This window comes from Paramormyrops kingsleyae, chromosome 24, assembly GCF_048594095.1.
Source record: "Paramormyrops kingsleyae isolate MSU_618 chromosome 24, PKINGS_0.4, whole genome shotgun sequence".
NCBI lineage: Eukaryota > Metazoa > Chordata > Actinopteri > Osteoglossiformes > Mormyridae > Paramormyrops > Paramormyrops kingsleyae.
This window is the reverse complement of record NC_132820.1, coordinates 16,950,365-17,022,453: the sequence shown is the minus strand read 5'-3', so window position 1 is coordinate 17,022,453 and position 72,089 is coordinate 16,950,365. Positions and strand designations below refer to the sequence as shown.

General features: G+C 43.3%; 1 long non-coding RNA gene across 1 annotated transcript; it reads right to left on the bottom strand.

Annotated features, from left to right (window-relative positions):
* Positions 1 to 48,433: 48,433 nt before the first annotated feature.
* Positions 48,434 to 49,391, bottom strand: LOC140582201 (uncharacterized). The gene is made up of 3 exons (XR_011985141.1): positions 49,286 to 49,391; positions 48,810 to 48,866; positions 48,434 to 48,478 (listed from the first exon to the last, which is right to left on the bottom strand). It is a non-coding gene; the product is annotated as an uncharacterized lncRNA (long non-coding RNA).
* Positions 49,392 to 72,089: the final 22,698 nt, after the last annotated feature.

Sequence of the window (72,089 nt, the reverse complement as noted above, 5' to 3'; positions counted from 1 at the left end):
TCTGCCTCCATTTTGGTTATGATTTTCGCGGCTAAAAAGTGCGTGAAGAAGCCTACTTCTTCTCTTACATTATTGGTGGTTGGGACTATCGCCACCAACTGCTACGGGTGTGTGGAGCACGCCATTCACTTAACCGACTACACCAAAGCAAACAGGAGGAGAGCATAAAGAGACAGGACAACTAGTATTGAGTTCAAAATTAGTTTATTTATTTAAAAGGTATATTTCTGTATAAAGTTATCATAGTGTTATTACGATTCCCGGTCCCGCCCACTCCCGCTTACATTTTTTCCAGTCCCAATCACGTTATAAATAGTGATTTTGTTTCCCATCCCGCAGGAATCCCGCAGGATTCCCGAAAAAATGTCAGCCTCTAGTATGTACCTATGAAGCTGGTATGGCATGTTTGGTGTCAAACTGATGGAAAATCACTACTGATTCCAAATCTGGTCAGTACCATTACCATAAAAGTGGATGTATCAAAAGTTATAACAGCTTAATGAAAATCATCAGTGAAGGGAGGATCAGTTAAGCCATAAATCCCAAAAGGACTGATACAGACCCCCTTCCGAAAGCCCGCCAAATGGATAGCCAGCCATTGGGCCAGGAGTCGAATTCCTGGTCATCCCTATTCATGAACTTTAGACCATAAAAACCTGGCACCTCAGAACAAAGGTGCGCAGAGAACAACCATCAGCCGAAGGAGAACATCAGCCGGGGCAAACAGATCATCGAGCGCAGAACGACCATCAGCAGCGCAGAAAAGACCATCAGCCCAGGAGAAGAGAAGCCCACAAGAAGTCCTCCGGTGAAGGCCCAGCTGAACAGAGAACAGCACCCAAGACAAAGCTTCACCAGGAGAGAGAATCCAAAGGGGCTCCACTCCACTGCTCCAAAACGCTGCGCCTTCCTGAGTGCCATCAGCTCAGCAGCTCTGCCATCAACTGCCAAGACCCCCCCCCCCGCCATTCTTCAACCAAGTAAACCAACTTCCTTTCATTCTAACAACTTAAGCTGTTCTGTTAACCTGCTATAAGACTTTAGGGTCGTGTTTCCACAAACTGTGCTTGCTTTGCAGAACAGTATTTCCCATTTAAGGTTACTCATTTAAATCCGGTCATTGCATTTTCATAATTACATCGTTTGTTCTATTCCGTTATTTCGTGTTTGTTGTGTGTATTAGGTGTAATGTCTGTCTTATGTTAGTTGTAGTGTTAGTTAGGAATAAATTAGAGCTTAGATCGGGCCCAAAAAATTAAACCCGACCCTACCCGAGCCCGTGCACCTTGTGTCCGAGCCCGACCCGGTCCGACACATTAACTGTAATTATGAGCCCGAGCCCGATTTAAACCCGACTATTTTTTAATACGTGAGCCGTTGTAACAGACGTTCTCAACTACAATTCTAAGTTGTTTGAACTACAGAAATTAGTTTAGATTTATCTTAATGAAAAATGCAACAAGGACGAAGCATGTAAACTGCATTGTTTGTTTATTCAGAATGGATTTTTGAGACACGTTTAGAAGAAAAGCACGTTTTCACTTATCCAGTTCGCTTGCTGCTGGAACCAGTTTGTGTGCTCGGCATCGAACTTTAAGTAAAGGGTTAAGAAAAAGGTTAAATCCTTCCATAAGCAGCCAACGAGGTATGTGTTAATTAAGTTTTAGTTAAGTTTGTTGTATTTAGCCATGTAAATGTAAATGCTAACTGAGGTTCGTGTTAACTGTATATGAATTCTCTAAGCTGTCTTTATTGTTATTTATGTTTATATTTCATTTGAATTTCAATGTTTGTTAGCTAATATTGTAAGTAAATGTGCTTGATTTTGTGTTTCCGTATCTGTATTTAGTTCTCACGTCTGCCATGATGGTGATAATAACGAAGCCACTGTCTTTCGAATAAACCGTCGGCTCAGTTAAATGCAAAGGACTCTTGTGCTCGTGTCTTACGGGAGGGAGCTACATTTATAATTATGGCATAGCTCTCCACCCAATTAGGCTAATTAAGTAATGATTAAAAAAAAAAAAAAAACACACACAAATGCTTGATCATGGCCCCGCCCAGCCCGGCCCGGCCCGAAGATAGTGGCAGGAAATATCGGCCCGACCCGGCCCACGGGTCGGGTCGGGTCGGGTCTGGGCTCGGGCGGAGAATCTAAACTCTAGAATAAATGCATGTCTTTTACACAACTTCAGCCTCCGTCATTGAGTACTCACACTAAGTCCCTGCCTCTGTGCGATCTTGCTACACGCTCTGAACCTCAAACTCGCCTGAAACATCGCAAGACTCTCTCTCATCGGCCGTGAGGGGAGCTTCGCTACCAATCGTTTAAATTACCTGGTGACACGGCTCGGTGAACTTTAATTAATTCAAACATATTGGTGGAGAGATTAAAATGTACCTGAGCTAATAATTCCTACACATGTGGAAGAACTGATTGATTCTCCCCAAGCACCTATAGTGTTAGGCCTCTCCTGGTTGGTTAAGCACAATCCTCACCTCGACTGGAAAAAGGGGTCCATTATGGGCTGGAGTCTTTTTTGTTATTCGCAGTGTCTCCGCACAGCTCTCCTTTCATTGGTCCCGGAAGAGAAGGAGGAGTTTCCTGACCTGTCTTCGGTTCCTGCAGCCTACTTGGACCTGAGACAGGTATTCAGTAAGGCTCGGGCATCCTCTCTACCTCCTCATCGACCTTCTGACTGTGCAATCGATTTGTTACCGGGTACCTTGCCCCCTAGAGGTCGTCTGTACTCCTTGTCTGCTCCTGAGAGGAAAGCTATGGAGGATTACATAAACAGTGCACTAGTATCAGGAATTGTTCGACCGTCGTCTTCACCAGCAGGAGCTGGGTTCTTCTTTGTAGAAAAGAAGGATGGGTCCCTCTGGCTTTGTATTGATTGCAGCGGGATGAACCATCAAGAATCGTTATCCCTTACCCCTGTTGTCCTTGGGTCTTGATGTACTTCAGGGGGCTAGCTGGTACACCAAACTTGACCAATGAAGCGCTTATCATCTAGTTAGGATCCGTGAGGGGGCAGCAGTCGGTCTCCATCTTGCGGTTCATTCTCGGGGAGGGTTTGATTAGGATGGATCTGGAGAAGATTACATGTGTTTTATTCAAGGATATAGCACCATTGTGGTCCCTCTCACAGCACTCACCTCTACCAAAGTCCACTTCCAGTGGTCCCCAGTGGCCAAGCAGGCATTGCTGGTTCTTAGCAGAAGCTTCACCTCGGCTCCTATTCTTCAAATCCCCGATCCCACTCGACAGTTTGTGGTGGAGGTTGATGCTTCCAGCACTGGTGTAGGGGCTATTCTATCCCAGCGACACGCAACAGACAATAATTTGCATCCTTGTGCTTTCTTTTCCCATAAGTTAACCCCAGCCGAAAGGAACTATGGGCGTTTTTCCACCGCACCAGGTACCGTACTTTTGGTACTTTCGGTACTTCCATGAAGTGCCGAAAGTTTGGTACTTCATTCATGTCGATTTTCCACTGGCGTAAAAAATGGTACCGGTGCCAAATGACATCATCAGTGACCGCCCCTGACTGACAGCACAAAATTAAAACTAACAGTTGAGGCTGGAAAATGCGGTTTATTGTTATGACAGCTTCTATCACAGTATAAGATTCAGTAAAATCCTAATCATGCTGCCATCAATTACATTTACGTAGGTACACTTACTTTGGCTAAGCCGATCAAAGCAGTAAGAATTAACTTACTGCTAATTCAGTCTTTTGAAAGCAAACAAAGTATTTAATTATGTTGTTTGATTTTCAAGCAGCATTGTTCGGTGTTTCGCGTGTGCCCCATTTCTTCTAAGTGGCTTGGTATTACGGTGTTCCGGGCAATTCAGTTTCCCTATGTTTCTCCTGTCTATCAGGAAATAATGTTTCCCCTAATATTAAAGCAAAGAGGTATGTGAAATGTCTGAAAATCACTCAGGTACATTATTACATGTGAATACAGTAGATCGTCACGCATAATATAGTCTTATAAGCAACACTATACCGTTTTCATCAAGAAATATCTCTATCCAGAGAATTAAGTAATTTCATTTATTATCTGTAAAAACAAAAAACATAGAAAAGGGATGTGATGTTTTAAAATTAATATATGGCCTGTTTACCTTAAGAGCTTCGTAAAAAGACATGAAAACAACAGCTAAACTGTGTACAAATCGCGACAGGGGAAACATAGGGAAACTGAATTGCCGGGAACGGCAAAAACTTTTTTATTTCGAGTCGTGCCATCCAAATCCCACTGCATCTGTTCATTCGACCATATGGCGATTAAAGCCTGTGTTTCCTCGTTTGTCCATCCTTCCATTTTACTTTTTACTTCTTTTTATTTTGTTTCTCGCTGTGATCGCTCTGTTCGCTGTGTGTTTCAAAAGATGGCGGTGGGGCTTCCGGTTTGGCGATGTAAGAGAGAGCAGCAGAGACGAGGAGCTCCCAACCACTTTACTTTTAAACATATAAAAAGCGTCTTTTTTTCCCCCAACATAACTACCTCACAAAACAAAATATAAGTTCTATATATAGTTCAAAAGAGAAATGAGCAACTCAAACAGAAGCAAGGTACTGCGCCAGCGACGCGTTCAGGTGCTACCTTAGCGGGAAAACTAGCAGCTATGGCGGGGAACGATACCGCTAATAGCAAAGATACACCTGAAACAGTCAACACGGATAACTTGTCAATGAGTCAACTAGTCTCCAAATTGGCAAAACAGCGGGCCAGTTTAAAAGAGGACATGGCAAATTTAATTCAAGATTCAGTCAAGCCGCTGCAAGCCTCCCTCGATACGCTACGTGAGACTGTAAGCTCGTTCCAACACCGACTCACGTCCACTGAGGTACTGGCCGGCGAAAACTTCGAAAGACTCGTCTCAGCGGAGGCGACGATTAAATCTTTAAAGGCACAAAATTCATCTCTTCTTGACCAAATTGATGATCTGGAGAACAGATCCAGAAGGTCTAACCTGCGGATTATCAACATTCCGGAAGGCAGCGAGGATGGAAAAGACCCCGTCGGATGCGTTTCCGAGTTGCTTAAATGCACCATGGACAGCGTGTTTGACAGCCCTCCTATACTTGAGCGTGCACACCGTGCGCTTCACCTATAACCTGGACCGGGGCAATCTCCAAGACCATTCACTGTCTGCTTCCACCGTTTCCAAGAAAAGGAAAAAGCACTTCACTGGGCCAGTCGTTGCGGTTATACCCGGATATGAGCACAGCCTTAGCAAAGAAACGCGCCGGATTCAAAGAAGTCAAACAGTCCCTCTATCAGAAAGGAATAAAATTCCAACTTCTATATCCTGCTCGTCTCCGTGTGAAATTCGGCGAGGAAATTCACACTTTTGATTCACCTGAGGCTGCCGAGGTTTTCTACAAACAACGTATTCTTGCACAAGACTAAAGACTTCAATTGGTTCTAACACTCTTGTATAGATATTTGCCATTGACTGTGTCAGTATACTGAAGACAGGTAATTATTTCTTCCATATATATATCATAGACATACCTCAAGATAAGACGGAATGTGTTTTTTTTCTCTTTTCTCAGTGGTTACCTTTACGTGTACAGTATATGTAACCATGCATAATAATGACGCTACGCTATACTCTGTGAATACGTAGTGGTTTGGGATCCTCAAGAAGGTTGAGTTAAAAAGACTGAATAATCGGGAGACATGCAAGTTAAATAGGGTTCTGTGGCCTGTTTCAGTTGGGGAAACAAGCATTGGGTTTATGTGGGGAAGTTTGGATTTTTGTTATGTTTACCAAGGTATTGGTGGTAAAATTTTGTTTTATGTTATAATTTCAGAGGGACTTAATAGTGAAGAAACACGTATGCTGTTGATTGCACCTTTGTTTTGTGACTACATGTTTAAATCTAGATCTATCCATGTCTAACAAAACTAATTTTCCTGGGGGTTCGAAAGTTAGATTTGTTAGCTGGAATGTTAAAGGCCTAAATGGACCAACCAAAAGAGGGAAAATATTTGCACATTTAAAAAAATTAAAATCTGAAATAATATATCTACAAGAAACCCACTTATGTAGTAGTGATCATCTTAGGCTTAAGAAATCATGGGTGGGTCAAATCTTTCACTCCAATTTCAACTCTAAAGCAAGGGGCACTGCCATTCTGATAAACAAGAACATTCAATTTATGTCCTCCTCCGTCATCGCAGATCCTCAAGGAAGATACATTATTGTCTCTGGGAGTTTATATCATGTCCCTGTTTTATTAGTCAACGTATACGCCCCTAACTGGGATGATGTGAGTTTTATTAATAAGCTCATTTCTCTTTTGCCAGACCTTAACTCCCATCTCCTGATCTTTGGTGGTGATATAAATTGTTTTATGGATCCATCCCTTGACCGCTCTAACCCAAAGTCTTTATCCAATTCTAAGATGGCCCAAGCTTTATCTACATTCATGGATCAAGTGGGGTCTGTCGATCCTTTGCGATTTCTGTTTCCACACAGCAAAGTATATTCCTATTTCTCACAAGTTCACCACTCCTATTCAAGAATTGATTATTTTTTTATAGATAAATCTCTTCTTCCTTTTGTTAAACAAATTGATTATCTACCTATTGTTGAATCAGACCATGCTCCTGTGCAGTTAGATCTTATTTGTAATTTGAGGTATAATGAAAGACCTCAATGGAGGCTAATTACATCCTTATTATCAGATCCGGAATTTTGTACATTCGTAAATGTAGCTATTGATAATTTCTTATTGTACAATAAGTCAGACTCTATATCACCATCCACACTGTGGGAGTTATTAGGGGAGAAATAATTTCATACACTTCCACTCTCAATAAAAAACGCAAACAAAAACTAGACGATTTAATAGATTCTATTAGAAGATTGGATTGCCAATATTCCATATCTCCTTCACCCGAACTTTATAAGGAAAGGTTGAACCTTCAAGTTCAGTACAATCTGTTATCAACAAATAAAATGGAATGGTGTTTATTACGCTCCAAAGGGTATATATATGAACATGGTGAAAAGGCAGGCAGACTTTTAGCCCACCAATTGAAATCTAAAGCTGCCTCTCAAATTATACCCCAAATTAACAATAGTAACAATGACTTACTGTAATAGTCAATCCTATTGAAATTAATAATATTTTTAAGAACTACTTTTATAATTTGTATACTTCCGAAAGCCCGGAGTCCGACTCTGAAATGTTTGAGTTTTTAGACAATTTAGATATACCCACTCTTAATCCGGTGCAGAAAACTTGTTTAGACGAGCACATACAAATAGACGAAATTTTAAATGCAATTTCAACAATGCAGAATAAAAAAAACCCTGGCCCTGATGGCTACCCGATAGATTTTTATAAGAAATTCACAGATAAATTAGCCCCTATTCTTCTTGATATGTTTACAGATTCTTTGGAAAGGGGTAGCTTGCCACAAACTTTAAATGAAGCAAACATTGTACTTTTGTTAAAACCTGGTAAAGATCCTATAAAATGTAACTCTTATAGGCCAATTTCTCTCCTAAACTCCGATATCAAAATCCTGGCAAAAATTCTTGCTTTACGATTAGATAAAGTAATAGAAAATTTGATTTCAAAAGACCAAACAGGTTTTGTCAGTGGCCGACATTCTTTTAGTGATATCCGGAGATTGCTAGGGGTAATCCACTCATCTAAACTTTCCCATGATTCTGTCCCTCACCTCGTCATTTCACTAGACGCTGAAAAAGCATTCGACAGGGTGGAGTGGAAATATTTATTCTCTGCGTTGGAAAGATTTGGTTTTGGCACACAGTTTCTCTCATTGATTAAATTATTATACTTCTCCCCTAAGGCGTCAGTGATCACAAATAGAGTACGTTCAAAATCATTTCCCCTATCGAGGGGTACAAGGCAAGGATGCCCTCTTAGCCCTTTACTCTTTACTCTAGCCAATGAGCCCCTATCCATAGCGTTGAGATGCTCACAGCATTTCACAGGTATCAACAGTAGGGGCATAGAGAACAGAGTATCCTTATATGCCGATGATATGCTGTTGTACCTTTCGGATCCGATTATAGGTATTCCACATGTAGTTAAGATACTAAATCAATTTGGAAATTTCTCCGGCTATAAGTTAAACTATTCAAAAAGTGTCTGTTTTCCCACAAACAATGAGGGCCTCCAAATCACAAAAAAGGACATACCTTTCAAACTGTATCTATCAGGTTTTAAATACTTAGGGATAAATATCACACAGGGATTCACTAACCTTTACAAAGAGAACTTTGCCCCTTTAATTGAAAAACTAAAACTAGACCTCAAAAAATGGAACTTGTTGTTTCTTTCCCTTGCAGGAAGAATTAACTGCGTAAAAATGAACATCTTACCAAGATTTCTGTACTTGTTCCAATGTATCCCAATTTTTCTATCTAAATCTTTCTTTCAGAATTTAGACAAACTGATCTCATCATTTATATGGGGTGGAAAAACACCTAGAATTCGGAAGGAATTTCTCCAAAGACGGAAAACTCAAGGTGGATTAGCACTTCCTAATTTCAGATATTACTATTGGGCCGCAAATATCTCAAAAGTACTTTATTGGCTTGAGAACCACAAGGATGTCTGGTGTATTTTAGAGTCGAACTCTTGTGCTTCCTCATCTCTACCTGCTTTAGCTTTATCCAAATTGCCCCTTTGTATTTCACTCTACACTCAATGCCCAGTTGTAGTAAATACCCTTAAGATTTGGTTCCAATTTAGACAATCTTTTGGTTTTAAGGATTTTTCCATAGCCAGCCCTATAAGCAAAAATCACTTATTTCTTCCCGGTCAATTGGACTCGGTTATTCGTCAGTGGCAACAGGCAGGCCTTGTTAAATTCAGTGATCTCTTTATTGATGATGTCTTCGCCCCATTCTCCACTCTCTCATCAAAATACACGTTGCCAAGATCACATTTGTTTAGATATTTTCAAATTCGACATTTAATCCAAAACTATTGTCCTACATATCCCTCCACTCCTCCTAGTACAAGATTGGATACGGTTTTAAATATTCCCTTACATTTGAAGGGAGTCATTTCTAATGTATATAACACCTTAATGTCAATAAAAAATATTAATCTAGATAAAATTCATGCAGAATGGTCAAAGGACTTGGGAGTGGACATATCAGAGGAAACCTGGAACGATGCATTATCCAGAGTAAATGGAACAACCTCCTGTACCCGTTTAGGTTTAATTCAATTCAAGGTCCTCCACAGACTTTATTACAGCAAGGTTAGACTTTCCAAGATATACACCAATGTAAGTGACATATGCGAGCGTTGCCATTTTGCTAAAGCAGATCTGGCCCATATGTTTTGGGCATGCCCCAGACTGTTTGTTTACTGGACAACTATATTTAAGACTCTGTCCAAGGCATATAATAAGGATATTAATCCTAGTTTTGAAATGGCTGTTTTTGGAGTACTTGAGCAAGGCACAGTCATGTCCAATAATCTCCAAGACGCTTGTGCCTTTGTGTGCCTTTTGGCTCGGAGAAGAATACTGCTTGATTGGAAATCAAGTAAACCACCTTTAGTTTCACTATGGCTTAGTGATATGATGCTGTTTTTAAGATTGGAAAAAATTAAATATTCTCTTAGAGGATCCACTAAACGTTTTTATACAATATGGAATCCAATGATCTCATACTTTGAAAAAGGCAGAACGCTTCCCCCAAACTAAAATTAATAATTTAAAAGGTATATGTTTAAAGGGTTAAGGTATCCTAACTCAATGGACATTCAATTCTTCACTGTACTATCAAACTTGGTGATTATGTATATTTTATTTTATTTATTTATTTTTTTTATTTTTATTTATTTATTTTTTTATTTTTTTATTTTGGTAAGGGAGGGGGGGTTGTTCATGGGGGAAAAGAAAAAATAAGTGGAATTTTGTCAAATCCTTGTAAATGCAATGTTGCCCTGTTCTTCCTCCAAAAAAACAATGATAAAAAAAAAAAAAAGATGGCGGTTGTATTTTGTGTTTCAGCGGCAGGCTATTTGCATAACCAATCGACAGCAAATACGTTTGCAAGTCCCACCCCAAAGTACCGAAGTAGCAAAGGAGTACCCCAACTGGTTTGGCACTTTCGGTACTCCAGATTTCGGTACTGGTACTTGACCGGAAGTCAATGGAAAAGTGAAAGTACCGAAAGTACCGTACCGAAAGTACCATACTTTGTGCGGTGGAAAAGCGCCCTATGACATTGGTAATTGAGAATTGCTGGCAGTCTGTCTGGCCTTGGAGGAATGGTGGCAGTGGCTCGAGGGCACTAAGGACCCATTCCTGATCCTCATGGATCACAAGCATCTGGAATATCTACAGTTTTTAATTGTTTCAATTTTCTTATCTCCTTCAGACCGGGCTCCAAGAACCGCAAACCTGACGCCCTGTTGCGGCTGTTCGGAGAGGAGGGCTCTAAGGAGTGCCCAGGACAGATTCTGCTGGAGAGTCGCTTCATTGGAGCAGTATCCTGGGGGGTCGAGGAGGCCGTCCAGGCTGTACAATGATTCGTCCAGCCCCCAGGGGGTTGTCCGCCTAACCGGCTCTTTGTCCCAGACTTCTTGCGTTCCCGGGTCCTCCAATGGGGACATGACTACCTCTTAGCTTGCCATCCTGGCATGCATCACACCCGAGCACTTCTTGGACAGTGCTACTGGTGGCCTACCATGCTGCAGGACATAAGTGGTTACATCATGGCCTGTCCAATGTGTGCTCATAATAAGAATCCCTCCCATGCTCCAGCAGGTCTATTGCAGCCTCTTGCTGTTCCCCGATGCCCCTCGTCTCATATATCCTTGGATTTTGCAACAGGCCTTCCCCCATCCAGAGATTTCACAGGAGTATTCACGATAGTGGACCGCTTTTCTAAGGCCATGCATTTTGTTCCTGTTCCCAAGCTGCCTTCAGCTAAGGAGACGGCTCAGTTATTGGTGGACCACGTCTTCAGGCTGCATGGTCTACCGTCTGACATTATCTCTGACAGGTCTGGCTGGCGTGGCTTCTCCAGCCTTCCGTGCTAAGTTCGAGCGTTTATTCCCTGCCTGTTCCCCTGACCTCTGTTCTGCCTTTTTCGACCTCCGAATATTAGCCAAGCCCTCTCACTGCCAATTGCCTGACCGCCTGCCTGTCCCCGGATTCCGAGCCCTGCCTGGTCCCCTGGATCCCGACACTGATCAGCCGACCACTGCCTGTTCTATCTCCTCAGTTTTTCTATTTTCGTTTCTGTCCTACTGCTCTCTCTCTCCTTGTTTGACGGAGAAGATAATAAATCTTTTTTCCCCTGGACTGATCCGCTATCGCGTCCTTATTTTCCGCAACCCCCGCCGTGACAGGTATGGGATCTTCTTCTTCACTTTCTACATCTTTGCATTGTATTGGTTCCTTCCAGTGTGATGGTCTGGTTATTTTGTGTTACTCTAAATATAGGGACTCTATCTCGTGATTCAACGTGGAAGTGATGTCACTCCACTGGCTTGATGCAATCATCTTTTACTCAGTTACTAATAATGTTGACTGGTTTTGGCCATAAACATACCAGCGGAAAACACTAATCCAGAAAATGAGTATGGTGATGGTAACCTGCTGAGCAAACATCTGATTTAGCTCTGATTATTCGAATATAAACCTCCTCCTTGGATTGCCACCTTATCGTGGTGGAGGGGTTTGCGTGCCTCAGTGAACCTGGGGGCTATGTTGTCGGGGGCAATAGCCCCTGGTAGGGTCTCCCAAGGCAAAAAGGTCCCAGGGGAGGGGCCAGACAAAGAGCAATCCAAAAGAACCCCATGAAAAAGTATAACAACAAAGTCCCGTTTCCCTCGCCCGGACTAGGGTCATCGGGGCCCCACCCTGGAGCCAGGCCTGGGGGAGGGGCCCGTTGGCGAGCGCCTGGTGGCCGGGCCTTGGCCCGTGGGGCCTGGCCGGGCACAGCCCGAAAGAGGCACGCGGGACTGTCCCCAGGTGGGCCCACCACCCGCAGGGGGAATGTCAGGGGTTCGGTGCATTGTGGATCGGGTGGCGGCCAAGGGAGGCCCTGGCGGTCCGATCCCCGGCTGACAAAACTGGCTCTCGGGACATGGAATGTCACCTCTCTGGTGGGGAAGGAGCCTGAGCTGGTGCGTGAGGTTGAGAGGTATCGACTAGATATAGTCGGGCTCACCTCAACGCATAGCTTGGGTTCTGGAACCAATCTCCTGGAGAGGGGCTGGACGCTCTTTTACTTTGGAGTTGCGGCGGGTGAGCGACGCCGGGCTGGGGTGGGGCTATTGGTGGCCCCACAGCTCGGTGCATTAACAACGGAGTTTACCCCGGTGAACGAGAGGGCTGTTTCCCTGCGCCTTCGGGTCGGGGACAGGTCTCTGGCTGTCATCTGCGCTTACGCGCCGAATGTCAGTTCAGAGTACCCGGCCTTCTTGGATTCCCTTAGCGGTATGCTATTTGCTGTACCGCGGGGGGATTCCATCGTTTTGCTGGGGGACTTCAACGCTCACGTGGGCAATGACAGTGTGACCTGGAAGGGGGTGATTGGGAGGAACGGCCTCCCTGATCTGAATCCGAGTGGTGTTCTGTTATTGGACTTCTGTGCAATGCATGGTTCGTCCATAACGAACACCATGTTCGAGCATAAGGGTGTCCATAAGTGGACATGGTACGAACATGCCCGGGGCTACAGGTCAATGATCGATTTTATAATCGTATCATCTGATCTGCGGCCTTCTGTCTTGGACACTCGGGTAAAGAGAGGGGCAGAGCTGTCAACTGATCACCACCTGGTGATGAGTTGGCTCAGGTGGCGGGGGAGGAAGCCGGTCAGACCTGGTAGGCCCAAGCGCATAGTGAGGGTCTGCTGGGAATGTCTGGCAGAGGCTCCTGTTCAAGGGGCTTTAACTCGTGCCTCCGGCAGAATTCCAACTGCATGCCGGGGGAGGTTGGGGACATTGAGTTTGAATGGACACTGTTCCGGACCTCCATTGTGGAAGCAGCCGTACGGAGCTGTGGCTGCAGGGTGGTCGGTGCCTGTCGTGGCGGTAACCCCCGTACCCGATGGTGGACACCAGAGGTGAGGGGGGCCGTAAAGCTGAAGAAGGAGACTTACCGGGAATTATTAGCCCGGGGGTCTCCGGAGGCAGCTGACGGGTACCGGCGGGCCAGGCGGAATGCAGCTCGGGCGGTCGCAGAAGCAAAAACCCGGGCGTGGGAAGAGTTCGGTGAGGCCATGGAAAGTGACTTTCGGTCGGCCTCAAAAAGGTTCTGGCAAACCATCCGGAGTATCAGGAGGGGGAAGCAGCTCTTGGTTCCTACTATTTATAGTGGGGAGGGGGTGCTGTTGACCTCACCTGGGGACATCACCTGGAGGTGGAAGGAATACTTTGAGGACCTCCTCAATCCTGCCTCAAATACATATACACACACTGCCTTTGAAACATCTGAGGGCACAGAGCCCGAGGGTGCTGGGGGGGGCTTGCACATCCCTGGGGCTGAGGTGGCCAGGGTGGTTAAAGAGCTCCGTGGTGGTTAAAGAGCTCCGTGGTGGCCGGGCCCCGGGGGTGTGTGAGATCCGCCCGGAGTACCTGAAGGCTCTGGATGTTGTGGGGCTGTCGTGGCTGACACGCCTTCTCAACAGTGGTGGAGGTCAGGGACGGTGCCGCTGGATTGGCAGACCGGGGTGGTGGTCCCCTTATTTAAGAAAGGGGACCGGAGGGTGTGTTCCAACTACAGGGGGATCACACTTCTCAGCCTCCCTGGGAAAGTCTATTCCGGGGTACTGGAGAGGAGGGTGAGATCGATAGTCGAATCTCGGATTCAGGAGGAACACTGCGGTTTTCGTCCTGGCCGTGGAACACTGGACCAGCTTTATACCCTTGCAAGGGTACTGGAGGGGGCCTGGGAGTTTACCTATCCAGTCTACATGTGTTTTGTGGATTTGGAAAAGGCTTACGACCGGGTTCCCCGAGGTGCTCTGTGGGGGGTGCTTCGGGAGTATGGGGTCCGGGGTCCGCTGTTGTGGGCGATTCGGTCCCTGTACGAACGGAGCAGAAGCTTGGTCCGCAATAAGTCGGACGTGTTCCCAGTGTGGGTTGGGCTCCGCCAGGGCTGCCCTTTGTCATCGGTCCTGTTTATAATATTTATGGACAGGATTTCTAGGCGCAGCCAGGGTGTTGAGGGTGTCCAGTTTGGTGGCCTCAGGATTGCATCACTGCTTTTTGCAGACGATGTCGTCCTGTTGGCTTCTTCTGCTGGGGATCTCCAGCGTGCTCTGGGGCGGTTCGCAGCCGAGTGCGAATCGGCTGGGATGGGGATTAGCACCTCCAAATCCGAGACCATAGTTCTCAGCCAGAAATGGGTGGTTTGCCCTCTTCGGGTCGGGGAAGACGTACTGCCTCAAGTGGAGGAGTTTAAGTATCTCGTGGTCTTGTTCACGAGTGAGGGTAGGTGAGATCGGGAGCTGGATAGACGAATCGGAGCGGCGTCTACAGTTTTGCAGGCGCTAAACCGGTCCGTCGTGGCTAAGAAAGAACTGAGCCAAAAGGCAAAGCTCTCGATCTATTGGTCCATCTTCATCCCTACCCTCACCTATGGTCATGAGCTATGGGTAATGACCGAAAGAATGAGATCGCGAATACAGGCGGCCGAAATGAGGTTTCTCCGCAGGGTGTCTGGGCTCTCCCTTAGGGATAGGGTGAGAAGTTTGGATATCCGGGAGCACCTCAGAGTAGAAACGCTGCTTCTTCACGTCGAAAGGAGCCAGTTGAGGTGGTTTGGACATCTGGTGCGGATGCCTCCTGGGCGGCTACCCGGAGAGGTTTTCCGTGCATGTCCTACAGGGAGGAGGCCCCGGGGCAGACCCAGGACTCGCTGGAGGGATTATATCTCTCGGCTGGCCTGGGAACGCCTCGGTGTCCTCCCCGAGGAGCTGGTAGAGGTGGCTGGGGAGAGGGAGGTCTGGGTGCCTCTACTGAAGCTGCTAACCCCGCGACCCGAACCCTGGACAAGCGGTAGATGATGGATGGATGGATGGATGGATGGGCTTGGGCTAATTTAAATCTAAACGTTTGAAAGATATATAGGAGTGAGCACTTAGTTCAAGTATTTTTAACACATGATGCCATGAATGTGACTGGCTTCTGGCAGGTCCAACTTCATAGTGCTAACGGAGAACAACAGAAAAATAGCAATCATGGGTTACAGAAGCATTGAATTGTGGTCATCAGGAACTCATAGGTGACGTTTTGAAGCTCAGATATTTTCAGCTTCCATACTGTGCATGTAATTGTATTTGTAAAGATAGTTTATATTTATCATTTTATTTATCTGTTGTTTAGATTTGTTTAGATATTGAAACAGCCATCTATTGGGATTAAAATGTTGAACTCTTAAGTGATTTTCATTTTTATATTAAAGATTTGATACTTGAATTGGTAAAAATGTAATTGATTGCACTTGTCACACAACCCCAAACCAGAAAAAAAAGATGGTAGAGAATTCAGTGATTTTTAAATTCCCTTTTTGACTTGCATTTTATTGCAGAAAATTTTAAGAAAAAATATTTATATTATTTAATAGTTTTGAGGCCAGCAACACATTCCTAAAAAAGTTAGGATGAGGGCAGTTTAGGGCTAGTGATGAGGTAAAATAATTAAATAATGAGGTGATTTGAAACAGGTCATGTCAACAGGTGTTTGTAATCATGGTTTGCTACAAAAGCAGCATTCAGGTAAGCCCTAGTTTTTTAAGAGCCAAAATAGGCAGAGGATTGTTAGTTTGTTAAACAAGTATGTGAGAAAAGTCCCTGACATGTTTAAGATCAATGTTCCTTAAAGACTGATAGGAAGGGATTTAGGTGCTGATCCTTCCATGATGCATAAAGTAATTAAGAGATTTAAGGAATACAGAGGAATTCCAGTTTGCAAAGAGCCAGGGTGCGAGCCTAGGCTAAATTACTGTGATCTCTGATCCCTCAAACAACATTGCATCAAGAACCACCATTCACCTGCAATTTCTCTGAGAAAGCTTTGTCAAGCACTACAATATGTAATTGCATCCAAAAGGGCCAGATTCTCTTTACTGTACCAAAAGAAAGTTGTGCTAACCACATCCACAAGTATCATCAACTTTTCTTAACCCTGAGGCCCCTGGGATGGACCATTACACAGTGGAAGTGTTTATTGTGGTCAGACAAATCAATATATTGGGAATTGCTTATATGGCTCAAGCTTGGGACAGAATCATTCCTGTATACATACTTTTTAAATTTGCTTATTTAATCAAGTAGTCTGCTTACAGTGTTTGTTTTTGGGTCTTTATACTTTGGATTTTTTTTTTTTTACTTTTACTTTGATAGCCATACTTTTGCTTTGTGGCAACTAGTCTGCTTCTGGCTAGCTACCTGATCAATAGGGCATAGCCCCGAATATTTTAAGCCTAGGCCCAAGTATTTTAGCCCCAATTCTACTAAAATGCAAACCCTAGCCAAACTTTACTTAGCCCCTGACCTTTCCAGTAGTTGGAAACGCCCCTGCATAATGTTTGATAAACAGCCAAAAAGCAAGCCAACATGCAACATTATAGTGCATTATAATTATATACAGCTCTAATTTTTTTTTGAAAAGCATTTGAAAGAGCTGACCTGTATTTTGTAAGTCAATAAAATTCAGTAAATAGCAACACTATCTGTTTTATTACCCTGTATTCATATAATAAATATACAAATCTAAATTAGATGGTAATTTGCTTGAGAGGACGAAAAAGAGGGAAAAATCAGTTATGATCATCAGCTTATACCCATCAATTTCACCCAGACAGACATGATCACTTTAAGCGGTTTCAGCCACCCCCCCCCCCCCATCCAGCAAACATGTGCACGGGCTTCTATACGATTTACATGTATTCAGACATTGTGGAGCACCAAAGAGTGGGTGACAGTGTTCTGTCCCCCTTTTACGCGGTGCATATTGTGGGGGAACACAACTTGATGGTCACAATATTGTACGACAGGATTCATTACGTGTTGCTCTGCAAGAACCACATTGATAATATCATCCTAGAGTTAGACTGACCAGAACAAGGCGATACCCTTCTGCTATGGAAAAACAATCATAAAGCTGCATTTCAGACCTGTTAAGTAGTACCCATACAGAGCGATGAGTGTCTGTTTAATTATAACAGCGGCATGCTCTCCAGACAAGTCACCTGTGGTCTCTTTTGCAAAGACAGCACTGGGGCTATGGACGATGTGGACCCAAGAAGCGGGGTTCTTGATTTGTTGGGCCCTATACATTCTGACATACTTTTCCAGGATAGATTAATCCTAAATGTTGTTGATGTTAAGATTTTAAAATGGTCCGAAACAAAGAAGAACCTCAGTGTGGTCTAGGCTTAACTGGAGGAAGTTGTCTGACATCCACTTTTTGATGTGAATTAAACATTCTTCCATTTTCTGAAGTTGTTGTCTATCTTCTGGTTTGACGTATATATAATTGTGTATCATCTGCAAAGCAATGAAAGTCAACTCCATGCTTACAAATAACTAGGCCTAAAGGTAACATGTATAGTGAAAATAGTAGGGGAGCTAAAACTGAACCTTGTGGCACTCCCTATCTGACCTTGACATGTTCTGAGGAACTTAAATTTAAATTCACATACTGATAGCGGTCTGAGAGGTAAGATTTAAACCAAGAGTGCCACTCCCCTTGTACCTACAGTATGTTCAAGCCTGTGTAGGAGAATGATATGGTCTATAGCACAGGTGTCAGACTCCAGTCTTGGAGGGCCGGAGCCATGCACATTTTTGGGTTTCCCCTCGTTTAACACACCTTATTCAACTTCTTGTGCTAATTACCACATAGCTGTTGTGCTGAATCATTTGAGGTGGAACAGGGAAAGAACTAAGCTACACAGGGCTCCGGCCCCCCAGGACTGCAGTTTGACACCCCTGATCTATAGTATCAAAAGCAGCACTAGGAGCGAGGCACAGCCTTAATCAGCAGATAAATTTGTCATGTCGTATCTATTTTGGTTTAGCGCATTCACAACAATAGTCTCAAAGCACTTTACAGCATCCCCACCCAAAGCCCCCAGTGAGTAAGCCATAGGCAACAGTGGCAAGGAAAAACTCACAAAAAGGAAGAAACCTTGGGAAGGACCAGACTCAAAGGGGGAGCCCATCCTCCAGGGGCCGGCAGGGAGAGTCAAATTGGAGAGATGGCTAAGTGTCGAGTCACTGTCCAAATCATAAAATTTGGGACACAACCGGGAAGCAGGGGGAAGATGACAAGCCGGTTTCGACACTCCCTCCAATCGCCAGGCAACCAGAAGTAAGGCAGCAGGTCATACATGGAAGAATGGCAAGCTGGATGCACGGACGTCATTGGTAGAGGTGACGTCACATGTAGCAGGGTGTGCTGGACATCTTGATAGATTGAGGGCTCCAGGCAGCACCCCCCAGGAGAAGTAGGGGAAATAAAATATGCAATTAGTCAAAGTAAGGGAGACTATAGGCAGTGCCAAAAGTTCGATGAGTGCAATATGAAGTGCAATGCTCCGGCAGATATGGCTATGGCAGCATAAGTAGGAGGGAGAGGCAGGTGTGAATGCAGGCATGGGGAGTCCCTGAAATGTCAGCACTCCAATCCCACAAGCAATTGTGAAGCTAGAGTGACAGCACTGTCAATTCAGTTTATTCAAAGCCAATGGCACCAATCCCCACCCAGCTCTACACCTCACACTATAGGTATAACTGGGAGTGCGAAGTTGGCTAGAGCTAGAACTAGTGTCCCTATAAGCTAAACAGGTGTGTTTTTAGTCTAGACTTGAATATTGAGAGTGAGCCTGAAATCCGCACATCCGGTGGAAGACCATTCCACAGCTGAGGAGCTCTATAGGAGAAAGCTCTGCAGCCTGCCGTAGGTACTAACAGATCCCACGCCTTGAGAACAGAGCAAGCACGGAGGGTTGTATGAGGTCAGCAGATCATTGACGTATTCTGGTGCAAGGCCATTTAGTGCTTTATAGGTTAATAGCAGTATTTTATAGTCAATCCGAGACTTAACTGTTGGCCAATATGGGAGGATAAGACCGATGTAATGCGATTAAAAAATGTTAGTGTTAGAAATCTGGCTGCTGCATTCTGTACCAGCTGAAGTTTATGTAAGGATCCAGATGGGCAACCAGAAAGGAGGGCATTACAGTAGTCCAGTCTGGAAGTTACAAAGGCATGTATGAAGTTTTCTGCATCACGAAGTGAGAGCATCTTAAAGCTTGGCTATGTTCGAGAGAGAGAGAGAGCAGAGGTATGCAGCAAAGCATTTGTGAAGCCACAATACGCACAACCTTGAGGCGGATGGGCTACGACAGCAGAAGACCCCACCGGGTACCACTCATCTCAACTACAAATAGGAAAAAGAGGCTACAATTTGCACGAGCTCACCAACATTGGACAGTTGAAGACTGGAAAAATGTTGCCTGGTCTGAGTCTCGATTTCTGTTGAGACATTCAAATGGTAGAGTCAGAATTTGGCGTAAACAGAATGAGAACATGGATCCATCATGCCTTGTTACCACTGTGCAGGCTGTAATGGTGTGGGGGATGTTTTCTTGGCACACTTTAGGCCCCTTAGTGCCAATTGGGCATCGTTTAAATGCCACGGCCTACCTGAGCATTGTTTCTGACCATGTCCATCCCTTTATGACCACCATGTACCCATCCTCTGATGGCTACTTCCAGCAGGACAATGCACCATGTCACAAAGCTCGAATCATTTCAAATTGGTTTCTTGAACATGACAATGAGTTCACTGTACTAAAATGGCCCCCACAGTCACCAGATCTCAACCCAATAGAGCATCTTTGGGATGTGGTGGAATGGGAGCTTCGTGCCCTGGATGTGCATCCCACAAATCTCCATCAACTGCAAGATGCTATCCTATCAATATGGGCCAACATTTCTAAAGAATGCTTTCAGCACCTTGTTGAATCAATGCCACGTAGAATTAAGGCAGTTCTGAAGGCGAAAGGGGGTCAAACACTGTATTAGTGGTATCCAAACCACTTTAAAAAAAAAAAAAAAACATGCATAGTCAATATGTCAGTTTTATTTTATTACACATAAAACAAACACACAAACATACATCCGAATTAGCTTTTCTCATATAATAAATACTGACAATGAAATGGGTCAAATAAAAACTAATACACACTACAAGTACATACAACAAAAACTTTACAGGAAAACACTGAAACTATGACTCGCTACATGCCGCGTTGCTGCAGCTAGCTACTGCATTATCAGTAATATCTAATATACCACATTGCAGTCATCAAATGCAAATTCAAGAGAATCTTCGGAAACATGTTCCTCCACAGCTTCTTTATCTATTAATGTTGGTATTTTTCAGAGTTTTAAGTAATCAACCAACGTACAATGTCCAACATTCAATGTATAATATGTCCCTTCTTTATTTATGACTTTTAACGTCCCACGTAATGCTTTTCCAAATGACCCTGATTTCTGCAGTATCCTGCAACTCTGGCACCTGACAAGCCGACTCTGTCCCAGCTGTCCTGTCGGCTACCACAAAGTGCACACTTTGCGGCGGCTTTGATTTCAGCTCCTATAACGGAAGTCTGAGCCATCATAACTGACTCTTCAGCTGCACGTTCTGCCTCCCCGATGTCCAGATCAGAAATCTTTTCAGTCGTCATGTCTGTGGTCGTCGTCAGTTCCACCTTTCCCTCAAACTCTCGTGGAAACGTCCGTGAATGCGTAGGACGACTCGACCTCCACGGCATTGATCTGCTTCTCCCAAACACAGATACTCATCTGGGCAGTGCCATCAGAGACTTTCTCCATCCCTCTGACAGTTACAAGTTTTTCCAATGACGCTGCCAGGGCTTTCACTTTCACAAATTGCACCTATACGGAATTTAAAAAGTCATTGCTTTACCAAACTGCTCATCCACAAGTTTCGAAGTTTTACAAAAGGTCTACATTACCATCACAAAACATATTCATGAACGCACCCTCCTCCCTGCCGGCAAAGCTGCCACATCCACCAGTGTCTCTGACAGGGGCCGCAGGCTTCCGCAAAGGAAACGTCACCTTCGCCACCGACATTTCCGTCGACTGATTACCAACCACGTCGAAATCAGACGTACCTTTTAAAACCTACCAAAAAAAAACATAACGCATTAAGACATACAGTGACAAACAAATGTTATATAACTGAACTCCGTAAAGCGATACTCACTTAAAGCCTTTCTAATATTTGTCAGCCTTACGGGAGTGCCACTCTCTGCAGCTTGTGTGAACTTTGTACGCTTCCTTGGACTAAACATAATTAAGTTGTGGAACTGTTCTCGGCCAGTCTGTAGCACCGCGTTGAAGAATCCTTTGTTTTTACTCATAAACTTTACTGGTGACATTGAGTGGTTATACCCAATCACCATGTCTGTATCCATTTTTTGTTTCTTAGCTGGACACTCATCACAAAAAAAGCAATTAGGGCAACACGCAAAACACGCCAACATTTATACTCACCCTTCCCCTCCCCATGTCCAACTGTCTGACACAGATTTCAACTGTCTGATGCCATGCCTATGCACAGTTAGAATAGTTAGTCATGGACAGTCTAAAAGAACACATTACTGCCAAATGTAGCCTATCACAGCTTTTATTTACCTTTATTTAACCAGGCAAGACAGATTAAGAACAAGTTTCTTATTTACAATTGTGGCCTGACGAAAGGCAGAGCCTTTTGAGAGAAATAAGGAGACTAATAAAATAAGCTCCCTATGGTAGACACTGGATGATAGTTATTTTTTTCTACGTCTGTGCGGCTCAATTGTCTCAGGGACTAGCTAATTAGTTCTAGGTTCGTCTCAAGAGAAAATGAGTAGTCGCATTATGCAGAGCAGCAGGAGCAAAAGAATGACACGGACTCAAAAAACAACTTAGTACTATATTGAATGAAATATTGACTGGTTGTAGAAGAAGAAAAAAAAGAAGAAAAAAAACTAGAGGGAAAACCCTTTCCGCAATATGCAGTAACCCCTTTTCAAATCACTCACGTTTTGTTTCCAAACTCAGTAAAATGAGTACTCATACATAGGAACATATTTCTTCAAAAAAAGTGTGTGTGTGTGTGTGTGTGTACCCCTTGACCTGAATGAATATAACAAATTACCTATTAAATGAGGTCAGTTCAAAACAAACACTGAACCATTGAATAAAGAACAATTACCAAAGAAAAATATTAAATATATACAGTCTCTCCTTAAATGTCCTTTGTCAGTGCACTGACAGAAGTTGAAGGAAAAAAATGCAGGAAAAGTGCAAAGGGGGGGAAAAAAAAAATCCCTCAGTATACTAGCCAAAGGTAGTCCTACCAGGACGATGGAAGCAACAATTTGGATTCTCCAGGACCGTTTCAACTCTAGCTTGGCTCACCACAACTGCTGAACTCCACCACCACCATCGCAGAACAGGAGAAAGAGGAAAAAGGGAAGGGGGGAAAAAAACCCAGCCTGCATAAGCAGAAAAGAACAAAACACTTAAGCATTAACACATACAGGACTTAAATTCTCAAATAACATTCATAAAATCTCATTCCTTAAATAAACATTATACATTACTGTCATCTTGCATGTCAACATCTTTCCATACATCTTTGTGTAAAATACACGCATCGGATGGGAGGGGGCTAGAAGATGATCTAACTAATGGAATTGAATAAAATTAACACAAAACAATGTACTCAGCATTTTCTAAGTCACTAAATAATATACACAAGCCTAAATCAGCTAATTCACTCACCAGAACGGTTTGTCAAGCACACACTTAATACTTGTCAGAATCTCAAGCTCACCAATTCAGCTCTTCCTTGAACTTGCAGAAACAGGTGACATATAGAGAGAGCAGATAGCACCATAAAAATCGAACCTCACGAACCAGAAACCCCGGCCCAACTACATTGCAAATTTTTAGACCGTTAGCCACTTGGCGGCGAACGCTAGGTAGCAACGCATGCTGTTCTTCGGCTCACTGAAGCATACTGTATATCGATGTTCTGCGACGAATGAAAACATCCACTCCAACAGTTTTACTTTACAAAGAGTTGAAAGTGGTCTGGTGAAACTCCCCACGTGCATCAGTAAAAGGAATTTTCCCTCACAAACAGCATCTCAGTAACCAGTGAAAACCCCGGAAGTTAAAAAAAAAAAAAAAAAAAAACTTTGTGCGCAGCCAGCTGGGCTCTCATTGGCTGATGCTCAGTCTGCTCTCAGTACCATACTCCTTAAACCGGGGCGATGGTGGTGCAGGAAGCGGTGCTACCGGTCGGCAACCAGAGTGTTGCAGGTTCAAGCCCCAGGTCTTCCTGACCCTATTGAAGTGTCCTTCAGCAAGACACTGAATGGCAGCCTCCGCCACTGGTGTGTGAATGTGTGTATGAATGGGTGAATGTGAGGTATAACTGTAAAGCGCTTTGAGTGCTCGAAAGAGTAGCAAAAAAATGCACTATGTAAATGCAATCCTTTTGGGCAGTGGTGGCTTGATGGTTAAGGAAGTGCACTTGTAATTGAAAGATTGCAGGTTTGAATCCCCGACCAGCAAGGCACCACTGAGGTACCCTGAGCAAGGTACCGCCCCCAAGCACTGCTCCCCGGGCGCTGAATTAGCTGCCCCCTGCTATGTCACGAAAGTCACATATGAGTTAAATGCAGAGGACACATTTCGTTGTTGCGCACTGTGTGCTGTGGTGTGTTGACAATGACCACTGATCACCAAATTCTAATTCTAAAAAAAAATCTAATTATATGAGAATTTAATCAGGTAACACAAAAACGGTTCAATAGTGCTTGGATATGAGATCTACAGAAATACAGAATTACAATAAAATACTGACATGTTTGGTGAAAGACGCATATATATTTATTGATTTATTATGATTTATTTTATTCGTCAGGCACAGGCATCCATAAACGGTGACGTTGGTAGCTGGACATCCACATCTGTCTAATTCTGACTGTTGGGATGGTTGTTGTAGCACGAACTGAATTCGAGGTGACACGGGTTGTTTACCGTTTGTTCAAGCTGGATAGTACAAGTCGGATTTGTTCAATAAAAGCAATTCACGCAACTGTAACAGCGTTAACCGTCCATTCTATTAATAGTATAGAATAGAATGAAACACTGACGGGACAACAGAGAGGGGGAAAATGCAGAGTATCCTCGACCAGAGAACACTCAACAGATAATGTATAGAACATTTTCACATGTTTAACAAATCAACAATGAAATTAATGTTAACATTAAGGAAAATACGATTTCGGACAACCGTATTGTATCGTATTGCACTGCATTGCTGAGCTCCTGGGAGGCTCTTTAATTTACGTCAGGCGGAATCCGCATTTTACCCTCACCCCTAAGTCACCATGCCAGAGGGCGAGCAACAGAGCTTCAGAGACCCAGGACAAGCGGCGAAGTTTGTGAAGGAGAACTTAAAACTAGATTTACCAGGCCTGCGCATATCTGCGTAAATTCCCTGGACCTCACACCTACTAGCACCCCTGTTTTTTAACATGCCGTCAGCTCCATTATTCTCTTTCTTTTGTTCTGAAAACACACCCATTACCTGTGAGGCCTGGCACATTTGCATTTGTTAGCTTAAACCAAGGAAGGCCGAATCTTTGTGTGTGACATGGAAACCTTCAGAAATGCCTGCCGTATTTATACAAAAGACACATTCACAATATATGGATACACAAGTCTGTTTTATTTTGAAGTGTTTCAAACTTTACAGAGTTTGCAGACCCAGTGTCCATCGTCCCTGCATTTGGCACAGGTGAATTTCTGACATGTTGCACAGATAAACCTGCTGCGATTCCTGTTGCAGCTCTCTTGCACCTGGCACTGTGTTGTCTGTACAGTCCCTGGCACAGCAGCTGCAACAGCTTCAGCAGCCTGCCTTTGTGCCAATATTTCCTTGTGCTGCATGAATCGGCAACGGTGTTTCTGAGTCTTCTAGCTAAGGAACTATCTTCTTTTGCCTGTCCACCCTGTACATGCCTTGTACAAAATGTAGGCATTCACCGCCACCAGGTCCAGCATATTGTAAAAAACTGCTACTGGCCACCTGCGTGTTGCTGCTCTTACGGAATACATCCGTGCCATTTGGTCCAACACGTCTACACCACACTGTAAAAGCAGAGAGAGAGAGACATGAGTATATGTGCTTTTTTTCTATAGGCCTGTATAGTACACATCAGAAAACATTGTAGCACTGGTGTAAAATTATACACACATTCACATACCTTCATGTGGTTATAGTCTGTTATCGTGTTGGGTTTCCTCTTTCTGCCGTCACCGATCGTCACGTCTTGGTGCATGGAACTTAGAACACACACAGTCTTGTTGTTTTTAAGTGCGTAAATTGTCAAGGAGACACTGCCACTTCTAAGCACTGAAGTGGAGAATACCTCTCGCTGTGCAGTGTCTTTTGCAAGCTGAGGAAGTTCACGCCGGACTTTATTCACCATGCCCAATAGCGTTGTTTTGCGCTGCAGCAGTCTGTGCGACAGTGACAGTGAAGAAAAGAAATTGTCCGTCGTGACATTTCTCCCATCATCCAAAAATGGCTCCATCAGATTCATGACCACGTTCTCTGCCAGCCTCTCTCCCTTCTGACGTGTACACATATGTGTGTGTGTGTGTGTGTGTGTGTGTGTGTGTGTATATATATTTCAATACATGTGTCCATATTTATGTCTCCAGATTGTTTGTATAGTGCACTTTTTATACTGTACTCATGGTACAGATTTTATTTTAGCTGTTTTTGTCTTGCACTGTCCACTTTTCTGCAATGACAATGCAGATTTTCCACTTATGGGACTAATAAAGACAGATTTTCTGCGATTTCTGACATCTGGACACACTTCACCAAGAACTGTGCTGAGAGTCAAGGAACTCCATTGCTGAATGCAGGGACGATGGTCATTGGGTCTGCAAATGCTGCAGACTTTGAAACAGACTGACTGTGTGGGACAGTAACCACTGAGACAAAAGACAGAAGGATGAAGAGATGAACCTGGAACTGAGGGACAGAATTTTTTTTTTTTTTTTTTTTTGCTATTTTTACATGAACAGGCAGAGGAGAGAACATGCAAAGCTGGAGAGATCACACAAAAACAAAACTCACTTTTGGTGTTATAATTCAGTGATGGCCAATGACATCATTTTATTCTGTATGTGTACGAACATGTCAAGAACCATGGACCATAACTTCACTCAGCTTATGACATTTGTGTACAAAGATACATTGGAGACTGAAGTGTTAGCAAGTTTTCATTGTATTCATGTCATTGTATCAGCAACTTTTCATTCTGTTTTCACACAATTTTTTATAAAAGACTTGTGTTTCCATATATTGTGAATGTGTGTCTTTAATATTTGCAGGTCAGTGAATGTGGGGGACATTTTGTATAGATACGGCAGGCATTTCTGAAGGTTTCCATGTCACACACAGAGGTTTGGATCTGAGCTACTCTGAGTAAACAAATGCAAATGTGACAGGCCTTACAGGCAATGGGTGGTTTGCACAACAATAGATTGAGGAGAATCAAGCTGAAGACCTGTGAAAATCTCAGCAGGGGTGAATAACCTCAGGCCTTGCACCAGAAAATAAAAAAGTCTGTAATTCTAGTGTTAAAACAACAAAGTTGTGGAAGAAACATTAAAGTAAGGTGTAATCTTCTTCTAAAATGACAGATTCGCTGCTGAATGTAACATGTAGTTGCCGAACGTAGCACTTTATTTCGTGTCGTGCTATTATGGAACGGCTAATGGGAATAGTTCAGAGGTAATAGCCACTTTTGCGGTTTTATCATGTATAATTCCCCGCGAATTGATTGTGCACAGAGGTGTGAGGATGGCGACTGAATTAAACATATGGATCTTTTTTTTTTTTTTTTCGTGTTTTAAACGAGTGCCGTTTACATCATATATTTTGGGTGAAGGCTAGACTTGTTTTGTTGAGCTGTATTTAGGAGATGACTGAAAGCATTGGTAGGTCTACTTATTTGTGAGAGGTCAGCTAGAGATTTTGTGTATGTTTGTCTTGAGTCGTGTTTTGAGCAAGGTTTTTTTTTTTTTTTTTTTTCTGTGGAAGCTTACCTGCCTTCCTTGTTTATGACATCACCAAAGGGTAATGACTGGATCATGTGAAACCATTTTTCTGAGCTGGAACTGCCGTGGTCTTAACCATCAAGTGAAAAGAAACCGAGGATTTTCCTATCTTGGTAAATTTAAAGCTTCAGTGGTATTTTTACAAGAAACCCAAGTGTCACAGCAGACTTAATAGGAATGGCTTCTCAAAGGTATGTCATTCTAAATTCACTGGTAATAGTCGCAGAACTGCTATTTTAATACATAGATATGTGGCATTTGAGGAATTCTTTCATTGCTGATAAAGAGGGCAGATATGTTGCTGTACAAGGGAAAATGTTCAATCAGTCAGTGTTACTGGTTAATTTGTATGCACCTAATTTTGATAATCCAACTTTCTTTAGTAATTTGTTTGCACGACTTGCAGATATTAATATGTATCAGTGTATTATTTGTGTGGGGTGGCTTAACTACAAACTAAATGTAATGTTGGATCGTTCCAAATCTACACAAGTAACACTTTGTAGGTCAGCAAAGACAGTAAATGACTTCATGACAAATGGTAAATGGATTGCATTTATATAGTGCTTTACACTTCATGCCTCACATTCACCCATCCACACTCACATTCACACACCGGTGGCAGAGGCTGCCATGCAAGGCGCCAACCTGCACACCGGGAGCAATTTGGGGTTCAGTGTCATGCTCAAGGGCACTGTGATGGGGTCAGGAGGAACCAGGACTTGAACCTGCAGCCCTCTGGTTGCAGAATGATAGCACTACCTCCTCTTGTTCAGTGGCTGATCCAAACCAGACAATGATGGAGGAGGTGAGGATGGACTCAAAGTTTGCAGGAGGGCATACTGTACAACCTCTTCTTGATTTGAGTCCAACGTCCTCACTAAGTTGCCATGAAGAACTCCAGTCACCAGCAGATGAAAGGATAGACCTGACAGGGCCAGTAGAAGTATCCACCCCCAAGAGAACGAGAGCAGTGAGAATTTTTTGTCGTAGTTTAATTAACATGGAGCTGGAGCCTGTCTATACACTAACAGCAAAGAGACTGTTCAGTTACAGAGATGGTGAACTCAGGTGGATTGAAGGAAAACAACGGCAGTGCTTGTAATCGCTACTAAACCTTTACTGGTAAAGTGCTGGCAAGAGTCCTTAAACCAGCTGTTCAACAAGCTGAAAGGTAAAGAAACGCGATGTTTTCAGCTGCTCCCATCCACTGCAGTTTGTCTTCCACAGCAGCAAGGCTACAGTAAAGCTATACAAGTTAAAATAGAAGCTGTTTGTATGCGGATAAAAAACTGTTAGCTTAGTTCAGTGGTTTAGTTTGGGAATACGCCGTTAAAGGAGGTCTTGCCCAATTGCTGGGATTTGAGCCTGATTTATTTCAGAAGATGGGGGAAAAACCAGCTGCCCCCCATCCAGCAGACATGTACTGGCTTCTATATGATTTACATGTATTCAGACATTGTGGAGCACCAAAGAGTGGGTGACTGTTGCGTACATATTGCGGGGGAACACAACTCGATGGTCACAATATCGTACGACTGGATTCATTACGTGTCACTCTGCAAGAACCACATTGATAATATCCTCGAGTTAGACTGACCAGAACAAGGAGATGCCCTTCTGCTACGGAAAAACAATCGTAAAGCTGCATTTCAGACCTGTTAAGCAATACTACCCACAATAACAATTTACGCATGCTTTGGCAACATAATCAAAATTTACCAAAGGAGGAACGTCCTGTACGATTACTATTAACCATGGATACGTGGGAGCTGACTAATATCCTCAGTACAAACCTGTGGATGGCAAAACATTTTTATGGGGTGTTAGCTTGACGAACTGGTGGACATAAAACGTGATAAATTTCCCCCAATCTTTATCATCAATACACATCCAAGGACGGCTCCGGGAGAGCACTGGTTGGCGCTTTACATTGGAGATGACAGCACCGGTGAGTTTTTTTGACTCGTACGGTAACCCTCCAGACCACCCCGGCTTTCCGAGAAGCATGAAGACTTTTATGACAAAGAACTGCAAGCGACTTGTTTATAGCACAAAGCAGGTTCAAGACGATCTCAGTGTAATGTGTGGGCAGCATTGCCTTATTTTATTTAATTAATCTCTGTAGAGATTTCTTTCAATCCATTCCTCTAGTGCAGGGTTATTCAACTCACGGTCCTCGAGGTCTGAGCACTGCTGGTTTTCCAGCCTTCCTTTACCTGTCAGTCAGGTGTGAAGCCTCTGACCAATCAGAATCAGTAATTATTAAACAACTACCTGGGAGAACTGAAAACATGGCCTGGATTTGGAATCGAGGTCCAGAGTTGAAGAACCCTGCTCTAGTACCACCATCAGCCCAAAGTTCAAGATACATTTTTGCTTTTAACTCTCAGGAGTCTGAGGCCTCTCAGCCACCTTCAGGGTAGTCTGACATGCCTTGGCATTTTAAAATATTTCACCTTTCTAAAAAACATCAAAGCAAAGTGCCTGTGTACTCCTCAGTTTTCACTTCTAAAGTCCCCCCTGAATACCTTTCCTAAGGACTCACATTTTTGGACTATCCTGCAGGTCTGGCACCGTGCAAACCGGCAGTTGGTGTCCCAAGCCTCTTGCCAGCTCCCACACAGGGCACACTTTACACTGGCTCTGATCTCAACACCAGTGACGGAAGCTTTAACAGACACGCCCGATTCCTCCAGCACATCTTCCACCTCTCCGACATCTCCAAAATGCTTTATCATAACTATATTTAGAATATAGACTTGTGACCCAATTCCAAAGGGACTCACCAAAAACCGTAAGAAGAACATTCCCACCAGGTATGAAGTGGTTGAGGTGGAGGTGGAATGACTCCAACGATGTGGAGCCACACGCGCAGCAGTAGATGGGGAGGACCTAGGCCAGAACAATAGGTGCTAATGACTTCATGCATAGCAATCCAGGAAATGGTCACATCAGATCAAAGTGGGCAAGCTGCTAGATGTCAGATCAGATTGTATCAGACACCAGGCTCCAAGATGTCATGAATGTTTGCATCCCACTGCATGCTGTATCTGAATTACTCTCTATATGTAACCATTGAAAATTTAGGCCCTATAGGTAGTGTTCTGCAATCATGCATCCAGATTGTCATCCATATTAGCAATAAAATAAGTGCAAAGTAATCCATTCCATGCTCAGCGCTTTGAACTGTCACTTTTATTGCCAATTCTTTCAAATTCTATATCGTATTGTTGCGATCCTTAGTCTAGGGGTAAGGATCAACAGAATGGAAAGAGAGAGGAGAGAGAGAAAGAGAAGACGAGACAACCAGGGAATAGGAAAAGGGACACGGGAAACACAGGGATCTTTTTTTATAGTTTTTTTTTTTTTTTTTTTAATGTTTATTCATAGACACTACAAACACCAGGTGCAACAGACTTCAGGACTGACCAAGGCCAAAGCAATAAACAAAAATCACTAACGAACACGTCCCAACCTAATCTAACCCTAGGTGCAAAGAATCAGGTGAAACGAAACAACAATACTAATCCCTGTCTCCCTAACCAAACAGATAAATCGCACACGTTCACAGAAACAAAAAAGCAGTCACTCCTTGTGCACCGGTACATACAAACAAACAAACACAGAGCAAACACACAGAATCGAAAATAGTGTCCGAGAAGGTGCGAGCAAAAGGATAGTCGGAAGTCAGGCAAGGGATCAAAAATACCAGAGAGCAGTCAGAACCAAAGCGAAAGTACAAAGGGGCAAAGCAAGAAATCAGAAACCAAACAATCAGAACCGTCATACACAAGAAGTCAAATACAATACAGCAAGCCAACCAACCAAACACAATGAGCAAAAGCGCTTCCGAGGTTGCGAGTTGCGGGCCTTTTCTGTACAGGAACCGGAAATTGCTCCGAGGGTGAGGGAGGCGTGTTCAGGTCCAGGAGGCGGAGTCGAAGGGCTGGCTGACGGACGGCGATCGGGCAGGACGTCCGGAGCACCTACAGGACAACCCTCCCAAAATCTTACGGCACGTAACACGTATATATGCAAGGCTGTAGTGAGCCCTAGTGCTGCTATCCAGCAGGTTTTTAGCTGGTAAAATGCAAAATATGCTGAATAATGGCAGTGCAGGGCCAGTACTGCCCATCACCAATAGAGAAATGCTTACCTGTATGTCAGGATGACCGGAAACTCTGCACGGTGTGCTGGGTCCAGCTGCTCCAAGATGTGCTGTGACCGCCCTGCCACTTCTTACACAGACAGCATTCAAGGTATTCTGTGGCCATGAAGTACCATCTGTCTATGTCCAGCACCCTCCTGACCGTCTTGTGCAGGCCGCAGATCATTAAACGCTGCCCGGCCCAGTAGCAGTTGGGCTGCCTGCACAGGAGCTTAAACACCCAAATGTGGTAGGGCATCCATAGAAAGAAGGGGCAGGTGAAGAAAGGGGCAGGAGAAGCTGGCAGCTGATGGAAGACAGGGCGTGGTGCGGGCGGGTGCCACCAAGACAATGAGTCAATAAGGACAGGCCTTCCGTCCTTATTCCTTCTAAAAAGGGCGTGGCTATTCCACTCGTGCTGCTCCTTTGGGAGCTGGGCCTTCCAGGCTTCTGGAAGAGAGACATCCTACAAAAACAATAACTAGTAACTGCAGGTAGTGACGGAAGGGTCCAAAGCTTAGGATGATCAGACAGGTAGGACAAGTAATAGAGGAATAACGATGGAGAACTGGAGGACTGTCACCGGAGGCCAGGGTAGTAGAAAGTCAGACAGAACTATACTCCCATAACAGGATGGAGATTGAGTGTAGGTCTAACGGGACAGTAGACGTAGGACAGAGCAGGACTGGTTTGGGTGAGATGGTCTGAGTAGTAGGTAGAAATTAGGATGGATAACCCTCCCTAGGACACAACGCCGAGAAATAGAAGGGGATACCTCCAACACGTACAAAGCAAAGCATGCAGTCACACCGGACAAAATGTATAATGGGCAGTACACACGGAGTGAAATATGCATTACACTCCATTACAATGCTCCCCCCGTCGCTCACCCACAAACCGTGCTAAAGACCCCGGCCAAAACTTCCCCACACATTCACACCAGAAAGGTAATTAAAAGGACTGTTATTCCCTTGAAGTGAAGCAATACTAGCTTCCCTGTCGTCCTGCAGAGAAGGGACAAGTTCTGTGTCGTGGTATCGCCCCACAGTCACAGCTTAATACACTGTGCTGCTCCCTATGGACAGCACAAGACTTCCATACAAATTTACTGCAAATTTACACCATGTTCCCCAAGCCACATTAACCGCAAGCGAACAGAGCGGTTTCTCCGGGCACACACCAGCGCTGCTTCCCGCGAGTCAACCCGATATCCCGTTCTGTCCCAGCTCCTTTCAAATATACATTTCAAAACCATGCCACAGTCGGCTATTCAGCTAACCATTGCAATGGAGAAAAAAAATGCCGCTCTAAAAATGACCAAATAAAACTTGTCTGTAGTATGCGTTGTTTCGGTCACAAGCCAACATGCTATTTCGCACCCATTTCACAACTACTTACCAATGCTACGTGCAAAAGGCAAATAAGTGACTAGTGCCTTTTGAAAACCCAAAACCTGAGAACATTAAAAGCTTACCAGAACTTGAAACACAAAACCCGTCCGCAAACTACTAAAACTCGTTAGTTACACATTGTAGGAGTTGCCTATAACCTGGAATCACTTCAACAAAAATGAAATGTGCAGTCAATTTGACAGTTGTATTTTATTGCAAAACTTAATTAGCTTAGATCTCAAAATTTGTTAAACAAAATGCCCAGTGCAATATGGCCATGTATGAAAGAAAAAAAAAAAGGTACAACATTGCCAATACAAAAACTTAAACTACGACGTAGAGTTGCTATATCCAGGGACCGCGTTGACCGGAATATTTATGGACACCACATTACACTCATCAAAACAAAACAGACAGTCCTCACAAAACAACTGCTCCTCAATTGTTTCTTCGACTGCCGTATTTGCAGCTACGCCACCTGACTGTTTTAGACGTGAATGTCCTGCTGTTAACGTGTATTCCGTACCATCATGACTTAACTTTCAACGTGCCCCGCAATTCCTTGCTGAAGGACTCGCATTTTTGTGGCATCTTGCAGCTATTGCACATTACAAACCAGCTGTGCTTGTCCCAAGGCTCTTGCTGGCTTCCGCAGAGGGGACACTTGACGCCGGCCTTGATTTCCACGCCTGAGACCGAAGCGCCAACAGTAACAGCTGACTCCTCCGCTACGTCTCCCCAACATCTAAGTCGGGGATCTTCTCTGCCGGTGTCCCTTGTGGTCGTTAGCTCAACCTTCCCCTCGAACAGTCGAGTGGTGAGGTTTGTGAAAGCGAAGGAGGACTGCAGTGCCATGGCATTGGCCTGTCTCTCCCAGATGTAGAGACATCTGGGCAGTGCCGGCCCACACAGTGTATCGCCTGACCTCCTCCTCCGTGCCTCTGACGGTAGCAGTCTTCGCTTGTGACGCTGCCACCACCTTCGCCTTCAGCAAACCTACCTATAGGAAAGAAAACCAGTCACTGCTTTACCAAACTGCTTGTCCATAAATTGTGTAATCTTAGAAAACGTCTACATTGCCATTACAAGCTTATTCATGAACGCACCTTCCTGCCTGCTGGCAAAGCTGTCACGTCAACAAGAATCTGCCTTGCAGCTGCCGGAGGCTTCCGCGAAGGGAACGGCAGATTTGTGACGGACACTTCCGTTAAGGGATTGCCCATAATATCGAATTCAGAATCTCTGCTCTCAGGTCCCATACTCTCTTAAGCACCCTGCCAAGGCTGAGCCATCTCACAGCTGTCTGGTAGCCTATGTCACTATGTTCACTTTCATGCTCCTCTAACAGTGAAACAAACTGTGTGATTCAGTGCTCTTGCCCTGATGAAATTAACTATTTTAGTTACAACATCAACAGCATGGCTAATTTTTAGCACTGACTTGCACATCATCTCCTGATGAATTATACAATGCAAAAATATCAATTTCTGTTCTGGGTTAATTTCAGTCACTTTATCTTGCATCTGCCTCAAAAGTCCAACATTTTTCCCCGCCAGATTTGGACAGCCATTGGTTGTAACACCTACCAGTTTGTCCCATTTTAGTCCCAGCCTGTCCATGGCTGCATTTACTTCTGTGAACAAATCACTCCCCGTTGTAGTCCCTTTCATTGGCCGCATAGCTGCCAGCTCCTCCGCCATCTCAAAGTCTTTCGTCAATCCACGAACAAAGATAAGTAATTGGGCTGTATCACACACGTCACAGCTCTCATCCAGAGCCAAGGAAAACAAGACAAAATTGTCTGTTTTCTTTTGTAGTTGAAACGCCAAATTCCCTGTGACGTTCTCGACCCCGCCTCGTTACAGTGTGCTTCGAGAGAGACACATTTGCAAATGCGTCTTTTTTCTCAGGGCATATTAGCGCTGAAGACTCCACCAAACAATCTTTGATGAACTCCCCATCAGAGAATGGCTTACTGTATCTTGCAATTTTGTGGGATATTACAAAGGTGATCCTGACGGCTGCATCCCTGGATGAGTGGAGCTTTGTAAAAAATTCTTGTTGCTTTTGCAGTTAGCAAATCTTCTGATGCTCGAGCCTGCTCTGCATCAGTGAAATTCTTGAATTTTTCTCCATGTTTACTCTTGTAATGGCGATTTCAAATTATATTCCTTAAACACCGCTATATGTTCTCCACACACTAAGCACACTGCTTTACCTTTGATTTCAGCAAAGAAATATTTAAGTCCATGCCTTGTTAAATTGATGCAGAATGTAGAGTTTTTTTCTTTTCTTGTTAGCTGACATTTAAGAGGTACGAGCTAATTTCTTGGAAGCTGTTCAATTAAGAAAAACAGTGGCTGTGTTCGACTTCTTGTAGCCGCTTACAGCAATGCATTCTGGTCCTGATGCAATGCATCATGGTTAGTTTTTTTTTTTTCCAACATTAAACCGGCACTGCAGCCGCCGGCAGGTCTCGCTCCTCGTCACGTCACTTAGTTGTCTTCAAAATAAAAGCCGTGTAATTGTATTTCGTGAACCTATCACAAAGTAGTAGTTGTCGCTACTTTTACTGACTACCGGTCAAAGGTAGTCAGTGGGCCGTAAAATGCCCAGGTCTGCCCTAGAAGGACCTTAGGAGGAACCATACTCAGAGAGGGAGCCCATCCTCCAGGGGCCGGCAGGGAAAGTCAGTCACAATTCACAATTCAGACCTATAGCCAATGTTTCCTTCCATAGCCTGAAACTTTTCTGTTAGGCAAATATTATCAGTGGCCCAGTAAAAGTGCCTCAGAGGAAGAAACCTTGGGAAGAGGCAAACTCACAGCTCCAGCCCAGCATACTCTGGCCAGGTAGCAGGCAATATGATGCATTACTGTCCCAATCTGATGCCATAAGAAGTGCAGTGGATGATCTGGCTTAGGGTGGGGAGCATACACAGACGGCTGGTGGCAGGCAAAGGTGTACATAGGTAGGGAACATGTATGCAAGTGTGCACACAAGGTCCCTTAGCTTGATCCTCAGATGCCACATGATGATTGTACATTGGTAGCCCTGGGTAATTAGTAGGAAAAGAGACTACAAATATTAAACAAAAATGGGTGGGGGGCCAAGGAATGCTGCATTCCAATTATGTCGGAGGTTGGAACTGGAAATGTCGGGCTGCTTTACACATAAAACTTCGTAGCGACGTGTCCACAGATAAGTTGCGCATGTTGTAACTTCCAGCTTCAGTCCTCAGAAAACAACTCGAACAGAGTTCCGACGTCAAATGGAACACACTACAACAGAGGTGTGAAACTCTAGCCCTGGAGGGCCGGAGCTCTGTGTAGCTTAGTTGTTTCCGTTCCACCACAAATGATTCAGTTCAAGAGTGATGTGTTAATTAGCACAAGGAGTTAAATCAGGTGTGTTAAATGAGAGGAAACTTAAAAATGTGCATGGCTTCGGCCCTCCAGGACTGGAGTATGACACCCCTGCACTAGAAGATTAACACAAATGATGATGCCCCCCCAGACCCAGCCCCCTAACCTCACCCCTGTGCCAGCCACCCCAAGGTTAGACCCCTCCCCAGAAGACTATCAGTCCATCAAATTTTATTATCAGTTTGCATACAATTTTACAGACAATGTAGGACAACACATTCATGGTGGCTAAAATATGTCGGCATTACAGAAACAGATACCGTTTTTGACAATGTCCTTCGCATACACATGATCAAAGTGCCGTTCCCAGTGGGTCACGTCTTTCACAAGTTGAGCATACCCATGTTCCTCCATAAAAGTGGCAATTGTACTTCCCGTGAACAGATTTTCATTAGTCTCCCATGATGATTTTCCCTCCTTCCATGTGAGCGATCAACTGCATCAGATTCTTCTGAAAGATTGACACAGTATACGAGGGCGGTCTGTATAGTACCGAGACTGTGTTTTCAGTAGGCCCACATTGAACTGGAGACACTCAATGTTGACACACTGCAAATCAACGCTACAGTTAGTATGTTCTTTATAATACACGCCCACACCATCATGCTGTTGGTTCTTCAGTTCGGCAAAGATTGAATCGTCACCGTCATATGCGAGATGTCTCCGTTTTCCATAGAATGAAAATCCACTCAGGTGTACCTCTTCTGTGTCTTCCTTTGTTTGACAGAGACGTGGTTAAATTCAGATGATTTGCACGCCACGCTCTCCTCCTCTGGTTTGATTCGTGTCGCTCTGTCCAACCCTTCGATTAAGCACGGCTTCTTTGCTCTAAGTGACTTACCAGCTGCTTTATTGTCAAACATGACATATTTCGGATGGGAAATTGTCCTCCGTACCAAAGCACACCTCACTTACCGTACCAAATGCACCATTTACCAGGCTGTCTGAAACATCGATGTTTCTCATCAGCATTACCCGTGCGTTAACACCTACGTGAAGTGTTTTTGGCAGACACGTCTTGTAAACTTGTGTGTGATGTCCAGCTTTCCTTTGCAGTCGACCAGTTGTAGCGACCCTGAGCGTGAATGATGACAGGGTCTGAGCATACCTTCTGCAGCATGCGATGGTTATGCAGATCGGCTTCATTAGTCGCATAGATATGAAGAGCAGCACTGTCTTGTCCTTGGCCTGTCACACATCGTTTCAACATAGCAATGTCTTCCTCTAGCATTGCATCACCCCTTTTGTGTTTCCTTAGCCAATTCAGCAACTGTGCAAAATCCATATCTTTCTGTCTCATGATGTCCGTCAGTTCCACTGAAGTAAAATGATTCTGCCATAGATTGACACCTTTAGTCTCAGTATACAAAGGTTTCCCTTTCACAGGACAAAGCTGGTAGAAATCTCCAACGGTAACTACTCTGCTTTTGGTAACATCTCAGTAATCTCCAGTTTGCTTGATTTGTCTCAATCTGCCATGAATATATGAAAGCAGTTTGAGATCGACCATTGAAATTTCATCTATAATCAATATCTGCAGGTTTCCCAGTTCAGCTCTCAATGAATTTATTTTCTCATCTCCAAGTGGTTGATAAGGCAGCTTCACATCTGTTGCAATGTGGAAACAGGTGTGTATCGTCGCAGCACTGATGTTGTAAGCACTAACCTCAGTCGGAGCAGTCAGCAACACGTGCCTCTCATCCGGGTTATCTGAAAACTTTCACAAGATACGAGATGCCTCATAATGTACTGCTTTGATCAAGACAGACTTGCCCACACCTCCAGGTCCAGATATAAATACATGAAATGGTTCTGAATTTTCACCACCTGTCTTCTGTAATCACCAGCTTCTTATTTTGTAAAAGATGTCAGACTTATTCTTGTTTAGTGAGCGAAGCAAAGGCAGCACTTCCTGCCTTGACATACCACAAGGATTGTCCTGGAACATATGGCGACCTGATCTCGGTAACAAACCTGTATCTCATCACGGTGTTCGCTCATTTCTGGCATTACACTCCAACTGTACACGTTCAGTCTCTGGACAGATCTGTGCCCATGCATCTTCCATTACACCATGCAACTGTAGATCTTCCTCAGCTTTGTCTATCACATCCTTTTCAAAACTTGCCATATTTGAGTCGACGACCCGTTTCACTGAATGTAATCCATCAATGAAAAACTTCACAAACCCAATCTCGTAGAAGTCCTGGTAACTGCCAAAAGGAGGTGGTTTTAGTTGGCCATCCAAATAATGTGGTAGGAACAGCTGCAAAATGCTTTGATGGTATTTCTCTGGGTCCTTTGTGGGCGAAAACCGAGCATACCGAACAGCTGCATCTGTGCGTGTCCTTTTCTTCATGAATCCTAATTTCCTGTCCAACTCTATACTTCCAGGAGATGACCTCTCAGATTTTGATAAGCAAATCTCACCAGGCACATGTCCTGAAAAGTCTTCTGTTTTTGGTCTGCCTTTATATCTGTCAATGATACTGTTCATCCAAATGTCCTGCTCACCCTCACTTAGCCTGTGTTCAGCAGAGCGTGCTTCACTTTCTTCATGAAGGCCGCTGCTACTTCTTTTTTGAGGCGCTGTCCATCTGTCTCAGCATTTCCAAGTTTGCGTGATGACACAAATGTCCTGTTACTTAGTGGATGTGGGAAATTCAATCTGCAAATTGTCCCTTTTTTCTCTTACTATGTTGCTGTACACTACATACGATTTCATGCATTTCGTCGTCATCCTATTCAGTGTGTTGGATGGTCCCGGAGAAACTAGATCTGCTTTTGTTGAGGATAAAACAAACAAAACAGTGGTAAGCATTTGGATTATGTAACCGAGTAATTCAGTAAAATGATGTTCGTCTTTGTACCTTGGAAGTGGTGTGTGAGACAAGGTTGATGTGTTGGTGGTGGTGGTGGCAGGAACGATAATTTCCTCTTTCTGTTAAAAGTATTCCCGCTCTGAGAGTAAGCCGAGGGACGTTTCCTCAGTGGAGAACTGTCCAACAATTCAAATTGCTTTTTAGGTCTGGAAGTACATCAACAAAACAACAAATTAGTTCTGCAAATTAACCCAATACATCAAAATTGTCATGTGTGACAAACTTCTTTACTTACTTGGATTTCCTGCATGATTCCTGATCAGAATTTAAATCCGAAGTATCACAAGATGTGCTCCATTTTCGAACAACCTTGTCCAGAGAATCTATACATTAAGAGCAAGAATACGGAGTCAGATTAAGAGCAAGAATATGTACCCTGGTAAGTATTAGTAAGCTTATACTGACAAAAACATCCCCATCCTGGCAAATATTTCAAGTTAGATGCCCCTTATTCATAAGTAAATGTTTTCAATATTTGACTGGTCATAATCATGTTTTTAACTTGATACTTCATATTTTGTGACGATCATAATTAAAGCACAGTGGCACGCATGTGACAAAATATACATTTTATTTGAAAGGCCCTATCAGTAGGTAACATTCACATTTTATCAGGAACATTTCACATTTTATCACTTTATTCTATGCAATTCAAATGGAGTACCTGACTGGTAAAGAACCCAAGCCCTGTGCTGTGTCCATCCTGCACATTCGTTTGGTGTCTCCTTTGCTCGGACACACCGAAGTAGTTTAGCTTTTTTTGTGTTTGGGGAGGCCACCATGAGAGTCCATCTCTGTACCATTCTGCTGCTACTGGACTTGTAGTCCCCTCATCCACAAATTCAAGAAGTAGGTACATTCCTAGCACACAGGGAACAGGTACTGTCACTTACAAAATAGAAGAAAAGAATGGGGGAAAAAATTCTAATGGGGTTTTTTTTAGCTTGTGTGTAGTAGCGGAACAGACTAATTTGTTCTTGTACGGCATAACAAATGCTTTTTGTCGAATGTCTGACAATTTGCAGAATTCAGTTGTCTCCGAGAGCTTGCCCAATAAGTAAATTCCAAGAGTGGTGGATGTAAGTGGGTATTCAAAGAACGGATCTTGTTGGAGAAATAGGCAGTAAGCAATGAATGTATTGTTACCTTGCGTGAAAATATTTAGCACTCTGGAAACTTTATCTAGGTAAACATACCTGTTGGCAACATCTAATTTTAAAGAAGAATTTTCTGTTCTCACTTCCTGAAACTGATTAACAGGCAGGAATAATTGGGGAAGAGGTCCAGAATAATGTTGCTTGAACAAACCAATTCGATTCCTGCCCTTAGCTGTAATTTGGGGCCTCTCTGACAGTCTTCTCACCAGCTGACTGAGTGGGCTGCCCGGTTTTCGAATAAGCCTCTTAATCATATAAAGAAATGACTCATATTTAAAGGCACTGAAATTTTCAAGTACACCATGCACTTTAACATCTTGTGCCAAGTGCACAAGATTGTGTACATTGTAGGACATGAATTTTTCACCATAGAGCTCCTGAAAATGGTTAACAAATAAAACTAAAATGTTTCCAGCATAAGCAAGATAACTTTTAACCAGGCCTTTGCTGGATAAGATAAATAGCCCGACGAAAAGTAAAAGGAAGTTGTGGTATATTATTGGGTCAAGTGTGTCCTTTAACAAAACAGGGCCAGTATAAAACAAACTGCCTGAACTCTGTAGCTTTCCATCTGTCCAGTTCTCTTAGAGACCTTGGCCTTCGCGAAAACTCCAGAGGAACATGTTTCCGGAACTGTATGAAGCTGTATGAAAGCATGTTGACCGTTGAGGCAGGTAGCCTGCAGAACAGAGGGCCTCGAAGCCACAGCATCAGCAGCTTGCGTACAACACCCAAGCAGACAAGGTGCATGTAGTCCAGCGGAAAACCTGTCACCATTTTTAACGATGTTTTCTGTAGTGGTGTGGGACCATGATGATGATCTTCATCTATCTGAGCTAAAAAGGACTCATTAGTTCTCAATCGAGCATCAGTTTCAGGGAATACAACTCTGTTATCAATGTATTTGCCCTCCTGAGTGCATTTTCCACAGCCATTGTAACCAGAGTGTCCTTTAATGTTTTTTTATAAATGCACACGCTGGAGCATCACAGACTGCTGTGAGGAGCCTCATAGACATGTAGGTTCCTTCATAATCAAATCCCTTTTCTAGGTCTATGACTTCTGGCACAAAGTCATGTAGGAATGCATCTAGTGATCGAGGCTTTTGATTGCCACAGAACAATCCTATTATAAAAGGTTCATGTCCTGGAAGATTTTCTATGATTCCAAGTATAGGCCAAAATTGTATAGTGGAACTTTTAAATAATGGCAAGCCATCAATGTTAATCTGGAGGTCCAAAAGAGGCGTCTCCTTTAAAAGATCCTAGTGTTTTTGTAAAATGTGCGTAATGGATGCAAGCACACCAAAATAACAATATTGACCACCACCTATATCCTTACAGCTAATTTGACCACAACGAACTGTCCCAAGCAAGGTCCTTGCATCTAGAGGGAGATTTGGATGATGGTCTGATAGGATCCTGAGAAGCCCATTTAATGCAGAATGTGTTATGTTGAAGTGTACAGCCCATGACGCCAAACTGCTTTCCAGAGAATCTGGAAAATCCACGTCGGAGTCGGAACTTGATTCAGTCTCTGTGAATTCAAGTGCATCAAAGAATTCATCGTCTGGAGACTGACAGTCCTCGAACCCCTCAGCTGGTGTCTCTGTTTGAGAGTCCCAACAATCCAATCGTTGTGTGTGTGTGTACTGATTGTAGCTTTTCAGCAACCAAAGCTTTAGCCCTTCTTTTTATTGTCCAGTAAGAGGGTGACATGAAAGCCATACTACTGAGAACAAACAGCAAACACAAAAGCTCAATGTTACTGTAGTGTATAAAATGGAAAACTATGCAGTGCAGTAAGTATAAAGTATAAATTAACCAGTAATCTTTTGATATGGGAATATGAATTACAGATTAATTTGTAGTTGAGGGTCTTACACTTACTGTACTTAAAGATTGCGATCCAACGAAGAACTATAGCAGCAAGAAACCTGTTGATATGAAATGACATTTTAATTACTAGATTGTTTGAAGCAGAAATATGAGCTATGGCTTTTCTTAAGTACTATTCTTGAGTTAAACTAGGTAAGGTAAGGTAACTTTATTCATACCTTACCTGTAAATTTGCTTTACAGAAAAATGATAGCATTTTTTACTTTTTTCCTTTACATTTAAAGTATCAGAACACAAAACAATGGTCCTTGCATGTTGTTCTTGATAAATTTCGGTTACTTTTAGTTTGTAGTGATTCATAATTTACAGAACCCAAATGGTAATTGCTTGTGCTCGTTCATCAATGTAAAACTCAAACATTACTTTTCCGGAACAAGCACATTGAGGTACAAAACAACATAAAAACTGATACCCTTTTTAACCTAAAACCCACCCATTCATCAAATATAAACTCTCAAATTCGCATGGGAACTATACAACGGCTTGCAACTGTGCATACCTCACAAAATCTAAGCACACAGCCAATTCGAATGAACGAGAGAAATTTTAACAAAGGAAAGATTTAAAAACACACTGCTAAATTGAATTTTCAGTATGCACATGTATTTTGAGAGTGATCTCACGCCATATAGTAATACAACTCGAATTAATAGTAACATACAAACGCATCAAACAAAAGGTCGAGCATGGTAACCTTAGCATAGCCATAGATGTTAAAATGATTAAAGTGCGATAAAAAGTTTGTAACAATAAATAATCAAAACACGATTGTTAACATTAATTTTAATCATCAAAAACAAAAAGAAACTCATTTAGATCATTCTGGAACTATTTATTTAAGAAAGAAATGATTTTCAGCCTACCTTTCTAACTAATCGTACGCGACGAAATAGACTTTTCTTTTTTCTTGTCTTTTAAAGCTGGTTTAACAGGGAACAAAATATGTTTTAAAACACGATCCGTTTTCTTCCACACACACACAAAATTAAGAACAATGGTAAAAACTTACCTCACTTATCGGCGACTGGGACAAACGAAGACTCTGAGCGGGAAAAAACGAAGTCTCTGGCTACAAACATCCACTGAGAGTTTTTAGCCACTTACAGGCAGGAAGTCTACTATGGGCCCGGAAATGACGCTCTCGGCTGCAGCCAATGTGGAGCTCCACAGTAGGCGGAAACACTTCAAATTTGAACACAGTTATGTCGCACGAGAAATGTTTTTGACAGCGAAAACTAAATTGCGTTTTTGTTACTGTTGATGATGCTGAGCCCTAACCCTAACCCTAACCCTAACCTGCGCGGTTTCCACTGAATCTATGCAGATCACGTGTTTCCGCCTACTGTGGCGGTGACGTGTTTCCGCCTACTGTGGAGATCACGTGTTTCCGCTTACTGTGGCGCTCCACACCTACAGTGTCTGCAGCCAGGCACTCTTGAATAAACATGGTTGCCTCCATGAACAGGCTGCTTAACGTTGTCGCTTTTATATTTTAGCAGATTTGGAGTGAGATTTTTTCCGAGAGACAAACAAACACGAACTAGTCAAACCACATTAGAAGCTTTATAATATATTTTAGTACATTCGTAGCGATGTTCTTTTTTCAAGAGGCAAACAAACAATCCAAAGACAATAACAAGTTTGGTAAAAATCTGAAATTGCATGCTATAGCATACTGTTTGCGGTCATGATATGGTATGCTATAAATCGAACATGTGCAATTACATTTATAACTATAAATACAACTTCATTGTTTTGCAAAGAAATCCAGCCTAATTGTGTTTTTGAAATGTAGACTTCATGTAATGTAATTATTTTAACTGTAAAACATGTATGGAAGTGTAAACAAATATAGTTCCCAAAATGAACAAGTGCAATAATTAAATCACTACACAGGTTGCTCATGTTCATATATCAGTTTTTTTTATGGATTTGGTGATAATTAAGGACACACATCAGATATCAGAGGCACAGCAGCACATTGCCAAGTCTTCACTCACAGTGGGACATCTCTCAATAGATCCTCATGCACACAAGTGCGCACTCTTATTTAAAATACAGTCATATAAACAGGAGATCTTTAAACATAATTATCGATAATTAAGAAACATTTAATGTCCAGTATATAAAATAGCTATGTAAATCATACCATACCCTATATGACAAGTAATATCACTACATTAAATATTATTACAGTAATATTACTATACTTCCAGAGTAAAACAAACCCTTTTCTAAAAAGATCCGACGTGATGTGTAGTTTTCCCTACCAAAAAGCGACCTTCGACTTAAAAGCGACGATCCGACGTTTAAGCGAGCAACGCTTTTCAACACCGCGACGATCCGACGTTTTCGCGAATAAAACGCGATGCTTCGTAACGGAACGCGATCTAATTGCGACCATCCGCCGTTTATGCGACGTATTGCCGACGTACTTGTGCTGACAGGGTGACTTTGTGCCACTGCGCTGCTGTCAGATCAGGGAACCTCTGATCCATGTAACCCTGGATTTTTTCCTTTAAGTTCTTTGGTAATTCCTTTTTACCATTTGTGCCGGACCAGTTTGCTTGCTTTGCCCAGCTACAGTAAGTCTCAAAGGGTGTAAGAGCCATGAACAAACTGGCTGCATACAATTCTGGCCTATATTGTCCTCGAACAAAGCAATCCCTGTAAAAAATCTCATCCCGTTCAGCAGACACAGCCCTCATGGTGACCTCTAGCAAGGGACTTGGCAGTGGTGTGCAGGGGATGCCCAAAATGCTGGCACTGGCTAGCTGGCTAGTTGGGGTGCTAGTTGCAGAGAGCAGTAGATCCATTGTTTGTGGATAAAGTCCATCAGTTGGAGTTGTATGTGCAAAAAGCTGTCTCCTTACTGTTGGACTGGCATCCTGTTTCCCTTGTGTGGTGTCTGGTCTCTGCGGTTGTTTTTCTAGTTCCATGACTCTCTGGGTTAGAGTCTCCAGCTCTAACCTCTGGGTTTCAACCAGGGACTCTGTGGCTTGCAGTGTCAGCATCAGGGCTGCAACCTTGGAATCCGTGGCACTCAGACACTTTTTAAGCTCTTTCAGTTCTGTCTCATATGTGCTGGTTGAGAAAGAACCCTTGGCAGTGTGAATGGTGGAAGCCTTAAACAAAAAAAGGAAGTACATGTAAATTATATTGTAGTTTTTGCCAATTGCTTATACTGTACTAAATATGTCACCCTTTATAGTGATGTTAAACCTTACCGCTTTCTTTTTCACCAGCCTTGTTTTGCTGGTCCTGGCAACTGGTGATGGTTTTAGTGCTGCAGATATCTGTGCCTTTTTAAGAACTTTTGAGGACACATCTGGAGCTTTGGTTTTTGGCTAGTAGGAATTAAATTACATATTAGGTTACATCACAATGGAAATTCACAATCACTATTCAAAATAACAGGTACTATAGGCTTTAGGCTATAGGCTTACCTTTGTAGCATGACACTGGCAAGTTCTGTAGAAAATGCTTGTATCAATCCTTGTCTTCTAAAGTGTAGAAAAATGGTACAAATGTGTGCTTCTCAAGTGTAGGTCAAATGTGCTTATTAGTCAAAAGTGCAAGTCAAATGATCACTGAGCTAGGGCAGTCTTCTGTTTATATGTTAATAGACCGTGTCTTTGCATCTATTGTACTATACTGTATGTTGCTATTGGCTAAGCTATACAAGTGTGTTTTTAATCTAGACTTGAAAAGCGAGAGTGTGCCTGAATCCCGCACATCCCCCAGGAGACCATTCCACAGCTGCGGAGCTCTGTAAGAGAATGCTCTGCAGCCTGCCGCAGCCCTGTCTACTTTAGGAACTAATAGATATCCTGCTCCTTGTGATCGAAGCAGGCGAGAAGGGTTGTAAGGGACCAGAAGATCATTAAGATATGTAGGGATCCAGATGGACAACCCGAAAGGTAGTCCAATCTAGAAGTTATAAAGGCATGTATTAGTTTTTCTGCATCTTGAAAGGAAAGCATTTTCCGAAGCTTGGCTATGTTTCGTAGATGGTAAAATGCCGTACTGGTAATGCTATTTATGTGACCACTGAAGCAGAGGTCGGAGTCTACCAGGACACCAAGATTTCTGACCACTGTTTTAAATTGAGTAGGGAAGCCGCTAGGGTTGGGGTTTACAAACCTATTGCGAGCATCCTTAGGACCGATTAAAAGAACCTCAGTTTTTTCTGTATTTAACATGAGGAAATTCCTTGCCATCCAACAACGGATGTCTAGCAGACAGTCGGCTAAAGAAGAGAGCTGGGATGCGTCACTAGGTTTGACAGATACAATTGTGTATCATCAGCATAACAATGAAAATTAACACTAATTTCTAATAATGTTACCAAGTGGTAGCATATATAGATTGAACAGTAGTGGGCCCAACACTGATCCCTGCGGGACACCATATCTTACTTTAATGGCTTTGGATGACTCATTGTTTACATGGACAAACTGGTAACGATCAGTTACACGGTCAGTTGACGATCGGCGGAAATTGTCAGCCTGAGGCTATACATGGCCCTTAATTGTGAAAGCACGACGCAATCCTGACAGAATGCGCATTAACTCTATTTGTTAATCTGACTTATTTGTAAATAATATAAATAACATATTTCTAATTTAAATAAGTCAGGCTCTAGCACCACAACTTCTGACTGTTTACAACATTTAGCTAAGTTCACGAACAGATGGCTAATCAAACTAGTAAATAGCTTAAAAGACGTATTTAGTTGTATTTTGTTATCAGTACTTTAGAGATTAACCCTCTGGAGCCTAGGGGTAGGAAATGCACTTCCACTGACTGGGACATGGTCACACATTTCTTTAAAAATCATAACCTTAATTCATGGCAAATAAATTATTTTTTATATATTTGTTTTGGCATTAAACTCATCTTTATTTTAATGTACTTTGTAAATATGTCTAATGTCAAATTACAAACTTAACAAAAATCTAAGTATAGACATTGCAAAATGCAGATTGGAACACTTGCAGAAACATTATAAAAGTACATAGTAAGCAATGCTGGCAGTTTGTTTTGATCCCAGATATCTGATCACAGCTCTTTGTGTAAGATGTAGGCATTAGTGGCAGCAATGTCTAGGAAATGCAAAAACAGTTTCCTGTACCACTTCATAGTTTTGTGTTGCGCTGAATAATACTGGATCAGTTGATCTGAGAGGTCAACACCACCCATATGACTGTTGTACTCTACAACTGGAGAAGGACAAGGAAAAGTCTTTGTAGTCCAGGTGCCATCTTTGGACTTGACTCTTCTCTGTACTTCATCCCCTTTGTAAGCACTGTGGATAGTGGAGCAGACAGATACCTCTCGTGTGTCCATCCACTTCACAAAAACTGTTGGACCATCCCGGATCCACCTGAACGTTCCTCTAGCAGACTTCTTGGACATAGCATTTGATGTACGGCGGGGACAGCCCTTCCTGTTGTCTCTGTCTCGCAAGCACCAACACCTTGTGAGAACAGGTCCATCAATAGCTTTGGGCTGGTGTAGAAATTGTCCATGTACACGTGATATCCACATCCGAGGTAGTGACGATTCATAAGTGACATTACACTATCATATGAAAGTCCTTGCCCTGACTGGAAGTTATTCTTTCCCGTGTACACAGAAAAATCTACCGTATATCCGTTGCTAGAGTCTGCAAGAACAAACAACTTGAATCCCCACTTGGTAGGTTTTGCCTTCATATACTGTGTCATCCCAGTCTTTGCCTTGGTTGCTACCATTCTTTCATCCACAGCTAGGTTCCTGCGTGGCTGATAGAAGGCTTTACAAGCATCCTGGATCGTGGTCATGAGAGGCTTCAACCAGAACAATCTGTCGTGCTGTGATGTTCCACGCTTCTGGTCATTTGCAGGGTCTTCGTCAGGATCACTCATGTGAATGTTCCATGAAATTGTCCTGTACCTGTCTCTGCTCATGACTTTCGGCGGGAGAATCTGTGAAAAAATGCTATTCTGTCGCCAGTAGTCCCTTATGTGGTCTAACTTCACCATGGCCATGTAAAACACAAGTCCAATGTACCTATAAAATTCCTCAACACAGATATCAGTCCATTTATACTTCTTTCTTCCAGCAACATGCATGGCGGCACGTCGGTTGGTATTCCTGCAGTGTCTTCACAGCGTCGGTACTGAAAAACATCTTGAATAAATCCAACGGTGTGTGACGATCCGCTGAACTTAGCTGCACTCCAGGTTGTCGGGCAGGCTTGAACATCAAGGCAGGTGGACCCACATCAGCATCTTCTTCGGAGTTCCATGATGAGCTTGATTGTGAGTTAATTGTGAGTGCAGGGGTTGAGCGCCGTCGTTTTGGAAGAGGTGAACTGTATAATAAACAGAAAAAAATATGCATAAATACACATGCAAGGTCATGACATTGTTTTCGCATACAAAAGTGGATGCAAGAGTACAATTTCAAATAAAGGCAGAAACGCATATGGATAAATGTGGATTTTTTTTTGCACTTACAATTTGGAATTGCTTTTATGCACGTACAGATCCATCTGCGTCTGTGTGGATGTTGCCAAAAATACGTGATTAGGACAATCAGGACAACAATAAACCGAAACTGCATTCCAGACATTATCAGACGCGCAACAAAAGAAAGTATGGATGCAACCGAAACTGCACTCGGAATTAGCAGCTGTTACATACCTTGAAGTCACGTGATCTACTTTGACCGATGCTCCAGGCACAGATCCATCTTCATCTCTGTAAATGTTCCAGATATTGTGATTAAAATATGACAACGACAAACTGAAACCGCATTTCAAACATTAGCGGACGCGCAAGAAATATAGTATAGACACAAATACAAAGCAGTTGTCATAATATATTACTAACTGAAAACTTTGAGCTCACATGATTTTGAATTACCATTGCATTAGTGTATAGAAATCATGCAGTTGCACCAGACAAAGCTAACTTAAAACTAACAAATACTATGTGCTTCCACGATTTCAATATTAATTTTGGAATTATGACTACATTAGTGAAACTGTAAAACGGCAATCATACTGACCAACTTGAGAACGATCAAATATAACTTACGATGAGCACGTGTATACTAAATTAGGTTTTATAACTTTACGCACGTATCAACAAGCACGGTGATAAAATTATACACTTACTCGGACAGGTCATCCACCGCTGGATCAAGCCGATCTTGAAAATGACACTGTTCTTCATCAGTGTCGCAGTCTTCGGGCGCAGAAGAATCTTCATGTTCACTTTCTTCCATCAATTGCCAAACAGCCTGCTGTGCCTCCTGTCCACTCATGTGACGTGCCATCTTCGCAGTGAAATGTGCTCTCAATGAATTTAGTTTCAAGCTGCATCAGCTTTTATGGAGCTGTATATGGATCGCGTCATACTCACCGATACAATGAGGGTGATTAAAATGAATTTCCATGGATTTATCATGTGAATGGAAATTGAATACGCGCCAATGAGGCTATTTAGAATGTGAATAGCGATCTCCGGGTGAGGGCAGTACTACACGCCCCCGATGCAGGAAAAACAAAGGAAGTTGACATGGTTCACTTTTTTGCCCATTTTACCTAATTTTTAAAACTTTTAATACTTCCGACAATGGACGTTTTGAAAAGAAGACCAATTACGGATTTAGCCAGCGTTTTTTTTCATGATTCTACATTAAGATTTCAGCGAGATATAAACTGAAATAGACGCAAAAAGTACTCTGTTGTCGACGACATACTAGGCTCCAGAGGGTTAACTTCAGGGTTGTGAAAGTATAGGACCGCGATGTGTGTCCAAGCACCATAACACATTAACTTAGTCGTTCACGCAACTCATCGCGAAAAACCAGACAGAAATATACTTGGAAATTTTAAAGAAAAGACATTAACTGTTTTGTTAATGTTTAAAGGTGAAAAACATTATATATATATACTTGATAATAGACAAGCAAAAATGTGTTATTTTAAATTAGTGTATACCTTAACTTCGCTTTTGTTGTAACGAAAATTTTAAGTATTGCGAGCATGATGTAAATCATTTAGGTAACAATAATTGAGTAGCTGTAGGAGCTAGTGAGAGGTATTGCACACAAGTTCACCCCCCCCGTCGGCGGAAACTCCAAATATGGGTACAGCGAGACAACCACGGCGCACCGAACAATTGTCCCTGAGTCGAAAGTCGATGACACCCAATGAGATGAAAGAAGGCCATGCTTAACCATGTTGAAAGCGTATTAAAACCCATCCATCCTGTGAGCCATCACCTGGACGAGACACACCCCCAGACCGCAATGGCTTGCGAGCTGACAGCATCATCATCCCCCCCTTTTCCTGGATGCCTCCATCAACAGATCGATTTGCGGTGCCCCGTCTGAATTTACTTTTGGGGCGATACTGCGCAACAAGTCTTCTCCTCAACTTAACCCCCAGCAATCCCCATCCATGACCCCCTATACTTTTGGTCAGCGAATGGATACCCCACCACCAGAGCTTCTTCAACTTACCCCGCGGCAGGCCGCATCATGGGGCCCGTATGGGGTTCTGTTCCAGTCACAACCGCCCCATTCTACCCCACCCTGGGGTTTGTGGCAGGGATCACATCAACCTCCGCATGTGGACTCTGACCTAATGGATACATCGCGGGGTGCTGCTTCGATGATGGATGAGTTCGGCGATCGTTTTGCGGGGCCATCATTATCTGAAGATTCTGTGGATGGCTGCATCACCGACTCTGCCATGATGATAATCGAAGGGGCACTTGCCTTTATTTCGGATCAGCTCCTCGAAGATGACTTGAAGGGGACCTGTATCGGCTGTTCTGTGAAACACCCTAGTCGGCTTCAGCACACGTGTCTCTACGATCCTGCACTGTTTTACTTCTTTAACAATATTGAAAAGCTGCTCAAAAAGCTGTATAGGCCACAGCTTAAACATATAATCACGAAAGCGGTCGCGATGTTTCACCCTCACACCACGCCTGTGAAAATACATGCATCAATCGATGTGTTAGTTTCTGAACTTAAAGGCCAAATTAATGTACGGGCCGAATTGCGTGAGCTAAAACGTGAAGTTGAGAGGGGTGATTGTGAGTATGCTGTAGATGATGCATTTAATGATTTCTGTAATTTGTACACATGCGAGCAGACTATGGCTGGTGCGTAAACGTTGAACGTCTGTCAAAATGTGATTAGCTGATAATTTTTATATGCGTTCTAAATAAAATGAGTTGTGCCATTATTGCTAGAGTTTCACGATGGATAACGATCACTTGATACGTGTTTTATTTATTATACACCATCAAACCTGGGCCATTTGATGGTGTAGATAGATTATACAGGGTGGTACACATGTGGCCTGCTTAAGGGTAACATAATGGGGAAATATCCTGGCTGAGAGTGAAGACTACATGGCTAGAAGAATTGTCCAGCGTGACCAGCATACAATCCACAATATAACCAATAATTGTAACAGGTTTCATGGATGTAGATAGATTAAAAAGTAAACTCATTTCAAACATTATCTTCATTATTATTATTTTATTTACTTACGCGCTACAAAATAAAATAAAAACAGATCCATAACCCTTAAAATAACATTTGAAATGACATTCACGCATGTCACTCCACTCGCCAGTACCCCAGAACCGCAGTATAAACATCGCTCGTGTGCTGAGGGTCTATAATATCACGCATTAGTCCGTCCAGCGTAGCGCATATATCGCTAATATATTTCAGCTTATTTACAACGGTATCAATAGCCTCTTGAACAATTGTTGCGGGTGGCGGCTTTGGGGTAAACGTCGTGATACAGTTTAATATATCTGCAACCTGAGGCGTGCACAGCTTTTTTGCGACCATTTCAAAATTAAAGCAGATAATATGGCTCTGGACCGTTGTAACCCATGTGCCATCGTAAGTTGGGGCAGTATGCTGCACACGCCTCACAATCATCATCTATTACCATATCCATAATCCATGCCACAGCCCCTATAATAAAATGGATCGTTCGTAGCGCACCGGGTCCCCCCGCCATTGCAGTCTTCACGGCGTCACCCCCATGCTCCCGACGGCGCTGTGTCCTCCACAGACCCTTCCATAATAAACTTCTCAATATTTGTGATCAATTCTTCGACTGGCGGCCCATCATCTGAACCTGTGTGTATATACACCATCAAACCTGGGCCATTTTTTCAATTCAATTTTATTTATATAGCGCATTATCACAACATTACATTGTCTCAATGCGCTTTACATTTCTGCCTCGTAAGGACCCCCCATTGAGTAAGCCAAAGGCAACGGTGGCAAGGAAAAACTCCCTAAGCGGAAGAAACCTTGGGAGGAACCAGACCCAAAGGGGGAGCCCATCCTCCAGGGGCCGGCAGATGAGTCAAACAAACAAGATGAAATGACTAAGCTAATACAGCCAAGATGAAATGACTAAGCTAATACAGGGGTTGAAATATGTCTCAATGCAGCGGCCGACCGGTGCAGGCACGTGGTGCTTGATGCACGATGGCAGGATTAATAGAGACACAGCCGCAGGATGGATGGCGAGGCATCGTGTTGAGCCAAGGGCAGGCAGGTTGGAGGGTAGTTGCCGGAGGTGGAGGTAGTTGTCTTGCAGGCAGCAGAGGCATAAATTCTTCAACGACATTGTGCTCCAGGGAGCACACCCCAGAAGGGGTGAGGGAGGAAGTAAGAATAATTGTGTATTAGCCAGAGTTGAGGAAACCAGAGGCAGTGCAAGCAAAATGATCGAGTGCAATATTCTTCTAGGCTCTGGCAGATCTGGCTATAGCAGCATGAGAAAGAGGGAGAGACAGGCGGGAACACAGGCATGGGGACTCCCTGAACATCAGCACTCTAGTGTAAAGCTAGAGTGACAGCACTGACGCCTCAGTTTATCCAAAGCCAATGACACCGATCCCCACCCAGCTCATCACCTCATACTGTTAGTCTGACTGGGAGTGAGGGACTAGCTGGAACCAGAACTAGGTTTCCTATACGCTAAGCTATACAAGTGCGTTTTTAATCTAGACTTGAAAAGCGAGAGTGTGCCTGAATCCCGCACATCCGCCGGGAGACCATTCCACAGCTGCGGAGCTCTGTAAGAGAATGCTCTGCAGCCTGCCATAGCCCTGTCTACTTTAGGAACTAATAGATATCCTGCTCCTTGTGAACGAAGCAGGCGAGAAGGGTTGTAAGGGACCAAAATCATTGAGATATTGTGGTGCAAGGCCATTCAGAGTTTTGTAAGTCAATAGTAATAATTTGTAGTCAATCCTAAACTTGACCGGTAGCCAGTGCAGGGAAGACAGGATAGGGCTAATGTGATCAAATTTTTTAGTTTTTGTTAGAACTCTGGCAGCTGCATTTTGTACTAACTGAAGTTTATGTAGGGATCCAGATGGACAACCCGAAAGGAGGGCATTGCAATAGTCCAATCTAGAAGTTATAAAGGCATGTATTAGTTTTTCTGCATCTTGAAAGGACAGCAACTTCCGAAGCTTGGCTATGTTCCGTAGATGATAAAATGCTGTACTGGTAATGCTATTTATGTGAGCACTGAAGCAGAGGTCGGAGTCTACCAGGACACCAAGATTTCTGACCACTGTTTTAAATTGAGTAGGGAGGCCGCTAGGGTTGGGGTTTACAAACTTATTGCGGGCCTCCTTAGGACCGATTAAAAGAACCTCAGTTTTCTCAGTATTTAACATGAGGAAATTCCTTGCCATCCAACAACAGATGTCTAGCAGACAGTTGGCTAAAGAAGAGAGCTGGGATGTGTCACTAGGTTTAACAGATATATACAATTGTGTATCATCAGCATAACAATGAAAATTAACACTGTAATTTCTAATTATGTTACCAAGCGGTAGCATATATAGATTGAACAGTAGGGGGCCCAGCACTGATCCCTGCGGGACACCATATCTTACTTTAGTGGCTATGGATGACTCATTGTTTACATGGACAAACTGGTAACGATCAGTTAAATACGAACGAAACCACAGTAGTGCTGTCCCTTTAATGCCAATCAATGTTTCCAACCGGTCCAAAAGAATATTATGGTCTACAGTATCGAATGCTGCAGTTAGATCCAGTAAGAATAATAGCGATATACAGCCACGGTCGGAAGCCATAAGCAAGTCGTTTATCACTTTGACTAAGGCCGTTTCTGTGCTATGATTGGGTCTGAAACCAGACTGATATAGCTCGTTAGCATTATTATCTTGAAGAAAGGAGGACAGCTGGTGAGCAACAACTTTTTCAAGAATTTTACAAATGAAGGGAAGATTTGGGATGGGTCTATAGTTTCCTAAGTCACTAGGTTCAAGATTTGGTTTCTTTAGGATAGGTCTAATAACAGCCATTTTAAAAGATTTAGGAACATATCCAAGACTAAGAGATGAGTTTAACAAGTTTAACAGTGTAGTGCTAATCAGTGGTGCAATTTCCTTAAGTAGATTGGTGGGTATTGGGTCAACAAGGCTAGTAGTGGGTTTGCAAGAGGAAATTAACTGAAGGAGTTCTGTCTGCACTACAGGAGTGAAACATTCAAAGATGTTATCATTAGTACTAATAACATTAGCACTAGCAGAGGATTGGTGGTTGTGTGCAACCGTGGGCGTGCTCGTGATGGTATGTCTAATCGTGGTTATTTTATTATTAAAAAACGCAATAAAGGCATCACTACCAAGAGCTTCTGGGACTTGTGAGTTTAACATTGAACGATTCTTTGTTAACCTAGATACAGTTTCAAATAGGAATTTAGGATTGGTTTTGTTATTTTCTATTAGTTTAGAGAGATACATAGACCTAGCAGTCATTAGTGCATGTCTATATTTAGACAGGCTCTCTTTCCAGGCAAATCTAAAAACTTCTAATTTTGTTGACCGCCATTTGCGTTCTAGCTTTCGTGAAGCTTGTTTAAGTTCACGTGTACGGTTAGAGTACCAGGGGGCAGGTTTCTTATCTCTATGTTTTATTTTCTTGAGTGGTGCTACATGATCAAGAGTGGTACGAAATGATTCTACCATGTTCACGGTTACCTGTTCAAGTTCATTTACACATGACACTTCAGAGGTTAGGTTAAAGGACTGTGGGAGCTGTTCCAGAAAAGTTGCAGCGGATAATGAGGCTATGGAACGTCTAGTATCGTACCTCTGGTCTGGGGCCTTAGGGGAGTTATGTTGTATTTGAAATGTTAAAAGGTAATGATCTGAAAGTAGAGGATTCTGAGGGATAATTGATATGTGTTCTACCAGGACACCATGACTAAGAATCAGGTCTAGGGTGTGGTTACAGGCATGAGTTGGCCCAGTTACATTCTGATGTACACCGACAGAGTCAAGAATGGCAGTAAATGCTTTTGTTACTGGATCACTTTCATTTTCCATATGAATATTAAAATCACCAACAATCAAGGCCTTGTCGGTAGTAACCACCAAGCTTGTTAAGAAATCTGCAAATTCCTTAAGGAAATTGCTATAGGGGCCTGGCGGTCTATACACAATGGCAATGGTGATTGGAGGTGTAGAACTACACTTAGATGTGCTTGCAAGATTTAGAATAATAAATTCAAACGTACTAAAGCTATAACCAGTATTTTCACGCACTCCTAGGTCGGTCTTAAATATTGCAGCAACTCCGCCACCTTTGCGATCGGGTCGAGGAGTATGCTTATAGCTATACTCAGCTGGAGTGGATTCATTTAGTGCCAAGAACTCATTCGGTTTTAGCCAAGTCTCAGTAAGACATAGGGCACTAAGATTAGAATCAGTAATGATTTCATTTACGAGCAATGTCTTAGGAGCCAGCGATCTAATGTTCAGGAGTCCAAGTTTTAGGTTTGCATTACACCTACTATCCAGAGTTGAAATAGGTCTAATTTCTCTAAGGTTTGCAAGACACGAACTACGATGGAATGACCCCCCACGATTAAAACCGCGGGGAACAGACACAGTCTCAATAATATGAAGCCTGGGTAATAATATGAAGCCTGGGAAGCAATATGCAAATTCTGGAGGCTCTGCTTGTTCACCGGTACGTAGTGCAGCTTGTGGAACGGCAAAGTGACTACGTCGCCGAACCCACCGTATATTTTAACGGTTCTCAGGAGCGGCACTATAAATTCCCCCACGTGCTGCGGATCCACGATGTTACAGTAGACGTACATATTATAGAATCCAGTGTGAATGTCGGACAGGTAGGGTGAGGTTGGCATGGTACCTCCTACGTTATACCAGCCACCCGGCTCAAAGCCCAGCATGTAGGCCAAAGTAGGTTTAAATTTGATCTTGTATTTCTGATGTCCGGTTATATTAACCCTTCGTGTAATCTCGTTGTATGCGAAAATTTCGGTACCTAATTTGTTTAACGAAGCGTTGATTTCTGACACAATCTGTGAAACGGATTCATAATATCCGACTTTAATTTTCCGAGGGAACAGGTAAGGCAAATCCACTAGAGGATCGGCGTCTCTTCTTGCCTCCACCTCCGTATCCCGCAATTCAAAAGTATTTTCGGGGTATGTAATATTTCGCCACGTGTAACAATACATGATTTCAGCCAGTCCTACTTCGTAAGGCCCCTGTAGCTCTATAGGTCGCGAGAGCATCACGGTGTAATCCGAACTCTGGTTATCGGGGAAGATGGAGAGACAAGAGTTTGACGGTAGCGTGAGGTAAAAAGAGGGGCGATCCTCCATTTTTTTTTTCCCTTTTATTTTAAAAATAAAAAATTTAAATCCGCATCAAGTCCGACCGCGGAATCCACGAATCAAACCTCGAGGGCCAACCCTGCCAGCGTACTAAAATCCACTTTTTCCCCTTTTCGTCGGTCTTTGAGCCTATAACCTTCTCGACCTTGAACGCACGTTTTGGAGATATTTTTTACTTTCTGCAGCTCAGCTTCATAGAATGTCCCCTTGAGTATTTCACCGCGCACGTCCCTCAATTTATACACCGGCGGCGATCTGGGTACACGTTCGCATATGACAAAGTACTCGTCAGTAAATGTCTGCTCGTACTTTTTGTCAAATATCTGACTGTGCTTGGAGACTCTCACAGTGTCCCCTATGTTAAACTTAAAACGTGGCTGTCTGCTTTTTTTCTTCTTCAGAGGACCGTATAGATTATCAAATACTAGATGAGCATTATCGGTCGTGACCTCGGAAGGTTTCATTTTAATAGCGCTGTGAAATGACTGGTTGTACCCCTTTATTAGATCGTTCAACACATCCACGTATCGTCGAGTGTTTTTAGCCGTAAAGTACCTGTACATCCTCTCTTTTAACGTTCGGTTAAATCTCTCTACGACTGAAGCTTTAAGTTCACTACCCGTGGTGAAATGGGTGATTTTATGACTTTTTAAAAGTTTCTGAAAAGTCCCATTTAAAAACTCCTTACCGGCATCCGTCTGTAACTTGAGGGGCACGCCCCCCTCGGTTAAAATAGAATCAAAGGCCTCCGTTACGGCCACCCCCGTCTTGTTTCTTATCGCACGCGCATAAGCCTTTTTAGAAAAAACATCAATCACCGTAAGGAGGTATTTTAACCCGTCGTTGTACGTGGCCAGCCCTTGCATGTCGCATAAATCGGCCTGCCACTGATACATGGCTCTCGGTACAAACACTCTGTTCCTGGGGAAATTCTTTTTAGCCGGCTTATGTAAAGTATAACTGTCTTGCATAGACAGCCACTCTCTGATGTCATCAGAAGCCACTTTTTTCCCCGTATCTTGCTCCACGGCTCTCTGCAGTCTGGAGACACCTCCGTATGACCCCGGCTGGCTGGGGTCATAGTACGAACGGCTCAAGACACGAGCTGTAGTCTTGGCAACAGACATGCTTTTCACACAGTGAGTGGGGGGTGAGAGCAGGGATGCGGCGTTTTATAGCTGCCTGGGGAGGGGGGTTTTTATTGTTGACAGACTGAGTGAACACATTAATGAAATTGTTGTTTTCTGCATTTAACCCATATGTGCAGAGTTTTAGCTGGGGTGAATGTTTAAGATCCATTGGATCTTAAGTCCAACGCCTTAACCACTCGGCCACCCTGCTGAACATGTATATACAAAGACTATTGCAATGCTATTCAACTCAATTTTATTGCAAGGGCATACATTTAGTGAAAGATATAGTTTAAAAACGCTATTACAAGGGGTATACATTTTGTGAAAGATATAGTTTAAAAACGTTATTACAAGGGCACACATTTTGTGAAAGATATAGTTTAAAAACGTTATTACAAGGGCATACAATTAGTTACACCCGTGACAGTTGTTGAGGTAGATTAGCGATGTCACATGCAGTAAGGTCCGTATAGAGGCCTTTTCAGCGATGCATGTATGCAGAGTAGAAAGCATCTGATTAACATCGAAAGGCTGCTTATTATGAAATTTAAAGGCAACTACATCTACGATTAAAGCATAAAATATAAAAATGTGATTACAGTCAAATTCATCGTCGGGAATACAAGATAGACACGCGCGTATGAGACTTTCTGACGATTGTCCTTCTCTCTCTGCCATCGGCTGAGTAAGTAAAACTATTCCCCGCTGATAATGTTCTCCGATTTGAGCAATCTCAAATATCAGTCTATGAAAGCAGCAACAAGTATAATCATCCCGACAATCGCTTTTCTTTTTTTCAATAGCATGCAACAACAGTGGACTAACTTTTTCTAAAAAAACATTTAACATAAACCGCCGTAAAGCGCAGCCGATACCGTTCCCCATTACAAATTGCTTTTTGTTTTAGTCTTGGGCCTCCCAACGAGTCAGAAATTCTTCTTCCAGGATCTGCTTAAGCACGGGGTTCTGTTCAAACAGATCCTGTTCCAGTCGACTGATTTCCAGCATTCCATCGTGGGCCTCGCGTAGATCATACAGGATAGCTTCCACGGTCCCCTCCAACCTGCCGATGGAAGCTTGGATGCCCAGGGTCCTCAGAATGTGAATCAAGGCGGGTGTCAGCCGGTCGGTCCAGAGGTCACTCAGCACAGAGTCAAAGTGTATGTAAAAGTAATTCCTGCCGGCGGGGAACAGGCAAGGGTGCTGTCTTTGACTGGGATGATCCACCTCGCAGCCGTAGCAGTTTTTCTGCTGATGCTTCCTGATGACTGAGGCTAAAAGGCCCACTTTCATGGCTTTTATGCAGTTGAGCATCCCTCTGCACAAAGCGGGTCTGGAGAGAAGCGTGCAGATCTCAGGGGTCGGAGGGAGCTCTCCAGCATCAGAGGCCTGTGATGCTGCTGGTGAAAAGGCCTCATTCTCCCCGCTTTCGTCGTCGTCGGAGAACACTTTGTTGCTGTAATTTGCTGCTGCTGCCATGATGATGGTGATGTTTGTGAAAGGGGTTGTAAAGGCGTCCACTTTATATACAGGCGGAGGGTGAGGGGAGGGGGGTGGGGGGTGATCCTTACGGCGTAGGTTTTTGCATCTCCTTACGTACCCGACTGTCCTTGAACAGCGCTTGGAAGTAATCGCTCTTTTCTTCAATCAGCCGCATCCAAATCAGGTATGGAATTCTCATTCCACAACAGTCGCATTTAGGCAGCTGCCATATATTCACCATTCTCTTGTCCAGCTCCCCGGTCGCGTCCCACTTCATAAAGGTGCTCCGATGTTTACCACTGGCAGCATCTCTATAGTGCATCTCCATTCTAGCGGTGTCTGTCTGAAAGTCGAGGTCGGTGCTCTCCTTCATCATCGGGATAATGATAGTCTTCAAGTTTCCCCATACCGTTTCAGAAAAACATGCCAGATGCGGGTCATCTTTCCCCGGGTCTGTGGCATCTCCGCTGAGCTGAAAGATGCGTAGTTCCTCCGCAACATTGTCAAAGAGGCAGACCACTTTATCCCCATTGGGCAGCTCCCAGGTAACTCTCAGGTCTCCAGACGGCTGCATCAAAAGTACCCGTCTACGCCTCGTAGGAATCTTCTTCTTGGGAGCCCCCGGAGGCCGCATAACAGCCTCCTCCTGCTCCTGCTGAGTCTTAGGTGGTGAGGCTGAATCTTTCATTTCCATAGTGCCAGACATGTCTGTATTCTTAAAAATTAGTGCTGGCCCTACAGCGCAAACCTCCCTATATTCTCCGAGGCCTGCTGGTGGGGATGTGGCACGCATGGTAAGGCCATGATGATACTTGGGGGGTACTTGTGCTTCTTTACCAAAGGAGGTAAACTATGCATGTCCCGTGTAGTTTTCTCTTTCCAGTGGGGGTAAGGCCTTAATGATACTAGGGGGGTACTTGTTTTTCTTTACCAAAGTAGGGAAACCCTGCTCGGTGTAATAAAATTTTTCTGCGGTTGGTTACTTCTTAGGATTCTTTAAGGAGAAATATATGGCCTGTCAAGTTTTATCTGATTTTCTTAAGTCTATTTCGATGTACGTTTTAACTGCACAGACGATGTACATAACGGGCGAGTCGGGGGAAAAAACAAAACTTCAAACAAAATTTACTGAAATACAAAATGTCCAACTTGATGTGTGGCCCAAATTATTACGGATGACCTACCGGGATGTACATAACAGGTGCATGGGATAAACCAAAACTTCAAACAAAATTTACTGAAATACAAAATGTCCAATTTGATGTGTGGCCCAAATTAGTTTGACCGGGATTTGACCTACGCTGATGTAATACAAACGGTTGCATGAGGAAAAACACAAACTTGAAAACCGCTACCACACAAGGCCAAGCTGTTGCTGGTGCTGCACGAGGTGTCAACACACCCCCCCAAACTGCCGCTAAGCGTTCATTGGAGGAGGATAGCGTCAGACCCAGACCCTCCTCCTCCTCTCATTCTTTGCTCCAACTTGTTCATTCTCTCAGTTTCTTTCAGACTCGCGCAGCACGGCTCTCAGCTCTCCGGCATCGCTCTCTCCGAGTCCTTTGCGGATTATCCAAAGGCATGGGAGCTTACCATGGTACCGCACCAGACACAGCATCGCTCTCTCCGAGCCCTTTTTTGCGGATTCTCCAAAGCCCGGGACCTTACCACGGTACAGCGTACACTCACACTCCATCAGGTAACCCACCCGCTCAGCCCCAGTGTTTGGGACCTTAACGCACCAGCCCCCTGCTCAGCCCCCTGCTCGGCCCCCTGCTCGGCACCCGGTGGATGCAGACAAAACACCACACTCATAAGCACTCTCCTCAATATAAAAAAAAATATAATTAATTAAATAATAATAAATTATTTTTTAAATAATAATAAATAATTAAATTATATATAAATAAACCCCTCTCCCAATGCTCAACTGGCTCACAGCCAAAAAAAAATAGCCCCCTCGCACTACCTCATGACGTCACCTGGCTTACAGCCCAGACCTGTCACTGTTTGATTTATTTGACCTTTGTGACCTTTGACCCAACCTGTCATTTTGACAAAAGCGGTATGCCTCATCTCTCTACTGTGTTCTGTAGTAAATCAGTAATTATCAGTGATTACCAAATTGTAATTCTAACTTTGATATGTTCTGCCAAAAGCAGTTCCAATGCTGTTTTTCCTCTGAGAATGTACACTGACACCATTCTCACATAGTTACAAGTCAGTAATGCAGTTAAATAAATGTTAAAGTGTCTGGCCAGTAAACCACAATTTACACACTAAATTTAACAGTTGAAAAAGCATTACACTCATCCTGCAATAAATCTGTGACTTTACTAATTGTTAAAATCAGACAGAAAATTATACAACTTACCATTCAAGTCACACTGTGAAACATCCATATTACACATGAACAGTTTCACCAACACTAACTGATGTAAATGTTTCTAACATGTATTCCAATTTTGCCTGTCACTCTAATGAAATTTACTAAAAATGCTACAAATTACTCATCCCACTGATACAAATATACACATGCTCCTTAAAATCAATATCATGGTTATTTATCATATTCAGCAACAACTCCTCTGTCACTATACATTTAATGTACAACATACAATGGCACAACTCTTGTCTGACTTTACAATTTAAAATGAATTTCAGGAAGCTCTTCTTTACACAGCATATAGTTAGAATATGGGATAGTCTTCCTGGTAGTATACCGTAACCCAAAACCCTGGGTTACCTTAAATCAGTTTTTAAAAACTAACATATTAAGCAGTCACACAATTACCTATAAAATACTATGCTTCTATTCCTATAGCAAACTGATGTAGTGGCAATGCTGACTTCTCCTCCAAGTGCACAAAGCATACCGTTTATCACTTTTTCCTCTGAAATATGGTACTGCAGCAGAAATCTGTAGAGAAAAGTGACAGATGACTTTCATAGCATAAACATTTCCCAATAGTCAGTCTTTATTGAAAACACCATGTACACTTGATACACCTTCCACGGTCATTCTGAAACAATTGGTGGTAGACATCAGCTTCAAAATATTCACCTTTGATCCCTCTGATGTCAGAGCTCTTCAAAGTCTATAAAGACAAGATGCATGTTAATAACTGACATGTGCATACATTTCATTAGTATATGCAGGATTGTGATAAACTTAACACACAACATTTTTCACTGTAGCATTCCTAGCAGTCCGTTAGTGTTAAGTTTGTTTCGTAACAGCTTACATGACTAGTAAAATATATATTATGTTCTTACTTTAAAATCTACGCAGTACATTTACATTGACTGAGAGGATTGAGAAAAGTGCACCCTACAAACATCGCTGCGATGTAATGCAGCCTTACATACATTTGTCTCACACCGGTCTGTCTCTGTTTTGGGACTGTTACAGTTCCTAAACACTGAGTCATGGCGTCATATCTCCTTGCCGGTTAATTCTGTCCGTATTTAGCGTAAACTGCTGCAGTAGTAACTGAGCATTCATTGCCTTACTTTACCGGTCTGTATGCCTGCCGCACTAGTAGCAATATGTACATTCGTGAAAATATCATGTAGGTCACTTGTACGTCTTTCGACACTAAGGCGTCTACTAAGAAATATACGTCCACTGCCCAGTCGTGGATTTTACAACACTTCTCAAATATGCGTTATCGATACAGCTACACAGCCATAAACAAATAAACTTGTCTATTTCCTAAAACTTACCTGCAAAACAAGTAAAACACGACATAAACACTACAGACATTTGCCATTCGACTTACGGGAAAATCGCAAATTTATAAACCGGCTGCAGACGCAACAATAGCGATATAACTCGAGGTCTGAAATGCCGATAAAAAAAAAACGATACTACTGCTGTTTTCTGAAAACAGTGTCTTTACATTGTAGGAATTATTAGCTCAAATAAATTTTAATATTCTCCACCAATATGTTTGAATTAATTAAAGTTTAATTAATTATTATTTAATGCTGATTATTAATCAATTGTTATGCCGAATGGTCGGCTCCTCCAAACTCAATTGCGGTATCCCTGTGAGTCTGTTAATGTGAGACTTAAATGGGATTCACTAATTACCAGTATCGCTTAGTAACCTGGGTTAGAAGGCTCGTCCAGCGAGCTGCATCACCAGGTAATGTACACGATTGGTAGCGAAGCTCCCCTCACGGCCAATGAGAGAGACTCTCGCGATGTTTCAGGCGAGTTTGAGGTTCAGAGCGTGTAGCAAGATCGCACAAAGGCAGGAACTTATTATGAGACACACAATGACGGAGGCTAAAGTTGTGTAAAAGACATGCATTTATTCCTAGCTAACACTACAACTGACATAAGACAGACATTACACCTAACACAAACAACAAACACGAAATAACGGAATAAAACAAACAATATAATTATGAAAATGCAATGACCGGATTTAAATGAGTAACCTGAAATGGGAAATACTGTTCTGCAAAGCAAGCACATTTTGTGGAAACACGACCCTAAAGTCTTATAGCAGGTTAACAGAACAGCTTAAGTTGTTAGAATGAAAGGAAGTTGGTTTACTTGGTTGAAGAGTGGGGGGGGGGGGGGTCTTGGCAGTTGATGGCAGAGCTGCTGAGCCGATGGCACTCAGGAAGGCGCGGCGTTTGAAGCAGTGGAGTGGAGCCCCTTTGGATTCTCTCTCCTGGTGAAGCCTTGTATTGGGTGCTGTTCTCTGTTCAGCTGGGCCTTCACCGGAGGGTTTCTGGTGGGCTTCTCTGCTCCCGGGCTGATGGTCTTTTCTGTACGGCTGCTGGGTGTTCTCTGCGCTGCTTTGTTCTGAGGTCCAGGGTTTTATGGTCTAAAGTTCATGAATAGGGATGACCAGGAATTCGAATCCTGGCCCAATGGCTGGCCATCCATGTCTGTATCAGTCCTTTTGGGATTTATGGCCCGACTGATTCTCCCTTTACTGATGATTTTCATTAAGCTGTTATAACTTTTGATACATCCACTTTTATGGTAATCACTGACCAGATTTGGAATCAGGGGTGATTAACAATCAGTTTGACACCAAACATGCCATACCAGCTTCACAGGTACATACCTCATACCATCTGCATTAATTGATTAACTCTTTCACTGTCGCCGCCTAGTGGTTCGGACGCATACGTCCGGATTTTCAATAACAAAAAAAAATGACGTTCAATAAAAGAAACAAATGTATCAAATCAACCAAAAACGGCTTGTTACACTACAAAAAACCTTTCAGATAATATCTGTAGAAAGTTGCGCAATTTTTGTGCCATGGTTTTTTTGTAACAAGTAAAAATAAAATGACCATGGTAGCCATCTTTTAACGGGTCGAGTGTCAGGAAGTAAAATATGTGTTAATAAAATGAAAACTAAGCACTTCAAACTATTTCTTTCATGGCCAATACTTCATAAACCGTCACAGTATTAAGACAAAACACGCATTTTTCCATAAATATGACTGTAATGCTCTCAAATAGCTTGCTCACTCATCGCGGAAAAATGTCAGTCGGCATTCTGTACATTCGTGCAATGTTTTTCATCTTCGGCGTTTTAGAAGAAAACCAATGAATAAAATGACAAAGTTACCCTCGTTTGAAAGCTTGATCTCTTATATACATAAATCAATCACTGTAATCCTTCATTGTCAAGTATTTTTTCAGATATATGCTCTGCTTCCCTGCTAGCACATTATTTTTTACGCACTGAACCTTTGCCCATGGTTATGTTTCACCATAATAAACTTTTTACATGAACATCAAATTACAGTGTCATTTGCTTCATCCAATAGAGGTGTGTCTAAGGTTTGCAAAATGGTATGGGATGTGCTGATTGGGCATTGTTTTTCGCGCTGGGGACATGAATGCGCAACTTATTCTCTGCAGGTGCAGTATTTGTGGGAGTGTCTCGATTACGCATTGCGCACGTAGTCTCCGTAAGTTTACCCAGTTATTTTCGGACAACAACTTTTTTGACTGAAGAAAAATGGCTCGGATGACTTTCACTGTTGAGAAAGCACAGAAGATGATTTTGAAGAGTGGTTCGGGGGAAGAAAGTGTCGCTTTTATCCATTGATTCGATGGAGGAGGACGCTTTTTTGCACGGAGAGGATGCAACGCTCGACATAAGTACATTTATTTACAGTTTACATTTTACTCTTTTATTCTATAGATTTTTATAATTCCGTGATTCAGCAAATTACAATTAACATTTGCTTTGGTAACACTTGTATTGTGGTACATTGGGAAAAGTTCCGCATCGCCTTTGTCAAGCTTTGAAGTGTGCAAAGTAATGCAGCGCTTTTGGCTTTCACTTGGGCAAAGTTACGCGGGGCTTTGTTTGGGCAAAGTTATGCGGGGCACTTGTCGGCCTTGTTTGAGCAAAGTTATGTACAGTACTTGTCGGCTTTGTTTGGGCAACATTATGTACGGTACTTGTCGGCTTTGTTTGGGCAAAGTTATGCGGGGCACTTGTCGGGCTTTGTTTGGGCACAGTTATGCGGGGCACTTGTCGGGCTTTGTTTGGGCAGGGTTATGGTTAGAAACAAAATGTTTCTTATGACCCATAAGTGGTAATGCATTTAGAAAGAAAGACGCTACCCCAAAAAACACTGCTAGTTACACTGTGGCCAGTTTGGATAGGTTTTGGATAGGTTTTGGATAAGTCGTGTGAATAAAATATAGATTTTCCTACAAATGTGTGGTGATGATGTGTGACAAATTGTTTCTTATGACCCATAAGTGGTAATGCATTTAGAAAGAAAGTTGCTACCCCAAAAAACACTGCTAGTTACACTATTGCCATTTTGGATAAGTTTCAGATTAGTTTAGGTTAGGTTTTGGATAGGAAAGGCTCCCTGTTGCACCATTTGCTCTTTCCTCCGTAAAACCTGTTGGGCTGCATCAAATGATATGAAATTGGGCACACATGTAGAAAACAAGTTTGGGAACCAGATTTTTAAAATTGGACCTATGCCATCATGTAGTTTTTGAAATATTTACAAAAATCCAAGACACAAAGACAGATTTTGTATTTTTCCAGCTGTTTTTGTTATATTTGCATGTTCATAAATTATACACAGGTTATTCATTTCGTTATTGAACTTCCTACAATCAATTGTAAAGGGGTCAACTTTGATTTTAGGTATCAGGCATGTGTCTGTGACTTTTATATCTGAAGTTATAAGGTAATTATTCCAAAGAGGGAAGAAATGCCCCCCCATGCAAGGGGCCCCTGGTGCACTCCATAGGGTTAAACAATTAATTATTGTATCTATGTGACTGATTCACATCAGTATAGGATACAGGGGTTTTGGGTTGCACCTCAACAGATGTTACACTTTGTGCGGATATTACATCGAATATTCCTATTACAAACAGCACATCTTATCCATAGATAGGCGTGGCCATTAGTTTGTGGTAATATCAATATAAGTTGCACATCTGGAAACAACATATTTTGTTTGGTGTGGCTTGTGCCAATTCATCTTCTCCAGAATGGATAAGATACACCTTAATTCAGTTCTTTTAACATAGCATGGTAGAAACAAAGAAACTTGGTGACTGTCCACCAAGATCAGATAAGGACCACAAAGGAATGTTGGAAGAGAAGGGGGGGTTTTTAACAAAGCAGACTCTCTAAAAGTTAGGACACATTGATTACACTCACTTTCCAGATTCTTCTGGTATACCATGAGAACATACATACAATGGTAGCTATACCTATCTATTTATTTAAATTTATATGTGTTCAAGTGCAAAGGGGTGAAATAGGTGATACTCCGTGAACATGGTTATAAGGGTGGCACACAAAACACTAAGATTGTCTAAGGACACATACAAACATAACGTATCTGTATATTGAGACTAGTAGTCGTGAGTAAATCAATATACAGGGTATACAAAAGCCAAACTTAACTGAAATTTCCTTTAGGGTGTTCGTCTGTTGGGTGAGTGAGATGTAAGGCAGAGTGTATGTGGAGGGGGTTGTGTGCCAAGTCGAGGGACCCCTGTCTGTGAAGTCCACTCTGCTTGTCTGTAGGTCCCTAAATCTTTGGGCAATAAAAGTTGGAGTGCTAGCCTCCCTGGTTATCTGTGTGTGTAACCCCCCTTTGGTGCCTCTCTTACCAGGCTCGGCCTTGTCTCAGGCCACCTGGAATTTAGGCCCTGTGATATGTGCATGTGTGATCCTACAACATCCATATTTAAACTTAAGTCTTCATACACTTCTCAGTTAAATACAATATTTCTAAAGCAGGCTAACGTCGACATATCCGCAAGTAGTACTTTAAGAGAGAAATACACCAGTAAAACCTTAAGTTGACTGTAATACGTGTTTACTGTTGGTCACAAACCAAAAAACTTGTACTAACAATGCGTGTCTAACACTTCTTTCCCAACGGTAGTCGCTTACGCACTGCAACTATTGCATTTATAAATCTACCACCAAACTGAAAAAGATAGCTAAAACAGCTTACAACAAAGTAATCTAAAAGTAGAATACACGATACCACCAATAAACAAGTGATATACTATTACATGCATACACCGTCTTACCTGTTCAGTAGTAAAATGCAAAGGATTGCACAGGCTGGTCACTTCCACGTAAAAATAGTCCCTCTCGTTAGAACTAATGAAGTTAGTTGTTTATGCTAAATTTTACAGACTTTCTACAAACTCTTCAAACACACAGCAGCGAACCTTCAACATACAAGTAAAAACTTTGACTGACAAAGAACAAAACCCAACCCAACACGTGACTTACTGCTGCCGAATCCTTATCGGCTGCATTGCAAAATATGTTACTTTTTAAAACATAGGCCTACATAAATGGGGATAGTGTAAAGCGCCTTCAGACAATTTTATGTTGTGACAGTGAGCTATATAAATAAAATTAAGCTGAATAAAAGTATATTTTAGTGTAAGTCCCATTTAATTGATAACGAGACAGTGATCCCATTCTATTTTTATTCCGTATATGTGCACATCCTTAGCAAAAACAAGAAACAGAAAATGGCTCTTAGTGGCGCATTTACCCTCGCAGACACAAATGCTTACGCTGCTCAAACACTACTGCCTAAGACCGAACTAAAAATAGTTTTTTTTAAAAAACCTTACCACAAAATATAACACCCACAGTTAGAAAACAGCATGGCGTCAACAAACGAATAAAAACATAGCATTACACATAGGTAGCGTCTTACCTGTTACAAGCCCAGAAGTAAAATGTACAGGACAAGCCTTCCTGAGATCTGGGAGTGGTCACGTACGTCAGCCAATCAAAACCGTAAGAACAGCTCCCTGTCTCTTTGTCAACCTAGCTCAGCGAAACCAAGAAACAAAATGGCCGCTACTAAAACGTATGGGCTGATATTTGTGCCACTAGAAACTGAATATGAATTTTGTATATTTGAATCTGCAGTTATCCGCATTACAAAACTGAATCTGAATTTAATAGTTTGAATCTGAATTCCAGTAACTGGAAATAGCATTTATCCTACCTCTAAAAATTCAGTTCGCAAATTCAATTTCAATCTAGTGTGACGCACATAATTCGAGAGCATTTATCCTACCTTGAAAAATTCAGTTCACAAATTCAATTTCAATCTAGTGTGACACACATCCGGGTCCTTGAGGAAAAGTAATCGACCGCAGATTCACAATGCAACTCATTTCCACGTTTACGGCAGTTCTGCAGGGTGGGTAAAGTGGAGGCGTGCCGGGATGTCTGAAGAACAAATGTTGGATTCGCAGGTTTCATTACTTTGATACATATGAGAATAAGCTTTATGTACACAAGCGATAGTATAAACATTAACCATAGGTCTGGTTAGTATGGTAGTATATGTGATTAAATGAAAAATTTCTGCCATTGCTGCGTTATGTTAATATGGTAGACTAACGCAAAACTAGCTATAGGGATATGAATTTTACTTTTAGTTTAGTTCAAGTTCATCTCATGTGGCTTTCTAGCAGTGTTTATGCTAAATATCTTTTTAAATATTTATCTTGCCAAAATGAGGCGGAAGTCAGTATTAATTTCTAACATGCGAGTGTATCGATACACACCCCTATATCGATCTAAATGTAAAGTTATAAAGCGGGTTTGAGGTGCTATGTGTCACGGGTAGCTAGGGAAAGAGACAGGGATCCAGGGCAAACAGAAGTTTAATGAGGAACCGAAACAGGTTACAAGGAGGAGGTAGCGAGAGGAGAAGGCAAGTGGCAGATAAGCCGCAGCTCTGATGTTCCCGGAGCGAGAGAGGGAAGGGGCAAAGCCCCTGCTCCGATGGAGCTGGCAGGTAGGATGGGGAACGGCGTGCAGTACTTGTAGTCGTTGTCCAGAAGCAGAGGTCGTTACCGGGGAGATCAGTCCGACGAAGAAACACCAGACGGGAACACAGAGGTGAGGGCAGACAAGAGATGTCAAACTCGACGGGACAGGTAGGTCAGGGACGGGATCTGGACTAAGGAGGGAAGGCACAAAGGTAAGGAGCAAACACGAGGCTAACAGGCAGGATACGGGTAATCGGGAAGACGGAGGACAAGAGAAGTGCTTGGTAAGGCTTTGAGTCCATCCATCCATCCATCATCTTCCGCTTGTCCGGGGTTCGGGTCGCGGGGGTAGCAGCTTCAGTAGAGGCACCCAGGCCTCCCTCTCCCCAGCTAACCCCACCAGCTCCTCGGGGGGGACACCGAGGCGTTCCCAGGCCAGCCGAGAGATATAATCCCTCCAGCGAGTCCTGGGCCTGCCTCGGGGCCTCCTCCCTGTAGGACATGCACGGAAAACCTCTCCGGGTAGCCGCCCAGGAGGCATCCGCACCAGATGTCCAAACCACCTCAACTGGCTCCTTTCGACGTGAAGAAGCAGCGGTTCTACTCCGAGGCCCTCCCGGATATCCGAACTTCTCACCCTATCCCTAAGGGAGAGCCCAGACACCCTGCGGAGAAACCTCATTTCGGCCGCTTGTATTCGCGATCTCGTTCTTTCGGTCATTACCCATAGCTCATGACCATAGGTGAGGGTAGGGACAAAGATGGACCAATAGATCGAGAGTTTGGCTTTTTGGCTCAGTTCTTTCTTAGCCACGACGGACCGGTTAAGCGCCTGCAGAACTGCAGACGCCGCTCCGATCCGTCTATCCAACTCCCGATCCCGCCTACCCTCACTCGTGAACAAGACCCCGAGATACTTAAACTCCTCCACTTGAGGCAGTACGTCTTCCCCAACCCGAAGAGGGCAAACCACCCGTTTCCGGCTGAGAACCATGGTCTCGGACTTGGAGGTGCTAATCCTCATCCCTGCCACTTCGCACTCGGCTGCGAACCGCCCCAGTGCCTGCTGGAGATCCCCAGCAGATGAAGCCAACAGGACGACATCGTCTGCAAAAAGCAGCGAGGCAATCCTGAGGTCACCAAACTGGACACCCTCAACGCCTTGGCTGCGCCAAGAAATCCTGTCCATAAATATGATAAACAGGACCGATGACAAAGGGCAGCCCTGGTCGGAGCCCAACACGCACCTGGAACACGTCCGACTTATTGCCGGCAATGCGGACCAAGCTTCTGCTCCGTTCGTACAGGGACCGGATCGCCCACAACAGTGGACCCCGGACCCCATACTCGCGAAGCACCCCCCACAGAGCACCTCGGGGAACCCGGTCGTAAGCCTTTTCCAAATCCACAAAACACATGTAGACTGGATAGGCAAACTCCCAGGCCCCCTCCAGTACCCCTGCAAGGGTATAAAGCTGGTCCAGTGTTCCACGACCAGGACGAAAACCACATTGTTCCTCCTGAATCCGAGATTCGACTATCGATCTCACCCTCCTCTCCAGTACCCTGGAATAGACCTTCCCAGGGAGGCTGAGAAGTGTGATCCCCCTGTAGTTGGAACACACCCTCCGGTCCCCTTTCTTAAATAAGGGGACCACCACCCCGGTCTGCCAATCCAGCGGCACTGTCCCTGACCTCCACGCACTGTTGAGAAGGCGTGTCAGCCACGACAGCCCCACAACATCTAGAGCCTTCAGGTACTCCGGGCGGATCTCGTCCACCCCCGGGGCCCGGCCACCACGGAGTTGTTTAACCGCCGCGGCCACCTCAGCCTCAGTGATGGGCAAGCCCCCCCCAGCACCCTCGGGCTCTACGCCCTCAGATGTCTCAAAGGCAGTATGCGTAGATGTATCGGAGGCAGGGTTGAGGAGGTCCTCAAAGTATTCCTTCCACCTCCGGATGATGTCCCCAGATGAGGTCAACAGCCCCCCCCCCCACTATAAATAGTAGGAACCAGGAGCTGCTTCCCCCTCCTGATACTCCGTATGGTTTGCCAGAACCTTTTTGAGGCCGACCGAAAGTCACTTTCCATGGCCTCACCGAACTCCTCCCACGCCCGGGTTTTTGCTTCTGTGACCGTCCAAGCCGCATTCCGCCTGGCCCGCCAGTACCCGTCAGCTGCCTCCAGAGACCCCCGGGCTAATAATTCCCGGTAAGCCTCCTTCTTCAGCTTCATGGCCCCCCTCACCTCTGGTGTCCACCATCGGGTACGGGGGTTACCGCCACGACAGGCACCGACCACCCTGCAGCCACAGCTCCGTACGGCCGCT